Source organism: Enhydra lutris, unplaced genomic scaffold (assembly GCF_002288905.1).
Source record: "Enhydra lutris kenyoni isolate GAN:26980312 unplaced genomic scaffold, ASM228890v2 scaffoldscaffold20, whole genome shotgun sequence".
NCBI classification, from domain to species: Eukaryota; Metazoa; Chordata; class Mammalia; order Carnivora; family Mustelidae; genus Enhydra; species Enhydra lutris.
This window is the reverse complement of record NW_019154104.1, coordinates 33,516,536-33,582,669: the sequence shown is the minus strand read 5'-3', so window position 1 is coordinate 33,582,669 and position 66,134 is coordinate 33,516,536. Positions and strand designations below refer to the sequence as shown.

General features: G+C 66.5%; 4 protein-coding genes across 6 annotated transcripts; all 4 read right to left on the bottom strand.

The window, feature by feature from the left end:
* Window positions 1–12,009: 12,009 nt before the first annotated feature.
* Window positions 12,010–20,680, bottom strand: LOC111148696 (tubulin epsilon and delta complex 1). 3 transcript variants are annotated; one of them, XM_022505487.1, is made up of 8 exons: window positions 20,270–20,674; window positions 20,104–20,182; window positions 19,506–19,708; window positions 18,906–19,061; window positions 17,621–17,719; window positions 15,224–15,310; window positions 14,656–14,836; window positions 12,010–13,719 (listed from the first exon to the last, which is right to left on the bottom strand). In XM_022505487.1, exons 1-8 carry the CDS (start codon window positions 20,399–20,401, stop codon window positions 13,403–13,405), a joined length of 1,254 nt encoding a protein of 417 aa, XP_022361195.1. In that variant the 5' UTR covers window positions 20,402–20,674; the 3' UTR covers window positions 12,010–13,402. The 3 variants fall into 3 exon arrangements, with proteins under 3 accessions (XP_022361195.1, XP_022361194.1, XP_022361196.1); XM_022505486.1 differs by having other exon boundaries at window positions 12,010–13,726; window positions 14,669–14,836; window positions 20,270–20,673; XM_022505488.1 differs by lacking the exon at window positions 17,621–17,719 and having other exon boundaries at window positions 20,270–20,680.
* A 1,668-nt stretch (window positions 20,681–22,348) lies between these two features.
* On the bottom strand, window positions 22,349–24,041 carry LOC111148537 (cysteine rich protein 1). The gene is made up of 5 exons (XM_022505171.1): window positions 23,823–24,041; window positions 22,839–22,933; window positions 22,708–22,765; window positions 22,575–22,621; window positions 22,349–22,476 (listed from the first exon to the last, which is right to left on the bottom strand). The coding sequence occupies exons 1-4, from the start codon at window positions 23,860–23,862 to the stop codon at window positions 22,581–22,583; spliced, it is 234 nt and encodes a 77-aa protein (XP_022360879.1). The 5' UTR covers window positions 23,863–24,041; the 3' UTR covers window positions 22,349–22,476; window positions 22,575–22,580.
* Window positions 24,042–30,204: 6,163 nt separating this feature from the next.
* LOC111148536 (cysteine rich protein 2) lies at window positions 30,205–35,113 on the bottom strand. Its single transcript, XM_022505170.1, has 8 exons — window positions 35,011–35,113; window positions 32,134–32,228; window positions 31,970–32,027; window positions 31,515–31,655; window positions 31,362–31,430; window positions 31,181–31,275; window positions 30,883–30,940; window positions 30,205–30,803 (listed from the first exon to the last, which is right to left on the bottom strand). The coding sequence occupies exons 1-8, from the start codon at window positions 35,051–35,053 to the stop codon at window positions 30,736–30,738; spliced, it is 627 nt and encodes a 208-aa protein (XP_022360878.1). The 5' UTR covers window positions 35,054–35,113; the 3' UTR covers window positions 30,205–30,735.
* Window positions 35,114–38,499: 3,386 nt separating this feature from the next.
* On the bottom strand, window positions 38,500–60,915 carry LOC111148503 (metastasis associated 1). The gene is made up of 23 exons (XM_022505106.1): window positions 60,816–60,915; window positions 60,063–60,397; window positions 59,306–59,384; window positions 57,380–57,447; window positions 53,288–53,381; window positions 50,185–50,235; window positions 49,967–50,093; window positions 49,836–49,899; window positions 48,713–48,830; window positions 46,412–46,514; window positions 45,756–45,855; window positions 45,258–45,446; window positions 44,296–44,370; window positions 44,151–44,209; window positions 43,775–43,890; window positions 43,450–43,601; window positions 43,166–43,355; window positions 42,940–43,029; window positions 41,761–41,913; window positions 41,580–41,615; window positions 39,053–39,084; window positions 38,783–38,934; window positions 38,500–38,702 (listed from the first exon to the last, which is right to left on the bottom strand). The coding sequence occupies exons 1-23, from the start codon at window positions 60,913–60,915 to the stop codon at window positions 38,552–38,554; spliced, it is 2,634 nt and encodes an 877-aa protein (XP_022360814.1). The 3' UTR covers window positions 38,500–38,551.
* Window positions 60,916–66,134: the final 5,219 nt, after the last annotated feature.

The window sequence follows — 66,134 nt, the reverse complement described above, 5'->3', positions numbered from 1 at the left end:
ATCTCAGTGCCCGTGGGAGGCAAGGAGAACTGACCGCCGTGGCCATCCAGGAGCAGCATGGCTGAGGTGCGGTGACAAGTTCGAACCCTTGGGACGGCTGACTGGGATACTAGCCCCCACACCCGCTCCTACAGTTGCTTCCACTTCCCCGCCTTGGTGCCCTGGGGGGGCCCCACAGACCTCATCATGGTTCATCTCCCCCAGGGAGGCCTCCAGAAGCCCCGGCCTAGAGGGACAAAGGGCCTGTACTGAAAGGTCGCGCGTGCAGCGTGCGGGGAGGGAGGGGAGGAGGCTCAGGGCATACAGGTCCCCCCTGGGACAGTGGGCAACACCAGCTGCCCCTCGTCCCCCGCAGGGCCACCCTGGCAGGCCCACCCTGGCAGGCCCAGGAGGCAGCGGAGGAGCAGGCAGCAGAGGGAGAGAGCTCAAAGCGCCTCCCTGCGACCTCCACTCTGGGAGCGGCTGACCCCCAGCCTGCCCATCTCAGCAGCCTCGCTCCCTCTGCCCTCCCCCACACCCCCAAAGGCATGCTCAGAAAGCCCCATCTTTGGCCCCAGACCTGCAAGGCTGCATGGGTGCCCCCACCACCCCAGCGCCCTGTTCTTGCCTCCAGTTAGGGAACACTCAGGCCTATGAAAGCTGGCTTGTGTGTGTGCTGACCTCACTAGGGCTCACCCCCCTGGCTCTGTGTTTCCATCTCCTCCGGGGACGGGGGTGGGGGTGGGAGTGGAGGGTGGAGGCGGTGGGACCTGGAGGTGTGGCCCTTGAGGGCAGGCCCAGAGCGCTTGGGGTTGGGACCCTGGGCAGGGCTTAGCCTTCCTCAGCTTGTGAGGGCAGCACTCCCATCTGCCTTGACCTCATGGGGCCTTTTCCCCCTCGTAAGGACACGGGTCCTGTGGGAAAGGCCCCCCCTAGTGAGCTCATCTTCACTTGACAGCATCTGCAAAGCCCTTGTTTCTAAACAAGGTCACCTTTGGACATGCCAGGGCTGAGGACTTGAACGTCCCTTTTGTGGGACCCAGTTCAACCCAGAAACGCATTCCCAGCCTGGCGGTCTGTCTGCCCTCACTGCCGTGCCTCCCCAGCTCCTAGGCCTGGCAGTAAGGCCCCCCTCCCCACCAGCGCCAGTCCTGCCAGCCCCCCAGCCATGTCCCTCATGAAAGCCCCTCGTGGCCTGGCTGGGCTTGGTCCCCCACCGCGCACACTGTCCTGGTGGCTGTCCTAGCCACAGCCCCTCCCCACTGGCCGTGGCTCCCTGCGGCGACGGGGACGGGCTCCATGCCTGGCCCACCTGGAAGGGCTGAGGAAGCTGAACCCAATCCAGAGAGAGCGTGGGGGCCTCTGGCCCCCGGATTTCCTTAGGAGACAGGAACTCCACGTTGTGGCCGTGTCATACAAGCTGAGTGCGGGTCATCAAGCCCTTGGAGGGCCAGGGTGACAGCAGCTCGGCCTAGAGGGCTGCGGTGTCGGGCCCTGACCCTGGCTGCAGGTGCCTACCCAAGGCCTCCCCTCCGGTGCCCAGCAGATTCACAGGGAACCGCTCAGGGAGGGAGGGATCTCCAGGAAGCCCCTGGGCGCCCGAAACCCATCAGGCCGGTGCACTGGGTCCCAGGAGCGAGCCAGCAGGAAGAGACTAGAGGTGCCAGGCGGGGTCCGGACGGGCCCTGGAAACCACGGGTGCCACAGACAAGATGGGGAAGCAGCGCGAAGCAGAAATGCCAAGACTGAGCAACGGTGACCAAACGACAGGTCAGAGCGAGTGTGGAGAGCCGAGGGGAGCCCGGGGCGCCCGGGGACTGGGCCGCCTGGAGGGCAGGGGCGGGGGCGCAGAGGTGAGAAGGAGGAGAGGGGTGGTGGGAAGCTCTACCCCGCGTGGCCTTGGAAGCCCAGGACCCTGACCGAGGCACAGCGGCCCTCCGAGGAGGAGGTGGCGGAGGCCGGTCTGTATCCGCTGAAAACCCAGAAACAAAGCCGACCCCGAGCGTTATTTACGAGGACTGAGCTGCAGACCTCACGTGATCTGTCTTTGGAGAAAACCAGAATCTTACCCACGGTCGGTCGGAAGGAGGGCGCCTGGGAGCTGACTTCTCGGCTGTGGCCAACGATGGGGTGATGTGTTCCCTGCCCCGGAAGAGAAAAGGCTGTGTGGGCGGCTTAAGGGCCCAGAGACGTCCGCATACTAAGCCCCCACGCCTGGGAGGGGGTCGCTCCTCACTGCAGCCCGGAGGGACTCTGCGGGTGTGACAGGGGTGCCCAGACCTCGAGACGGGAGATGGTCGCGGCAGCAGCAGAGACGGCGCGGGGAGCCAGTGGCCAGGCCGGGAGCCCCGAGTGCCCCGACGGCCATGGTGCATAGGGAGGACCGAGCCCCTGGACTTCCGCTGAGGCAGAAGGAGCCCCGGGGAAGTGTTCAGTCAGCGAGGGGACTGCGAGGGAGGGAGCAGCCGCGGAAATGAGAAAACCGTTTCAAAGGGCAGATCTGAACACGAACATACCGAACATACCGGTAGTCACAGCCGATGGGAGCTGATCGTTCCCACGGAAGGGCCAAGAGGGCTCAACTGATTCTTGCGTAAAGAGCACGAGGGGCACGAGGGAGGAGGGGACAGGCGTCTGCTCACGCTCAAGGGAAGGAAGCCTGGTGCGCAGGAGGGCGGCACGGTGGGCATGGGTGGGCCCCCGCCGGCTCAGGAGCGTGCCCGCCCTGGCGTGGTGTGAGAGGAGCGTCCCGGTGGCCATGCTCTGCTCCCAGCGGCCTCGGACACGCAGGTGCGGATCAGGAGCAGCCCCGTGGCGAAGGCATCGGAACAGCCGAACCCAGGCCAGGGCTCAGGTGCGCACTGCAGGACTCCTCGCACCCTGGGTCCCTTTCTGGGCACCACGGGGCAGACACAGCCTGCCCTGCCTCTCCCACCCAGCACAGCCAGGAGAAGACCGCGGTTTGTGGATCCCATGAGGACTCCAAAAAGTGCCTCAGAGCAGGCAGACCCCAGGTGAGTCTCAGGACCTTCCCCCGTGTCCTTGTGGCCTGGCCGAGGTCCGGCCTGAACGCCAGGACCAGGGTAGGGACCTGCACGGGGAATGCTCCAGGGAAGCCCTCCAGTGTGGCAGGAACAAAAGGGGCGTCCTGAAGCCCTCGGAGATTGGGGGAGCTCCGGGCAGAGGGTCAGGGGTCCTGCACACCTGCCCCCGGGCGACCCCACCCAGCCTGCCACACAGACACAGGCTCACACATGCCTCACTGGGGAAGAGCTTCCCGTCCTGCGGGAGGAGAGTGGTCCCCAGAGGGAGGGACACTCTTGCCGGAAGGGAAGGGGAGAGAGCCAAGCCCCACTCTCTGTCTCCAGATGCCGGGGCAGTTGCGAGGAGTGTGGGGGCGGGGGACTGAAGCCTCACTGGGAAGGGGGTCCCAGGGACCCAGAAATTCCTGGAGAGACGGCAGAGAGGAAGACTCCAGAAAGCACCCCGTGAAGTCTGCGCCTTCTGGGCTCGCCCCAAGCAGTGCGTGCTGAGTCTGCTCGCAGAGCCACAGGACGGACCACGGCCCCATCCCACGCAGGCCACTGGGGGGGCCTCACACAGGATGATCCAAGGACCACTGTAAAGGCTTTGAAAAGATCGTGTGCCGAAACCGTATGGACATTTTGGGGGTGCCTGGGTGGCTCAGCGGGTTGGGCGTCTGCCTTCGGCTCGGGTCGTGACCCCAGGGTCCTGGGATCGAGTCTGGCAACAGGCTCCGTGCTCAGCGGGGGGCTGCTTCTCCCCTGCCGGACACGTCCCCTGCTTGTGCGCGCTCTCTCCATCCAATAATGAAATAAAACCTTCTTAAAAATCAACATTCTCAGGGGGATTTTCAGAAGACCGGGTGCCCCTAACATAACACCTGAATGTGCTGGATGCGCAGATTCTGCACATGAAGAACCAGGAAGGCCCAACCCACAAGGGAAAAGAAAGTCCACAGCCACCAGGGCCAACGTGACAAGACCCTCAACAAAATATTAGCAAATAGAATCAATGACGCTAACAAAACAGTGGCACAGCCGCGTGGCCCGTGGCCCGGGAATGCAAGCCCAGCTCAATCCAGGAAAACAAATCGGTGAGACCGGCCACATCACCCGCCCCAAGCAGAAAGCACGTGGTCCTAGCAGCCGCCCACGAGAGCTTCCGACCGAGCGCAACACCGGCCTGTGGGAAGCGCTCCGAGCGAGCCGGGCACAGAAGGGCCCAGAACCAGCGGCCAAACCAGACCACACAAGTACCGCTGGCCTAACACCGAAGGACCGAACGCTGTGCCCTAACCCCGCATGAACTCGTGAGGCTGGTGTGCGCTCGTGAGCGTCACAGCAGAGGGACCTGCAGACGCCGTCCCCACCGAGCGATAAAAACCAGTGCAGCGCCCGCCGGGCAGATGGGCCTCGTGGGCTTCGGGCGTGGCGTGGCGTGCCAAGAAGGCGTCGTGTCCCTCGTGTGATACCCGTGCCCACCAGTCAGGGGGACGCGATGCGGGGGCATCCTCCAGACGGGTCATGAACGCAGGGAACGGACGGAGGAACGTTCCGGATGGAAGACTAGGGAGCCGTGGCTGCCAGACACACGCAGGAGCCAGGCGCGGTCGTGGAGCCACGAGGGACGTGGGGAAGTCTGCGTGGCCTCCGCCAATGAGACGGGGACGCCGGGCCCCGGGGGCTCCCTCGTTCTGAAGGTGGAGCAGAGGTTACGTAGGAGAAAGGCCTTTGGCTTCGGGAGCACTCGGAGGCGTCCGGGGAACAGGCGTGCGTCGGCCTGCTCTCCGTGGTGAAGCGCACACGTGTCCGAACACGGGACCATACGTGCACCACACCTGTTCCACGGGGCACGTGCGACATGCGTGTGCTCAGAGGAAGTCCAGAGCCCCAAGGGGAAGGTCCGCGGTCAGTGCGCGAGCCGAGCGAGGCTGCCTTTGCCCATGTGTGTGCAGAAGCCGTGGCTTCCCGCAGCTTCCAGCAGAGTCGGAAAGACGTGTGTCCGTGCACACACGTGTCCCCTGCAGGCGTGCACGTGCTCGTGCGATGCCTCTGTCCAGAAGACATTCGCAAGTTCCACACGAGCGGGTGGGGACGGGTCATACACTGGAAGGACCGGGAAGATGGCGCTGTTGTGTCCATGTTCTGCCGACCAGAGGCCAACAGTCCTTCCCAGTATCTTACAAACATCATGAAGTGAGTGGGGAAACACAAAGGGCTGAGAAGGCTCCGAACCTCGGTGAAGGGGGCACCTGGGAGGCACCGTCAGTGAAACGTCCGACTCTTGATCTCAGGGTCGTGAGTTCAAGCCCTGCGCTGGGCTCCACAGCATGGACCCTGCTTAGAGAAAACCACCACAAGGAAACCTTTGTGGGGTAGAGCAGGACGACAGACGGCGGAGACCGGTCGTGAGGCTGGAGTCATTACCCCGTGTGGCATTCACGGAGGGTCGGCGGGAGAGCGGGGCACTGGGTTCGGGGGTGGGGGGAGCAGGTACCACCCGGACCCAAGACCCACCGGGCCGGTGAGAAGGCCGACCACCGACAGGAAGAGGGACAGAGCGCGGAGAGCCTGCGCCTGCGGTAAGAGGAAAGACTTCCGGGGGGGCGGGGGGACACGGGGGGAAACGCAAACAGGCACTTCCCTAAGGGTCAGGCACGAGATGGCCAGTGTGTCTCACCATCAGTGGGGCTGCAGTGAGACCCCAGGATACAGCACAGGGCTCAGCTGGAGGGTCCAGGCACCCGCTGCGGGGGGAGGCTGCCCGCTGTGCGCACACGAGCCACCGACGGCCACAGCAGTCACTGGAAACGGCAAACAGCCCCACGTGCCCCAAAACAGAGGAGGCCGAGTAGCTGAGGGCGTTCCGTGCAGCGGTGAGGACGACGGTCACCTGTGTGACGTTCACAGACACGTCCCTGGGGGAGCAGCCCGGCCCAGGACACATCACGTGGGGCCTCTGGAAGCTCAGGAACAGGATGGAGCTAAGTTACAACACCGACGGGCGCGCTTGGGTGTCAGCCACGTGGAAAAGTGCTCCAGCTCCACGGCCCGTGGACCGCGGTCAACTCCCTGCCCCTCATGGGGCTTCCGGGGGCGTCCACGGAGCTCAGCACCAAGTACTTGCTGCCTTCCGTGCGCGTCTCAGCCGTTGTTCCCGGTGGAGCACTGCAAGGGAAAATTAACAGAAAATAAAAGAAGACAATGAATAACACGTTTTCTAAAAGCGTCTGTTTATTCATTTGAGACGAGGGCGGGAGAGCACAAGCAGGGGAGCGGCAGGCAGAGGGAGAGGGGGAAGCAGGCTCCCTGCCTAGCAGAGAGCCCGACATGAGGCTCAATCCCAGGACCCTGAGACCACGACCCCAGCCGAAGGCAGACGCTTCACTGACTGAGCCCCCTGGGCACCCGTGGATGAACCATTTTTTTTTTAAAGATTTTATTCATTTATTTGACAGACAGAGATCACAAGTAGGCAGAGAGGCAGGCAGAGAGAGAGAGGAGGAAGCAGGCTTCCTGCTGAGCAGAGAGCCCGATGTGGGGCTCGATCCCAGGACCCTGAGATCATGACCTGAGCCGAAGGCAGAGGCTTTAACCCACTGAGCCACCCAGGCACCCAAAACATTTTTAAGTATTAAAGGAAAATGACCGGGTACCTGGCTGGCCCTGGTGGGGGACACACAGATCTTGATCTCGGGGTCATGAGTTTGAGCCCTGTGTAGGGGGCACAGGTTACGTGAACATAAAATATTTTTTTAAATGATAATAATGAAGGAAAATAACTATGAACCCGGAATTTTATATCCAAGCAAGTTTTCCTTCACACGGGGAGCGTAAAGACGTGTTCTCAGGCACAAAGGGGCTCTGAAAGTTTGTCCCAACTGGACTCCTTGAACGTGCGTTTGGATTCAAAGCAGAAACAGGTCTAAGTGACTCCTCCGGAGATGCGCACAGTGAGGTAGCTGCGGTTTCAGTAAAGGCTGTGGTTGTCCTGAAGATGCTCGTAAGAGCGGAGGCTGAAAGCTTGTGCAACGCAACTGAGAATTCGGGAGAATAAGGGACATGAGAACATGCTGAAGCTTTTATTTTGTTGAAAAAGGTAGAAATGCAGGTGAGTGTAAAGAAGTCGTCAGTCGGGGTGGAACACTGGGCTGGCCGGGTCCGTGGAGCCGCACTCCTGGTCTCGGGGCTCTGAGCTCGAGCCTCACGCTGTACGCAGACACTGCTTGAAAGTAACATCTTTTGTTTAAAAAGTCGCCTGTAAATAAACATGAGAACAGCTTTGAAGTTCCGGACAACTTCCATGGGAACAAATGCTGTGTGATGCGTGAAGCACAGCAGAAAACCAGATCTACCCAATGGTAGATCTGAAAACAAGAAAAGGGAGGAGACAAAAGTAACGGAAGATAAACATAAAATGCAGAGAAAAATCCTAATACAACATGGTTATAACGAGTGCACAGCTGGGCTCCCAGGGGCCCGAGTGGGCTGAGCGTCTGCCCTCGGCTCAGGTCATGATCCCGGGGTGCCGGGACCAAGCCCCACGTCGGGCTCCCTGCCCAGCAGGGAGCCTGCTTCTACCTCTGCCCTCCCCCATGCACACACAGTCTCTTTCTAGGATAAATAAATGTGGGTTGTTTTTTTTTTTTTTTAAGTTAAAACAGGGCTTTTTACAAGAATGCAGGGATGGCTCCTTGTGGGAAAGAGTGCTGGTGTGAATGTGGCGTGTTTCGTTGCAGAAGCGTGAAGGAGAACATCGTATGGCTGTCTTCATTAGTGAAGACGAAGCGTTGGAAATCCATGATGTAGATAAAGCTCTTAGGAAATTAAGAGCAGAAGCAAACTTCCCAAGTCACAAAGCTTCACGGAAAGCACCCAGTGAGCACAGCAGTTCATGGAGGAGACTGGGGTGCATGTCCTGGCCCGAGGGAGAGCGGCCTCCTGCCTCCTGCCTCCTGCCGCTGAGGGAGGAGGCGTTAGCCACGTGGCCAGAATGAAACCGTGGCCCCCACCGAGGCGGTCTACACCCGCAGTGACAGGTGTCACGTCTCTTCGCTGGGAGCCTCTCCTGCCGGTGCTCCTTGGGCCGTGGGACAGATAGCACTGAACTTGGAGGACGTACCCCATCGGGAGGAAAGGGCGCTTCCAGGCCGAGGTGGCGTTGGGAAGTGGCTCACCGCATAGCAAACCAGACAACACCCGCGGGGTGACTCTGATGTCGGAAGACGTGGGTGTGAAGGAAAAACCCGAGAGCAGGAAATGGGTGAGCATGTGACGTGGAGAGGCGGCATGTCCCCAGACGCTCGCCGTCGGAACCGAGGAGCCACAGGACACTCCATCTGGTGAAGGCGGAACCGGAAGTCTCCGTTCTGCAAAGGGCAAGCGTGAGCGGGTGTCTGCCCAGAGACAGAGTGGGGACGACGGTGAGCGCAGTCTGCGCGGGGCGGGCAGTGCGGCCACGCGTGGCTGCGGGACGGGGCGGGCTCACCCGAGCAGCCAAGCGGGAGCCGGTGGAGACGCTCGCGGACAGTGAGTGGACATGGGTTGTGTAAATTCGGAGACCGCTTGAGGCCCGTTCGCCTGCAAACCTGTGGAAGGCAGACAGGGCTGAGGGAGGTCTCGGGGACAAGAACGTCGTGGCTGGTGGGAGGGGGAGCGGCTGGAGGGGTGCACGGCCGGCGTCCCTGGCCACATGCCGGGGCCCACTGCTCTGCTCCTGGGCTCCCGGCCGTGGGAGGGCAGGCACTTCTGTGATGGCAGAGCTGGAGGCAGCAGGTGTCCCCCATGGGAGGTGGACGGGTCCTGTGGGGTCTCACCCACCGGACAGAAGCAGCTTCGAGGACGGAGCTTGAGTGCATGACACCAAGTGGAGGGAAACAGAATGGGAAAACCCAAAAACGTGCACTCCTTTGGGCCGCAGTGCCCAGACCCGGTCCCGAGGCTGCCAAAGGGGCCACAGCAGATTCTCAGGGCTTTTTTAGGGAAGCAGGTAAGCACGGCAAGCCCGATCCCGCGGGGTCTCAGGACAACCCGGCACCGCCGCCCCCCTGGGCTCTCTGCAAGCTCAGCGCTACAGCAGGGGCGCCAGCCCCACGCCAGCCAGGCCCCGGTTCCAATAGCGGCTGTGGTCCTCGGCTTCAGGAGGCGCACAGAGCTCGCAGTGGCCGACACGCGACATGCTGCGGACGTCATCGCAGTGATGTAAGACTCACGTTTCCAGTGTGTGCGTAGTTGGTTTTCTTTTTTTTTTTTCCTTTTTTTTTTTCTTTCTGAATGGCTGCTGCGTAATTAAGGTCCATTACGCCGTTGGGCCCTGATGCACAGAACCATCGGGTGTTTCTTCTGAGCAGGGGTTCCTGTGAAGATCCCTGAGGGAGGGCCTTGCCAGACCCCGGGACGTGACCTCAGGGGAGAGCCACCTGCTGCCTCCGACCTCCCCCTGCCCCGGGGAGACAAGCCTGGTCTGAGCCCCGTGCCTGCTCACATCCCGTCGTTGCCGTCACGGCGGCCTCCGGCCTCGGCGATCCAACTAGAGGGGTGGGGGTGTTTGCGCCGTCACGTCCGCCACCGCGTTACCCACAACAGCCACAGCTGGGAGGAGGAGGAGAAAGACGTGGTCCATCCGCACATAGACTCTTCCTCGGTCTTCTTCAAGGGAGGAGGTCCCGACACCTGCCCCCGCGAGGCTGAACCGTGGGGACATCGCACGGACTGACCTCAGCCACTCACAGGACAGACACCCTGTGACCCCTCACCGGACGTCCCTAGAGGAGTCCGTCCGCACAGACACAGCGGGCTGGGGCTCGGGGGCCGGGCGAGGGCACAGAGCGTGCATGGGGCCAGAGTGGCCCTCGGGGAGGATGGGAAGGTTCCAGAGATCTACTTCATGACGGCGTGACTGTGCACAACAGGACTGACCCATACACTTAGAACTGGTTAAGACAGTAAACTTCATGTTACTTTTTACCAACCAAAGTTAAAAACTGGGGGCGCCTGGGCAGCTCAGTGGGTTAAAGCCTCTGCCTTCGGCTCAGGTCCTGGTCTCAGGGTCCTGGGATCGAGCCCCGCATCGGGCTCTCTGCTCAGCGGGGAGCCTGCTTCCCCTCTCTCTGTCTGCCTCTCTGCCTACTTGTGATCTCTGTCAAATAAATAAATCTTTTAAAAAATTAAAAACTGTCCCCAGAAGGGGTGGGGACAAATCTTGGGTGTAACAAACAGCAATCCGAGGAAGAGCCAACAGCTCCTACGCCACAGACCCTGTCCCCGAGTCCGCCCGAGCCCGCCAAGCCCCTGTACCTCGTCTTCAGGACCCCTGCACACCTCACCCCTCCCCGAGGCCCTCTCTCAGTGCTGCTCCCCCCACACACAGACCCGGTTTCCTCTGTCTGACCCCCCTCCAGGGCCACTCAGTGCCTGTCCTCCAAGTCTCTGACCACCACTCTCTCTGACCCCTGACCCCCAGTCCCACAGCAAGGCCGCCCTGCCTGTGGGGTTTAGCCTCCGCCATCCAGGGCAGTGTCAGCCCCGGTTGGTGGGTGAGTGGGGAATAGGCAGCTCAGCCAAAAAGGGGCAGACACAGGAGGACGGCAACTGGCCACACTCAGTGCCCAACATCCAGTAGGGGACACGGGAGTGTGGGGACCCGTGCAGGGCTGGGGGCCACTGCCGCAGGGCAGGACCCGGGGCAGGGCGTGGCTGTGGACCAATCACCAGCTGTGTCCCTCCAACCAGATTTCATACGTGCCACTGAGAAGCGTCCCATTGCCGGAGTCTGACCTTCAGCAGGACCCTGGGAGCGCCCAGCAGGTGTCCCCCCAGAGGTGAACTGACCAGCCGGCGGCCCAGCCCACCGTGCCCCCAAGCCCAGGCCTGGCCACGGTCAACCAGCAGTGTGAGGAGGCCCTGAACCGAAGGGACGGGAAGCCGGCCAGTGGACCTGGTGCGGGGCTGGTGGACCTGGTGCGGGGCCGGTGGACCTGGTGCGGGGCCGGTGGACCTGGTGCGGGGCCAGTGCCGTGGACGCAGCAGCTGACACACACGCACCTGTGTGCGGGGCTCGCCCAGAGGTCCTGCCAGCCATGTTCGGTTCAACAGCCGAAGGGGCCAGCATCGGCATGGCAGCCTGTAACGGCTCCTGATCCTTCCAAGGGTGTCCTTGCCAGTCACGGTCTCTGAACTGTCTGTCCCTGCTCTTGTGTTCCCAGGAGGCCCGGTCATGGTGCCGCCCGAGGTCCACTCCCACTGGCCCAGCTGCTGTGCAGGCGGGAGTCTGCAGGTCACGGACCGCTCCCCGCGTTGGGTCGAGCCCGCACCCCCCTGCCCTCCGCCGGGCCTATGTCCACCCTGCAGGCCCGGACACATTATGACCCCGATCCCTCTTCTCCAGGGCTCCTGCCTTTGTCTCCTCCACACGTCCTCACAGGTTACGACATCACGGGGGGTTCTACTGCGGCGCGTCTCTCCTTGTCTCTCTGGGGCCCTCGGAGCAGCAGGTCATGGGGGTCATGGACTGCGGTGTCTTCGCCTCCACAGCTGCCCGGAATGTCACGTCTCCCTGGGGAGCCTGGGCTCCCCTGTGCATCCTCACAGACACCTGCCTGCCCGGAACAGTCCCACTGCACCCCCCCGCGGGTCCTCACTCCCCCCACTGCCTTGCCCCCCCACAGACCCCACAGCCCCCCCGCTGGTCCCCACTGTCCGCCGCTGTCCCCCATGGCCTTGCCGCCCCCCACCAGCCCGCCGTGTGTATGTGAGCTCTGCAGGCCTGCACCTACGTCTGCTCCAGAGGCTGCCTCGGGCCTGTGGACCTGTCCCGTCCCTGCAGGGGAGGCGGGGAGTGTCAGACTGCCGCGCCAGGGGAGGGGATGGGCCTCCCTAGTTCTCCGGACACCTCCTGCCACTGAGCCTGCAGACCACACCTGCTCGCTTCCCCCGCCCAGACTGGGGCTCTCCGGGCCTGACCCACCCCACGTGCCCCGCATCCACAGCAAAGTCGCACAGACACGAGTGGGGTTTGAGTGGGTTGTATTGGATCCACAGATCAGTCTGGCCAAGGGCGGCCCCACAGAACTGAGCGCGCCTCTGGCTTCTACACGTCGAGCTCCCGAGGGCCCACGGGGGTCCCAGCTCAAGGGCAATCCGCAGAAGGCAGGGAGCTTTGAGTGGACTTGCTTCCCAGATGAGGAGGGTCCCGCCGGTGGTCAGGACGGCTGAGGGCATGGGAGGCAGAGGGGTCGGCTGCAGGGCGTCCAAAAGGGACTCTACACATCCAGAGACGGCGGGCAGACAGTCGAGGCCCCGTGAGCCCTGGACCACAGCTGGAACTCTGACAAGGAGCTGGGAGGGGGCTGTGGTTGGGAGGGAAGGACCCCGGCCCAGAGACTGCACGGGCCAGGCCCGTGAGGAGAGGGTCAGGGACGCCCTCCTGGGCGGTCTGCCTGGTCTGACCAGTGCAGAGGGAGCAGCGGGCATCCCTCGGGCACAGCCAACGAGAGAACGCTCCGTGGGGACCCAGGCTGTGAGAGCATCCTTGGGCCTGACCCGGCTGGCAGTCGGAGACAGCCGACAGGCCCCTGCACCTGCCCAGCAGCGGGCTGGGGTTCAGCTGTCCCGGGCTGAGAGAGGCAGGACGAGGCCATCTGTGCCTGCTGGGTGAGGGGTGCCGAAAGGCTGAGCCCCTGGGACGGAGGGGGGCCTGTTCCGGCAAGTGGGGGCACATCACCCAGACAGATGGCTCTTTGTCAGGGCCGAGCCCAGCTCCCCGAACAGTCCCACGAACAAAGCCCCCTCTGTCCACAGTGGCCTCCCCCTCACCCCCAGCACCGCCCCCAGGAAAGAAATAGCATCCCCCACCCCCAGGCTCCCGGCCAGCATCCCCGCCCACCACACACGCACACACACCAGGCCCGGGGAACAAGGTGGGACGGCAGTGGGGGCCAGGACGCAGTGCGGATGGGACATCCAGGGCTGTCCCCTCCCCCAGGACCCTGAGGTCCAGTCCATGCTTCAGGCCGTGCCTGACCCTCCAGCTCCAGGGCAGCCCAGGACCAGCCCTCCTTTGGCCCTCACTACCCAGGGTCCCGTTCCCTGGGCCTGAGCACAGACCTGACCCTCCCCAGATGGGAACCTGGAGGGCTGGCTGAAGGGGGACCAGGACAGGGCTTCACCCCTGCAGGGAGGCCTCTACAACTCATTTCTGCACACTGTCTTGATCCTGCACGCCCACAGACACCTGTCACGTCTGCCTCCAGTATGTCCCAAAGCAGGGATGGGCCAGAGCTCAGGGCAAGCACCCCAGGGGGTCATGTCGGCAGCATCCCTGGGGCCGCCGGAAACCTGCTCCTCTGAGGCTCTCAGGGCGTCAGGGCCGGCGCCCTCCGGCAGGACCCACCCTCGGGCCCTCAGCGACCAGACGGCAGGATCCAGATGAGGCCGGGCTCGGCTCCCGCCAGCCTGGCCAGCTCCTGCCGACACCGTGCCTGCAGCTGGCCCAGCACAGCCTCCAGGCGGCTCTCCCGGATCCGCAGCGCCCCAGTCAGCTCGGCAGCCCACAGGCCGGGGCCCTCCACGGCTCTGGCATCCCTCTTCACCAGCCTGCAGGGCCTGTGGGGCAGCGCCGGGGCCCCACCTTGCTCCCAGGCCCGCTGCAGAGCTGCCAGGTCCCGCCCCACAGCCTCCTGTATGGCCCGCTGCGCAGTGCTCCACTCCGGCCCCCAGCCTCCAGCCTGCACAGGGAGAGGGGGGAAGGGGGAGGTCCTAAAGCGGGGGGCAGCTACACCCTGCCCAGGTCACAGGCTTTGAGCCCCCTCGGCCCCAGCACCAACCCCCAGCCGCGCCCTGAGAAGGCTGACAGCCCAGATCCGACTCCTCCTGGGAAGGGGGCCGACCACAGTGCAGGCCCCTCCAGCCCTTACGTCTCCCTCAAGGAGCACCTGAGCCCTGAGCCCATGGAGGGGCCCCGGGGACAGGGCCGGCAGCTGCAGGCCCGACCCACTCCACAGATCACCAAGTCCCCCTCGGCCCGTTCAGAGCCGAGCACAGACCCCCGACCCACCTACCCGCAGCCCGACCCGCCACACCAGGGTCAGTGTCAACCTCGCACACCCACTGTCCTCTGCTGAATCAGCCTCCCCGGGCCCAGCGCTCCCAGGATGGGGAGCGTGCAACGGGCCGGCCCAAGGGGACACTGCCTGTGGAGGCTACTTCTGACCCTCCAGGTGGGCCCATCCCAGAGGCTCTGTGGGGTGGGGGACTGAGAAGAGGCTGTGTCCCCAAGGTGCAGCCCTCAGTGGGTTCTGGTCCAAAGCCTCGCGCGGTGGCAGACAGCTTGTGAGACGCGCGTGTGAGTACCAGCCACGCTCCAGCGGCCACCACAGCAGAGGGCAAAGGGCTGCGGGCTGCTCCTCACACGGCTCTACAGGCTTTGGGGGGAAACTGTGCCCACGAGTTCCACCGAGACGCTTCAGGAACCATGAAGGGACCGTGGCTGGTCCCGCCCATGGAGAGCACTGCCGCACAGGGACGGGGCCGCGGCTGGGGGCTGGGACAGCGGGACTCCTCCGGCCGCCACCCCCCAGGGCTGCTGCGGTCCGCCCTGCCTCCCAGCCTTAAACCGCAGGAGTTCCACGAGGGCTGCGCCGTGCCCCGTGTCCGCCCCAGGCCCCCACCTTGGCCTCCCAGGCTGCCCGCCGGGGCTCCGCAGCCCCCTGCAACTCCCCACGCAGTCCCTGTAGCTCCCAGGCCACCAGTTCCAGCTCGCCAGGCCCCGGCGCAGGGTCCCTGGGCAGAACCGTGGCCGGTGAGGCTTCCAGGGGGCAGCTGCCCAGGACCGTGTCCTGCAGAGAGAGACCCAAGTAAGAGGCAGGCAGCGAGCCCAAGCCTTGTTAGCACAGCCCACAGCCAGTGGGGACAGAGGTGCAGAGGCCTGGGAGCAGCGGCCTCCCCGCACCCCAACCCCGAACAGCCACCCATCATGCCCGCAGGCCATGAGGCCAGGGAGGCACAAAGGCCAGACTTGTGGAAGGCCCCCTAAGGGCAGGTGATGGGACAGACAGACATCTCGGAAGGCCTCTGACTCAGGGCAAGCTGGGTCCTAACACGAGCTGCGTGGCTGGGTGTGTATGTGGCCTCCCGTCTCCTCCTGTCTGGGAAGAACACAGCTGACCGCCCCACCCCGGGCTGCTGGGGTCAAGGCTCAGGGAAGGGAGGGGAGCCGGGCGCACCATCCACCGCCAGAAGACCAGCTCCCGACGTCGCCACTGCAGGGTGGCCTCCAGGCGCGCGTTCTCACTCTCCAGCCTCTGAAGCAGCTGCAAAGCAAACCACAGACCGTGGCCAGGTCAGACCCCCTGGGGCCCCCAGCGCCGGCCACACAACCCCCACTGGGGCCCCCAGCGCCGGCCACACAACCCCCCCTGGGGCCCCCAGCGCCGGCCACACAACCCCCCCGGGGCCCCCAGCGCCGGCCACACAACCATCACGCCCACCGGTCTCTTCCGCCCCCAAGCCAGTCGGTCCCACCAGCCACCCACCCTGCAGGGCAGCCCCACTGCCAGGGACCACCAGGCCGACCACACCTGTGGGCCCCACACTGGCCCCAAAGGTGGGCCCCCACAGGGCCAGGCGCGGACAACAAGGACCTTCGACTCAGGACCTCTGCCCCACACCCCTCACTAACTGGGGGCTGCACCCGAGACGTGGGCAGAGGAGGAAGGCCCAGGATGGGGAGGCTGCCAGGCTCTCGGGAAGGGAACCCTTCCTGGGGGAACCCCCCCAACACACCTGGCTCAGCCCCAAACGTGCAGACCCCACCCAGACACGGGGGTCCCGGGATGGCCATGTGTTCCAGCTCCTGCCAGTCCCACCACCAGAGGGCCCACTCAGCCCTGCGGAGGTCCAGTGCAGGCCTCCCCCAGCCCCACCCGGTGCCCCCGCCCGCCCGCCCCACCAGGAAGCCACAGGCCCCTTCCTGCTATGACTCTGAATGCAGCAGCTGGCCTGGCCACCGGCACTGCTCCTTCTAGAAGACAGATGCTGGGCTTCCTGGGAATCCAGCAGCATGCTCTGGGGCCAAGGCAGAGGGCCAGCTAAGAGCTCTGCCAAACCACCACACGCTGCACAACAGGCACGCGTGGCTCGGAGGCTCACCGACAGAGAGAACACCCGTGGGTCTAAGGGAGAACCACCTCAGAGCACGGAGACACGGGGAGGGTGCAGGCCACATGCGAGCACGTGCACAGTTCAGGCCCCCACATGCTCCCCCCCTCCCCAGCTTCAGGAAAGGGGGGCAGCACAACAGGAAGAGGCTACAAGTCCCCTCTGCCCTCCGACTTTCAGGCCCAGTGCTAGAGCCTCCTGAGACACCCCCCACCCCCCTGCTCCGTCCTGCTGCCCTGCGGCCAGGCCCCGGGACATAAGAAGGCTGCAGCCCCACCAGGAAGCAAGCTCGCTCACTGCCCAGCTAGTCCGCAGCATGCCTGGCCTCGCGCAGCAACCGCAGATCCCTCGGGAAGCTTCTGGGACCCGTCCCAAGAGTGCAGGCCCTTTGGGTACACTGGCCCAGGCTTCTGCCAGCTCCCCCTCCAGAAACCTTGGAAGGAAGCCAACCGTGACCCCCATCCACCTCGTGCCGTCTGCAGTCCTGCGGCACCTCAGAGGCAAGGGGGAGCCCCACAGGCCCCCACACCATTGAGGCCGGAGCCCCAGGCAACACCTGGCTGGGGCTGGTGCCGCTTCTGTTCTGCTCCAGCCTGGGGGCGGGGGGCCCAAGGGCAGGAAGCCTGGGCCTTGCCGAGTCACCCACAGAAGGGGACATAGCCAAGGGCACCTCGGGTCGCCGAGACACTGTCTCTGCACCTTCAGGGACCAGTGCAGCCCTGCCTGAGCAGGGCCAGCCAGGGATTGGCCGGGGACGCAGGCCTGGCAGACACCCCAGGTGGCTACCCCATCCCCACACAAGGGAGCACAGGACTCCAGAGCTAGGATCTGCGGGACCTGGAAAGAGGGGCCACTCCAGCCCTGAGCGTCCGCCCTCCTGCCTGGCCAAGTGTCCCCCAGGCTGGACAGTGCCGAGGGCCAGAGCCCAGCCCTCAAGTGACAGCCAGCCCTGGGCCTGCCCCAGGACACCCTGGACATGCAGCCCAAGGGAAGGAGAGAACCAAGGCAGAATGCGGTCTCCTGAAAAGAAACTCAACGAGGTGTGGGGCATGCTAGACCACCCTCCTCCCACCACCTCAAGTGCCGGATGACCCCTGCACGCACTCCAGGCACCTACCCCATGAGCTTGAACCCTTGAGCAGTCTTCCTTAATTCCAGAGCCCCCCCGCCACCAACCCAGCTGCCAGCCCAGCCTAGACACCTGTGCCCCTGGGGCCCTAACCATGCCCAGCCACATGTACACACAGCAGCTGGTCTAGATTCCTGCACCACTGGCCGGTCTAGGGAGCTGGGGAAGGCCTTGAGGACATTCCTGTCCCCCACACTAGCAAGATGGTGAGTTGGGCAATCACCCAGGCTCAAAGCTGGGCAGCTGGGTCCTCCTTCTCAGGTCCCTCCCCACCTCAACCCCCACCACCTCACTTCTTTGCACTCCTATGGTACCAACACACACCAGCCCTCACCTGCTGGCCGCCCTCTGGGTCCCTGAGCAGCTGGATCTCAGCAACAGACAGGTGGCCAAGGCTGCGGTCACTGTGGCAGCCGCGGGTATAGGAGTGGATCTGAAACAGGCAGTGCGAACCCCAGGTGAGCAGGAAGGGGCGCTTCTCCAAGTGCTGAGGGAGGTTTTTGGAGCCTCCCTTACAGGCAAGGAAACGCGCCACACCTCGCCACAGTGCTCCAGGGCAGGCAAGGGTCAGGCTTAGGACAGTGGTCAGCACTGCTGGGGCACTGGCCCAAGGCCCTCCAGGAGGTCCCTGCAGGGCGAGGGGCACTGGGCGGTCCCGCCTATAGCGTCCCCCTCCCACACGGTTCCCAGGAGTCTGGTGGGGACCGGAATGGGGCACCCCCGCTTCTCCCTAAGGTCATCAACTGCCAGGTCCATGTGGTGGAAGAAACAGCCTCTGGACAAGCTAGGTGGTCCGGTGCAGCCAGTGGTGGGGACACAGAGTGACCGTTTGGGTCTGGGGGGCAGGGAAGGCTTCCCGGCAAGGGGAGACCAGAAGGCATCATGGAGGTTAACGGGCAGCCGTGTCCCGGCCAGGACAAGCAAGTGAAGCTTGCGCCAAGAAAGAGAGACACAGGTTCCAAGAAGGACTGAAGGAGCAAAAAAGTCTTCTGCAGGGGTGCAGAGGTGCACGGGTGTGGGGTGCACAGGTCCAGGGTGCAGAGGTACAGAGTGGGGGGCCCAGCATGGAGGAGCCCTATGCTGGTGGGAGTCCGAGCCTCCCTGCCCAGCCACCTCTCAACCTGGACTTTGCACTACACCTGTAAGAGGGACCTGCGCCCCCAAAGCTGTGCCTTACCTGCCCTCAGGAACCCTACAGAAGCCGCCTACCGCCCATCAGCCGACACCCAGGATGTGGGAAAGAAACAGGCGCAGGCAGGAGCGGCTCCCCCGGGCCCAGAACCCATTTCTTCTCAGAGACAGAGCCTGAGGGCTCTGATGACTTCTGGAACCAGGAAGGCCAACCCCACAGGCTCCCCGCTCCACTGACTCACTGCCCCAGGGATGCCCAACTCCACCTGCCCTAGGACCCCTCCTGGACCCCCTGAAGCCCTGGGCTCAGGTTCTGGGCCACTGCAGGGCAGTGCCCAACGGGTCAGCTCCCAGCCAGGCCTGGGCCCCATGCAGCCCAAGGCCAGGCTCCAGACTGGATGGACAGGCCTCCGGCAGAAAGAGGCAGCCAACAGCCTGTAGCACAGAGAGTAAGTGCCCCTGGGTACACAGTCCTCAGGGAACAATACCTTGCCCAGAAGGGCACACAGCTCCTGCTGACTGGTGATCAGGTCTCGCCACCGGAACCGCAGCTTTCCCATCAGCCACTGCAAGTGGCGTATGTCCACAGGGCCATCTGCTTCTTGGCAGGGTGCAGGTGGGCCAGGATTGGCCAGGGCTTCACACTGAAGAGGGCACAAGGGTCACACCCTGCTCCCATATTCCCTGTGGAGACCCCAAGGGAGACAGGAAAAAAGAGGCTCCTGGAGAGAGAGCCATGGGCCCCCAGGGCTGCCAAGAGGAGACTTGGGGGGGCGCCTGGCTGGCTCAGTGGGTTAAAGACTCTGCCTTCGGCTCAGGTCATGATCCCAGGGTCCTGGGATCAAGCCCCGCATCGGGATCTCTGCTCAGCAGGGAGCTGCTTCCCCTCTCTCTCTGCCTGCCTCTCCCCTTGGGGGTCACACCCTATGAGCACACATGCCACCCTGCCCAGAAGGAGGGCCAGGGAAGGAGGCGGGGAGCAGGGAGGGGAAATGCGGACCCTCCCAGGGCGGACCTGAGGGTTGGCCCAGACTGCTCCCAGGCAGCCTGCCAGCCCCCAGTCCCATGCCCCCTCCAGGCATACGCACCTGGCACAGGGGTATCTCATCACCCAGCCACACTCGAGTCTGGGCCAGCAGGTGTTCCAGCAGGGGCCCGCGGGCCAGCAGCCAGGCCAGCGCCAGTAGAAGCTCACGGCTGCCCTGGGAGCCGTCCTCAGGGAGCTGTGCCAGCACCCGCCTGGGGTAGCCCTGGGAGCACAGCGCCGACTTCACCAGGCGGACTTGGGCCCCTAGGGATGGAGGACCGCCTGCTCAGGGGGCCGCCCACGGGGAGACCTGACACGACCCCCAAGAAGAGGCCATGTTTGGAGGGAACAATCCATACTCACAGGGTGAGGGTATCTGGGCTAATGGGGGCGGGGCTCATGAGGCGGGCGGGGCTTTGCCCGAGCAGGTGGAGGGGGCGGGGTCAGGGCCCGTAGGGGCGGATTCTTACCAGGGAGGCGGGGCTAACCGGGCGGGGGGGCTTTACAGGAGGCGGGCCCAGGCACAGGGTCTGTGAGTGGATAGAGCCAGCCCGCAGGGGCGGGGCTTACTGTGGAGGCGGGGATAACTGGGGCGGGGCTTGCGCGAGCAGGTGGACCCGCGGTGAGTGGGCAGGCCTTACGGGGAAGGCGGGGCTTACCGAGGGCAGCGGAGGCCCGGGCGCCGGCGGCCGGCGGCGGCGAGAGCACGCGGAAGAGCAGCTGCCAGAGCGCTGGGGCCTGGGGGTACCAAAGAGCGGCATTCAGCGGGGCCGGCCGCCTCCCTGCGTCCGCCCGGGCCCCCGCCCCCCGGCGTCCGGGCCTCACCGCCTCCGGACGGTCGAACTTGGCGCGGCGGAAGATTTCGGGGCTGGGCCCGGCGGGCAGCGTCTGACTCAGCGCGGCGATGGCCTCGGGCAGGGCCCCGACCGCGTACCCCCGGCGCCGCCGCCGCCCCATGCATCCGGCTTCCCTCGGATTGCGCGCGGCGACCGCCGCGCGGGGCCGTCGCCCGGCTGCCTCCAGCGCCGGCCCAATGAACGGCACCGGGGCCTTTGAGTGACGTCTGTCCTGTCCAGTGCGGAGGCCGTTCCTGGGCGGCACGGGCCAATTGACGTCGAGAGCTCCATGGGTCCGCCCTGCGGCCCAATCGCGCGGACCCGCCTCGCTCAGGCCCCGCCCCCCAGCGCCCCGCCCAGCCTCGCGCCAGAGGCCGCGGAGCAACCGCGCGTGCGTCCGCGGTTGAGCGCGCCGGAGCCCCTCCGCCTCCGCGAACCCCCGCCCGGCGGGCGCGCCTGGGGCTCCCGCGGGGTGCGGGCGGCGCCTCCGCACCCAAGCCCTGCCACGCACCGCTGTCTGGCGGGTCCCCGGCGGCCGCGGCCCCAGAGTCCGGCAGCGCGCACGGACGCCCCGGCGCGGGCAGGGAGGCGGCGCGCGTCCGCCCCGAACGGCAGCGCCCCGCGCCTGCAGAGCCCCGCGCCCCCGGCTAGAGCCGGCGGCCCGCGCGGTCCGGTTCTGAACGTGCGGCGGGTAAAGCCTACCTCCGCGAGGCGGCGGAGCGGCCCGAGCCGGCGGCCCACGCGCCCCTCCGCGCGCCGGCCGTGGCCACGCCTGCAAGGAAGCGCGTCCGGGCGGGTCCCGGCGCCCCCACCGCGGTCTTCACCGTCGCCCGCCCCCGGCTCCGGCACCGCCGGCTCCTACCCAGGAGTCCCCGGTCCCCGCCTCCAACCCCCCTTCCGCTCGGTCCAGCCTGGTCCCCGCAGGCCGCTCTGCCGACGCCAAAGTAAAGACCACAGTCCTGACCCACCCGCCCTGGCCGCCGGCGATCCGCGCCGCACGCATCCCGGCTGCGAGCTACCCCCCAGGCCCCAGAACGCTGAGGAGGCAGGAGCCTCTGCGGCCTCGTTCGGCGCTGCCCCTCCCAGGACTTGGTGCAGCTTTTCCTGCGCACCCCGACTCCGCGCTCTGGCGCGACGGCCCCAGCCCCCACCCTCCCAGGGTCCTCTGGGAAACCAGCGCCTCACCTTGGCACCGTCTGTACCCTCCCACCCCGGTCTTCCAAACGAACCGTGGCTCCCACCTCCCGGAGTTCTGCAAGCCACCCAATAACCTTCCCCCACCCTACAGGTGGCCCTTGAGGACCCCCCCGCAAACACCAGACTGTCCAGCTCAGGCCTGCAAAACCCTGGAGAAGGCCGAGGCCTGGGAGGGGTGGCCCTCTGCTGGGGCTGGAGTCCGAGTGGCCAGGAGGGAATGGGGAGGGCTCTGCGTGTGGCTCAGTCTGCAGGTACTGCTAGAATTGACATGGGAGTTTCCAGAAAGCCCCCAACTATCCACTGCCCAGACAGTCCTCAAATTCCCCATTTAGTGGCTGGCCACTCGGTATGGGGTGGGGGGCGGGAGACAGGGCTGTCTAAGTTCATGCCCCTGCAGGAACATGGCTGGCCTGCGGGTGGTAATGGGGACAAGGGTGGGGCAGGAAGTGGAGAGAACAGGCAAGGACGCCTCACCCCAACTCCCCCAGAGCTTCTCAAAAACAGAACCAGGGTGAGCACAGCTGGTTCACCCTGTGGCCACCACCCACCAGCTCCTAGGCCTTACGATACCGCTGACCTGTAGAGCCTCCCTTCGGCCTATCCCACAACCTCTGGAGGCTGCGGCATTTACTGGGCTGGGAGCTAGAGAGTGGAGCCACCGTGGGCCCTTCCTGGGTGGCCAGCCCCTTGTCTTGTAGAGGAAGCTTCAGGCTGGGAGGCCCCCAGCACAGCACCCCGCAGGGCGGTGAGCCACAAGGCCAGGTGCGGTAGGAAGAGCCAGTGCCCCTGGCATCACAGCGGCCAGCGGCAGCCCCCCACCACCATGCCCCCGCCAAAGCCTCTCCCCCTCCTCTGCACACACAGGCAAGGCTTCTGAGGGTTCAACTTTATTGAGGGCATGGGAGTTGACAGGGGGCCCGGGGTGCCTGCGGATGAGGCCTGCAATCAGCCTGGAGGGGCAGTGGCCCGGTGGGCAGCCGGGGACAGTGTTCCCATGACCTGCGCAGAGAGAGAGGTGAATGCAGACACAGAGAGCTGTCAGACCTCCCTCAGGAATGAAGGGACCATCCCGAAGGCCTGATGGTCTGGGCTGGTACCTGGGTTTACTTGAAAGTGTGACTCTCAGCTCCACCCCGCCCAAAACCTGCAGGAAAAAAGAGGAGGCAGGTGAGGGGTGGCCCCGGGAACCATACCTTCAGGGCAGGCTAGGGGGGAGCGGGAGAAGCATACCTTTAGGCCCGAACATGGAGGCGTAGCAGGGGTGGTTGCAGTAAGGCTTGCCTTCATGCTGCAGGGAGAAGGGCCATGAGAGGCTGTCCGCCCTCACCCCGCGCCCCTGCGGCCCTCCAGGCCCCACCTACCTCAGCGTGGCCCCCTGACGTCAGCGTCTTCCCGCATTTCTCACACTTCAAGCAAGGCCGATGCCAGTCCTTCCCCAGAGAGGTCACCCGCTCAGCTGCAGAGGCACAGACGGTGCCCCCCACCCAGTATAAGACCCTGCTCTGGGGTCACAGGGCACAGCCACCTACTCACAGCAGCCTTCTCCAGTTCCCTCTGCCCTTGGTCTCACCCGGGGCGCCTGGTGGCCCACCCTGGGTCTCAGCCCTGTGCCGCATCAGTGGGGGGGGGAGGGGGCACCTCCAGTCCCCTGGGCCAATCCCGCCAAACAAACGGGAGGGGGCGCGGGGTGGTACTGCTGGAGGAGACCCGGAGCGCCGGGGGCGGGGGCATGGGTGACCCGCGGCGCTGTATGGGTGGGGCCTGCAGGGCGCCCTTCTCTGGGGGCGGAGGCGGGAGAGACACTTCCCACTTCCTTCCCTGGGTGGGCCCCGGGGCGCGGGACAGGGAGGCGGCACCCGGAGGCGGCACCCGGTTCCGAGCGCGCCCGGGATCGCGCCCCGGGCGCCGGTTTCCGCGTCTGTTTCTGCTTCGCGATGGGAGGGGCGGCAAGAACGCAGCGCTTCTCCCTCGGCCGCGCGGTCCCCGCCCGGGGCGCACCGAGGGGGGACGGGAGAGCGGGGGATACCCAGCGACGGGGACACCTGAAGAAAGGGGGACCCAGACAAGGGGAGACCCAGCGGGACCGACAGGAAGAGAGCGGGGCGGAGACCCGGAATCAGCAGAGACAGGGCCATCCGACGCCGGGGTCCTGACCCGCACACCCAGGCGGTCGTCGGCAAGGCTGAAGTGTCGGCTCTCGGCACGCGGCCCCCCGGTCCCCCGGCGCGCCCGGCCCTCCGGAGGGGCCCGGCCGGGTTGTCCCCTGGGCCGCGCTTCCTCGTGGGGGCGGCGCGGGGCGCGCGCTCCCGGCCGGGGCTGAGCTGGGGTAGGCGGGGAAGGCTCACCAAAGTACACCTCCTTGTCGCACTTGGGGCACTTAGGCATGGCGGCTGGGGGTCCGGCGCAGACCACGGAGCGGGAGCAGACAGGAGACCGGGACTGGGTGGGTCCGCCGGGTGCGCGCCTTTCAGGGACCCCAAGACCCCGCCCCCTTGAGACCCGCCCTTCGAGCCCCGCCCCCTGAGTCCTGGCTGTGGACCCAAGGACCTGGGTTCCAGGCCAACCCGCTAAGAAAGGTCGTCTGGTCCACCCCCGCCTCCCGCAGCGCCCGGGCCCAGCCGACCGCCGGCGGGGAGGGGTGAGGGAGGAGGGTTGTCGGGGGAGAGCGCGGGACCCGTGCATCCGTCAACGCTTAAATGCAAATACATGGAAACCAGCGCGGGCGGACTTCTCCTCGCACACTTGGACCCGACCCCGTCCCAGACGGAGGGCTGGAGATTACCGAGGACGTCTGAGCAGGGTAGTCCCCCAAAACTCCCCTCCGGCTTTAAGCACACGCGGAACCAGGAGGCCCGCCGCTCCCCAGTTCCCCACCCCCACGGGACATCCCGGCCTCTTCCGGGCCCCCCACCCCCGCCGCTGCCCGAGAAGACCACGGGACAGCAGCCCGGGGAATTCGGAAGGGGGGACTCCGACACGGGGCGTCCCCTCCCTGCGCGATAACAGGGATCCGTGCGGGGGCGGGGGGCTTTGCCGGGGAAGGTGGAGGCGGCCACGTCCAGGGCATCTCATCTAGGGAGGGCTCCTTATCTCCGCGGGAGGGGCCCGAGCGGGCACGGCGGGAGTGGTTCCGTCCGCCGCCCAGGGCAAGTGGGGGCCGGTGCCAGGAGGAGACCATCGGACTCCACCCACGCCCGGAGTGGAGGGGCCCAGGCGCCGGGTGGCGTCTCCCATCCTCCTAGCCCAGGCCTGGGTGGAGTCCCGGCCTCCTTGCCCCCACTTGGAAATCCCTGCTCGTAGGGCGTTGCTTCGCCTAACCGTCCTCTCCCTCCTGGTGTTCTCCTTCCTGGTGACCGGTTGGCCTCTCCACCTCCCTCTCTCTCTGCTGGGGAGGGCCCGTCCCCTCCTCTGTGGACCCTTCACCTTTCCGCTCAGTGGCACCGCACCCAGTTTCTTGGCTCCCCTGCCCCTACTCCATGCTCCCTCAGTCCAGGCCAGCCTCCGTGCTCCTCCTGCCCTCCTCCCCTTTGTCCGCGGCCCCTCCCTTCAGCTGCCAGCGTCCTCATCTCCCCCTGACACACCCATCTCTCAAAACAACACCGTCCCTGCGCCTCTCCAGGCCCCATCTTCATGGAAGGGGCTGGAGACCATCCTTCAAGAGGTCCCAGGGGCTCCCGGCCTCCCCAAAAAGGCACTCAGCCCTGACAGCACCCAGTGCCCCCAACCTCATCCTCCCTAAAGCCCACCTACCCCCCATAGTCCCCTTGCCTGGCACTGGGAGAGAGGAGGGAAGCCATGGGTGACCCATCCTCCATCCCCCAGGGAGGCTTGGCTTGGGGTGAGTGTGGCCGCTCCGGGGATCTAAGAGCCAACCCCCTGGGAGGACGGCACACTGGACCCCACGCTCTTATGTCCTGCTCCTCACGCTTCCCTACAGTCACCCCTGCTCCCCGTGACCTCCTTTCTGAGGCCACAGTTCTGCCCCCAGCTGGACTCGGCACAGCAAGCTTTGGGGTCTGCAAGGCTCGCACCACATCCACGAAACTCTGAGTGGCCTCTTGTCCATCGCCCTCAGGAGCTTGGCTGCACACCACACACAGGGGGATCCCCAGACTCCCACTCGCGGACACTGGCCTGCTCCAGCCTTGAAGCCTCAGCACTCGCCTCTGGGCCCACCGCCCCCTCTGCCTGGCGCTGGCACACCGCAGGATGGGTTCTAGAGGTGAGGCCATGAGCCCAACCTCCCCCAGCACGCCCACCCGTCCCTCGGTGTCTTCTTGGCAGGTGACCGGTGGAGGGGGGACAGGGGGGTGGGTCCTGACTTCTCTGGCCTGGCTCCAGACCGGGAGAAGAGCAGCAGCGTGGAAGGCGGGGCAGACGGGGACACACAGCAGGGGACAGCAGTGTGGACAGGCCAGAGAGGCAGGGGCGGCAGCAGGAGGACAAGGGCTCAAGGGCCAAGACCGCTGGTGATGCGGGGGTGGGGTTCTGTCCCAGTGGATCCCGGGGCTCCAGCCACACACACGTTGCACACACGTCGCACGTACCCCCTTGTATCTTCCTGAGAAGGCCGCCCTGCAGGGCAGAGGCCTGAGCTCCAGGGCAGGATGCTGGGCCCCACAGGGGGTGTGTCCTGGTGCCCGCGGACTCAGCTGTGTCTGAGTGCATTGGTCTGGGTCCCCTGCCTTCCCGTCCAGCCCACACCTCCAGCCCACCTTCAGGCTCCAGGCAGGTGGGGCTGTGAGCCAGCCTTGGCCTCTCCTCCAGCCACCTCACCCCAGGGATGCCCCCCTCACTGTGACTCCAGCCCCGCCCACCATGGGGGAGCCCCCCTTTGAAGACTGCGGTGAGGAGGTTCCTGCGAGCTTTCCTTGCTGTGATTCCGTGTTGCCATGGTCACGGGGCTGCAGAGTGAAGGGAGGATGCCAAAGGGGGCCAAGGGCCATGTGACTGGCTTGCTGGTTGGTACACAGCACAGTTTTTCCACACACACACTCACACACTCCCTGGCACCCTCCCAAACCTCCGGCCGCAGACTGGCACGCTCCTCCAGCTCCCCTGAGCACCCCATTCGACTTGCCTCCCTCAGGCAGCAGGGCCCCCATCAGCCCCCAGACTGTAGGTCCAGGTGCACCCCCAGCTCAGGCTTGGCTGGGTACCCATCGGGGCCTGGACAGCCTCCCTAGAGACCTGGGCCTCGCCACCTGCAAGGCCTCCTACTCCCATCGACTCACCTGGCTCCCGAGGCACCAGGGGAGCAGCACTGAGCCGGCCCAGGGGGTCAAGCTGACCAAGAAGACCCAGACCTGCCCTGCCCAGACTTCCACCCCTTGCCCCCCTTCTGGGGGCACAGTTGGCCTTTGTTACCTGAACAAATGGAGGACACAGTGAGGTGTAGCCTCCCTACACCTTACCCCCTAGTGCACAAGGGCTGCGTCTGGGGCCCAAGGAACTAAGTGGCCAGGACCAAGGCACCGAGCAGCTCAGCTCAGAACGCCCCACCTGGCGCTGGGACAGCACGAGGGTACCCCAGGACCCTGAGAGCTGGGGGAGGCTGCGGTGGGGCTCAGGGGGCACTGTCCGAGGCCACCTCCATCTGCTCATCCTTCCCTCCCACATCCCCATGCCCTTGCCTGTCCATGCACCACCCAGGCCTGGCTGGGGACCCATGTGGGAACCAGGAGGGGCCTGCCCTGCAGGACAATTGCGGAGAGGGCCAGAGGCAGCTCCCCAGCAGTACTCGGGGTCCAGGCACCTGAGAGCCGGCGAAGGCAGGGCTGGACCCCAGTGACCCCTGAGGAATCCACCCGTGGGTCCGGCCACCCACCCGCACTGGCAGAGTTCTGCTGCTGGAGCTGGACAGCCCTCCCTGCCCTCCCTCCCTCCATGGTGTGTGATTCATGCTCTGGCCTCCCCCCACTGTTCTCGAAGCCCCCACGCAATGCCCCAGGCTCCAGGCCCCTTCCTCAATGTGGACAAGCAAGGAAGTGGACAAGCATCAGGTTGTTCCATCCTAAGGCTGAATGGCCAAACGCCCCAGGGCAACTGCTGGCCTCCCTCTCCAGGGTCCACCCCCTGCCCTTTCCCCAGGCTCAGCTGAGTCATGGACACTCAGACATTCCCAGGGCCTATTTTCAGCAGCTTGTCTCCCGGGACCCCCTGTCTGCTCCGAGGTTCTGCCCCAGAGTGGGACCGCTGGGCCCTCAACGGCCTCTCCTTGGCCCCTCGGATGCTGCACTTTCCCGGAAGGACTCTGCTCCTGTCCACCCTGGCCTCATCCAGGACAGGAGAGAGGGCAGCTCCTCTCCTCCCCTCTTGGAAGCAGGACTGGCATGCAGATACAACCTTGAGCTCCTTCCGTCAGCCCTGCCTGGGGTCCACAGTCCGGCCAGATCGGGGCCCCCTCCTCCCCCTGAAGGCTGAGCCTTTTTCCAAGAATCTGTCCTGGGGCCAAAGCCCATGCAGGACTGCCTCAAATTCTAGCCTCACCAACCCAGCAACTGAGCCTTTTCATGCGCCCCGAGCCCCCTCCCCCCACTCTGGGAAGCCAGCCAAGCCCTGCGCTGCCTACACCTGCCTGCCCCTGTCCCCTGCCAGTCTGCACCTGGCCTAGCCCTGACACTCAGCCCCTGGGACCACAGCCAGTGGCCAGTGAGCTGGAGCTTAGACCAGGGACAGGAAGGAGTCCTGTTCCCCTCCACCGGTCCTAAAGAAATTCAGGGAGGCTGGCCTGAACCTGGGTAGGGTCCTCAGAGAGCCTCCATCTGGGGCCTGGGCGCCGAGAGGTGATGCTGGGTTCCCCCTGCAAGGAGCCAGGCTGGAGGTCCAGAACATGGGAATCCAGGATCTGGACTTTGGGGAAGTGGGGGCAGAGGGAAGGGCAGGGAGGGCTGGTCCCACAGCACACTGGGGACACCAGCCTGGGCCACCCTGGCCCAGGTTGGCGCTGGAAGGCACAGGACCTTGGCAGGGCCCGGCTTTCCCGAGCTTTAGAAGCCTGGACCTGGGAGGGGCGGCCTTCAGTTGGGGAGCAGGTGGGTGAGGGCAGGCCTGGACGCCACGCGCGGCCCTGGAGTTCTGGACCGGGAAGGAGGCCGTTAGATGGCATTTCAGGGCCGCCCCACTGGCTGGCACGAAATTGAGGGGCAGGGGTGGAGGCCAGGCGAGGGACAGGAGGCAGCGTGGCACCCGGGAGCACACGAGCCCATTCCCGCCTCCCCCGGCTCTTGCGGGAGCGTCCGGGGCTGCGGGCGTCGGAGGAGGTACCCAGCTTGTCGAGGCTTCCCGGAGCGCGGGCCGCCCCCACCGACACGCCTAGCGCCGCGCGCCTGACCGAGGGTGGCGGCACCGCCCCGGTTTCCGTGACAACCGCTGGCAACAAACAAGGCGCGCGTCATCCTCCGCCCGCAGGAAATGGGACGCGCCTTCCCCCGCCAGCGCCCGGGGCCGGGGCGCACTGTGTCCCCGGGCGGTCCCCGCCTCTCACCCCTGCGCGGCCGAGCAGGCTTTCATGCGCTGCGAGGCTGCGGCCGCTCGGGCTCCGGGAAAGGGCACACTGCCACCACGTCCGCTCCCCACATAGTTTCCACTGGAGGCTCCCGAGGGAGGGCCCGAGCTGTGGCCTTAACAGCTCCCCGCGCCGCAAGGGGCGGGCATTTCCCATCCAACACGGCAGCCAGGGTGGGCAGCCCGTGGTCAGAAACGTCCGTCCCAGGGGAGTCAGGCCCCGGGCGGGAGGTGGGGGCCTCCCACCGAGCTTGCGCGGAGCGCCGGGGCCTGCCTGAGCCTCCCGTCTGTGGGTGGCGGGCGCTGGCTGCCCCTGGGGTACCTGCTGCGGTGTCCCCCCTACTGCAGGCCACCTGCCCCGCGCATGCTGGCTACAAGCCCAGGCTGGCCAGGTGGGAGGAGACACCGCTGCCCACAGTGGGCACAGCTGGACTGGACTGCCTGGGAGGAAGGCGGCCAGGCACTGCGGGACATGGGGGCCTGCCGATGCACCCCCAGGGACACGGATGGCTGCTCGCAGGACAACGGCCGCAGCATCCAGCTCAGCTGTCTGAGCCAGTGGACTGCAGGGTGGGCCAGGGAGGGGCCTGTGCCAGGGGCTGGGCCCCGGGAGCTGGTCCTGGGGAGCAGGGTACAGGGGCAGGAAGGGCCGGGGAGGGCCGCCCGTGCTCTGCCCCAGCGCAGCGAGGGCAAGGCGCGCCCTCTGGTGGGCTGTCCAGGATTGGCCGGTGAAGGGACACAGTGAGGAGGCGCTCCCAGCAGGTGCCAGGGGTCCTGCTTCAAAGGGCAGAGCCAGGACCTGGGAAGGTGACTCACTGTCAGTGCAGACCCAGACACAGGGACGCTGGCCAGGCGGAAGCACCTGGACAGGCGGACTGGAGCCTCAGACCATCGGCGTTCCGTCCCCCAGCCCCAACCAGTGCTGAAGCAAGGAGACCAGGCCCATCGGACTGCACCTCTCCCCATCCAAGCTCATTCCTACCCCTCCCCAGCGCTCTGCACTCCCGCAGTGGACCCCTCTTTGGCCACCTACGCCCTGCCCTCCCCACCCCCCAGTGCCAGGCCATGAGCTGTTTCCTGAGACTGACCCCTCCCCACCTTGGGGACAGGACCCGCCCCCACTGGAGGCCAGTCCACAGGTGTCTGGAGCATCTGGGGTTGGCACAAGGGCTTGCTGTCCCAGATTCACACCCATCTCCCAACCAGAGACCAAGCTCGGCCCCCATCCTCAAATCTTTTATTGACAGCCGGGCTCAGCAGGTAAGTGGGAGCCGTGTGAGGGTGTCAGACAAGCGCTTGCAAGGCCTTGTGGGAGGCAAGCGGCGGGCTCCTGGCAGGGACGCCCTAGGTCTGCCCGAAGGTCACCGTGAAGAGCGTGGCTGTGGCCATCACCGGCAAGGGAAGCGGAAATAGCACTGGGGGCGGGCCTGGGGCAGCAGGAGGGGGAGAGTGGGATGGCCGCCTCAGAGAGACCCACCCGGGGCCACAGAGGCACACATACGAGACACACACGGGGACACGTGGGTCCTTGAGGACACAAAAGAGCATAAAGGGCATGGGTGGGGGCGGGTACAAAGGCAGACACAGCGGGAGAAGTGGGGACGGGCAGGCGGACAGCGCAGCGGGTCTCCTCCCCCATGACACTCAGGCCCCAGACTTGCAGCGCAGGACAGGCCGGGCGGCACGGGGCAGCTGGTTGCTGACGACGCCCAGGAGGCGGATGGGCACACGACCCCCAGAGGGGCTGCGGCTCTAGGGTTGGACTTTGCCCTCTGGGTCTCTGTCGTAGATGTAGCTACCCACGGCCCCGGTGTTCACTCCTGCGGAGAGAGGCAGCAGAGTGGCACGGGGCCGCGGGGAGCAGAGCACCCAGACCCCAGCCCTTGGGGCCACACTCACCCTTGGGTCCGAAGAGAATCCCGTAGCAGGGCTTGTGGCAGTAGGGCTGGCCGTCGTGCTGGGGCAGAGCGAGGAGTGAGCGCGCACTCCAGCCCTCCTACCCCCAACACCCCTGCCCCATGACAGCCTCCCCCCCCCCCGAGCCCCCCCCCCCCCCCCGCCGGGCGGAGAGGGCGGGGCCTCCGCGCACCTCCGTCGGGCCACCAGGGGGGGCAGCACCCACCGGCGGGTCCGCGCACCGCCCCCCCACCCCCCCACCCCCGCCCCAAGGCAGCCGCCCGCCGCCCGCCGCCCTCACCTCCGCGTGCCCGCCCGGAGTCAGCGTCTTCCCACAGCGCCCACAGCGCAGGCACGGGCGGTGCCAGTCCTTGCCCAGAGAGGTCACCTTCTCGGCTGGGAAGAAGGGGAGATGGTGAAGCTGGGGACCCTCCCGGGCACCCCCCCTGCCCCCTGGGCAGCCGCTGGGCGGAGTCACTCACCAAAGTAGACCCTCTTGTTGCAGCCGGGACACACGTTGGGCTCCCCCGTGAAGGTGGTGACGCTGGAGGCTGGGGGGAAACCGCGCGTCACGCCAGCCGTCGGGGCAGGGCCGCCAGGACCCCCTCCCTCCACCCCCAGCGAGCCCGGCGCACCTCTGCTGGGCCCCTTGGGCGGGCCGCCGGCCTTGCGCTCCTCAGCCCGGGCCACGGGCACCTGGACGGGGCCCGTGACCTGAGGTCCCTCGGCAGGAGGCTTCTCGTAGATGTAGGAGCCAGCGCCCCCGATGTTCACACCTGGAGGGACCCGCTGCTGTAGGGGGTGGCCTCACCCACCCCAGCCCTCACAGTACACCCAGCTTCTCAGAAAAGGGCCCTCCACGGCCCACTTGATAGGGTCAGGACCCCTCCCACCCAGAGGGTGCCAGCCAGGCCGGGCAGATTTCTGGGAAGGGAGTGGAGGAGGCCGGAAGTTCAAGGTGGAAGGGACTGCCCACGAGAGTGGGCAGGGCGAGAAGGGGCCAGGGGGCCGTGGGGGTCCAGGGTGTGGGCTGGCCACCCCTCCCAGTGCTGGAACAGTCCACAGGCCCCGGAGGGGGACTCAAGCTCACCTTTGGGTCCAAAGAGCGTGGCATAGCAGGGTTTGTGACAGAACGGCTTCCCGTCATGCTGGGCAGAGGGGCACAGAGTGAGGTCTGGCCCAAGGTGTGGAGAGCCGAGCTGCCTCCAGCCCTGCCCGCGCCCCTCCGCCCCCACCCCCGGGGAGGTGGCTCACCTCGGCGTGGCCCCCAGGGGTCAGCGTCTTGCTGCAGCGCTCACACTTGAGACAGAACTTGTGCCAGTCCTTGCCCAGAGAGCTCACCTTCTCAGCTGGGGGCACGAGGGGAAGTCAGGGCCCACAGCCCTCCCGTGGCAGCCTCCTCCCCCTCCATTCGCCCCACCCAGGAACCGCCAGACCCCACTGAATGCCTTCTGCCCCTCAGGGCCCCTGCTCTCCTGCTGGGCCTTGGTCACCTGGTCCCACCCCAAGGCTCACTCTCGGAACGGGGTCCCCGGTCGAGCACCTGTTAGGCCTCTTGGCATCCCAGCAGGCCCTCCCGCAGACACCCGCTCCGCACTCACACACCTAGGCCTCCCACAGACTCCTGAGCCTCCTAATTGGGCCCTGAAGGAGGTGGCTGAGCTGGCGGCTGAAGGGAATGGGGAGGGGGTGCTGAGCCTCCAGACCCCCTGTGGGGAGGCCAGTGCCGTCCCCCTCACGGCATGGGACAGAATGCCTACCTGTCTATAATTGGTTTCCTCAGGATAAGGCCCGGGAACCCCCACCCGGTGGCCTCCAGCTGCTGCGCTGACACTCAGGGTCAGAGGACAGCTGCTAGGGGCCCAGTCATCACCCCCCAACCCCCCATCCCTCCCCTGCCCACTGGGCCACCTCCTAATGGACGGAAGTGTGGGGGCCTCCCCAGGAGAGCAGGCAGGAAAAGGGCGGTGGAGGAGAGGGCAGGAAGAAAGGCCAGAGCCAAGCCGGAATTCCGTAGGGAAGGGTCTGAGCAGAAGCGTCAGGGAAGAGGTGGTCAGGCAGGCTGGGCCCCTGCCACGCTGGCAGAGCCCCAAGAGGTGGCCAAGGACCAGCAGATATCTTCTGGTCCCCTCACAGAGAGGCTGCAAGCCAGGCTTCCCCAAGGGCCTGGGCAGAGCGGGCAGCGAGGGTCTGGCTAGCTCACTCCCCAGTCCCAGAGGCCCATGGGTGCTGCTGCTGGTGGCCCCAGCTCCCCATGGCCCTGGCAGAACCTGCTGGGCCCAGCGAGGCCAGGGCCAGCGTCCAGGACCCCCTACCCCACACCTTCTTCCCAGAGGCAGCACAGGCTTAGATCCCTGTGGCCACTCTACTCAAGGATGCAGAGACAGGCTGGTCAGCCCCCGTCCTGTGTCCACGGCAGGCATGGGTCCTCTGGCAGCCGCACACTCCCTCCCAGGGCTCCTGCTGGCCAGCGGCGCCCATGGCAGCTGCAGCTCAGGGCCGCCAGAGTTGTGCTGCCCTGCCATGTGGGGGGGCAGGCGAGCGACCCTGAGGCCCACTGGCTGGGTAGATGGCCGCACATTACCAGCCCAGTTGGGGAGACAGAATTGATTGGGTCTGCTGTCCTGGAAGGGAGCTGGTTCCCAATTGGGCGGCACCATTGTTAAGGACACAAAAGCCAGGCATGCTGAGGTCACTCTGGGGTGTCCTGGCCCAGGTTCCACTCTGCTGGGGTGGGGAGAGGGTGTGCCTGATTGGGGGAGGGGCAGGATTCCAGCCCAAAGCCCCCCCCCCCCCCCCCCCCCCCCCCCCCCCGGACAGAAGCCAGCCCAGTCTGAGCTGCCTTTGTTTTCTGCTGGGAGCACCGACCGCCCAAGCAGGCAGAAGCAGGCAGAAGCGCTTTCCGGGCTGTCCACAGGACTGTCAGCCCCAGCCCTGGAGAGCCCTGAGCTGGCCTGGCTGGGGGCACACTCATGTGCAGTGGGGCTGGCAGGAAGACTCTAGCGCTGTCCCCCACCCTAAGCCTAGCAGGGATGAGCCCCCTCTGGGCTGGGGACGGAGGACGGGGCCAGCTCCTGGGGAGGCAGCCGGAAGCCTCTAGGCTTCAGGCCAGGCCAGAAGCACTCCAGGCCAAATCCAGTCCCTCTGCTCTGGGAACAGCAAACAACCGTCCACTCCTCCTCCCTCCCATCAGCAGGGTAGCCAAGTGGCTTCCTTCACCTTGGCCTGTCCCCATTCCAGACCCTGACCCCTGCTCCCACAGTGACCAGGGAAGGGTCCCCTTCCTGCCCCCACCCTTCTGACACTGTGTCAGTCCGTAAGGGTGTTAGCAGGAGTATCAGGGGACAGAGTCGGGAGAGGGTCAGCCAAGAGAAGAGAGTGGCTGAGTGAGCCAGACACCAGGGCGTGGGGCCCGGGGTGGGGGGGTGGGGGGGGTGAGCGCCCCAGGGCCGCATCCGCAGAGACCTACTGCCCCCTCCAGTCCGGCCGTTGTGACCTTGAAGAGGCAGGGGCTCTCGGCCACTTGGGCTCCAGGGCCCTCTCTTGCTGGCGGGGCGCCGCTCCTCATCCCACCCTGCCCACAAGAAAGTCCTGGGGAAAACTCTCGCCAAGCCAGGGAGCACGTTGGGACACGCAGGAGTTAAGAGGCCAAGGTCGCCCCCGCATGGACCGAGTCCAGACAGAGCCCATATCTGGCCTGGCCGGGTGTGGGCAGAGGTCGAGGTGGAGGTTGAGGGGTGGTCACTGCTCCCGGCCACGCCGTCCCGGCCACGTGTCCGCGGCGCAGGGCCGGGAACAGCAGGAGCGCACGGGAGGCTCCCACGGCGTGCGCGCGCCCCGCCCCACACCGCCCCGCTCCGCGCCCGCGAACCCCCAACGTGACCCCCAAGCCCGCCGCATCCCGGGAAGACGCGCACCCCCGCCCGCCGCCCCGGGCGCCGCGGGGCTCGGGCGTGGCCGCCCCCCACCTCACCCAGCTCCGCCCTCCCGCCGCTCCCGCGTGGGCAGCGCGGCGGGCCGAGCTCGGGGTCGCGCATCCCGGGACCGCGCATCGCCGGGGCGGGGCGCGCGGCTCTGCGGCCGGGGACTGACCGCGAAGGGCGGCGGGCGCCGGTCCGGCCTCGCACTCACCGAAATACACGGTCTTGTCGCACTTGGGGCACTTGGAGGCCATGGTCGGTGCGCCCGTCGGCCCGCGCCCTCAGCCCGCGCCGGTCTCCGCGCCGCCGCCGCCGCGCCGCGCCCCGCCCCGCCCGCCCGCTGCCCGCGCACCCATTGGCTCCGCGGTCGGGGCGGGGCCTCGGGAGCCCGCTCCGCGGGTCCGGCCGGGGGCGCCGCGGGGGAGGGGGCGCACCTGCCGGGGCCGCGGGGGTGGCCTGACCCGCCTGGCGCCCCGACGCCGGTGCCTAGCCCGTGTCCATGGCGACGCCGGAGCCGGGGCGGGGCGGGGCGGGGGTCCGCGGTCCCCACGGTTCCGGGGCATTCCCGGCTGGAAGGGCCTCGGCCCGGAAGGCCGGCCCCTGGACACGCAGACGGACGCCGGGCTTCGGCGCCCGGTCCCCACCCCTGGGGGACCCCACCCACCCCGCCGCGCGCCCCCCGCCCCGCGTCCCTTTGTTGCTCGGTTTCCATAGCGACGGCCTAGCTGCAGGATTGGAGCCGGATTCCCGTCGGGCGCGGCCACCTGGCCGGGTCTGGGTCCTGCCCCGCCGCCCGCCCCCGCCTGACACAGTCGATCGTACTCGAGCCTCGGTGGGTGGAGGGCTGGGCGCCCCACACGTCCAGAAACAGCGGGAGAGAAACCGCTGGAAGCGGGAGAGGGGGAGGGCGCCAGGCCGTGGGGGAGACCCGGACGTGCCGCTGGCTGGCGCAGAAGGCACTGCCCCGAGCTCTCCACCCAGGGGCGGTAGGATGGGACAGAAGGCGGGGAGGACCCTGCGTGCTCGCGGTGCAGGCGCCGAGCCCCCAGTGGGCTGGCAGTGCCATCTGCCCGCGTCCCTCCCCACGGCTCCGGCGGAGTGCATCCTTCCTGGACCCGCTAGCTCAGGGTCCAGCGGGTCCAGAGCGCCAGCCTCCTGGCTTCAAAGCAGCAGGGCTAGGCAGCTGACAGGCACTCAGGGTCCTCTCCCAACCGGGGCGCTCCGGACCCCTCCACCCTGGAGCCGGAAGAACCTGGTCCTACCCACCCTGGAGTGGGGGGTCCAGGAGAAACCCCCCATCTCCTCCCTGAGGCTCTGCCTCCTGGTGAGCTCTTCCCTGGGCCTCCAGCCCAAATGACCCCACCCAGTCTGGGCAGCTCCCCCTGAGCACCCCTTCCTCTGCCTCAAGTACTGGCCAGGCTCCTGGGCCAGGTGTATTTGCATACTAGAGGAGTGAGCGAATCTGGGTCCCACAGCTCTCCAGAACCGGGACTTTCCCAGCCCCACCCTGGCCCAGCTCCCCGGGCCCCGCCCCCCAACCTACAGCCACTGCTGCTCCAGCGAGGACAACAGCCCAGAAACATGTGGTCCCTCCTCCGGCCTGACTGACCAGCCTGACCAGCCCCTTCCCATCCGCACCCTGACTCTGGCCCCTTGCCAGGCAAGGCAGGAGATGGGGGTGGGGAGGCCTCAGCAGTCCTCTCTCCCAGGGCTGGCGGGGTCCAGCGTTTGACACCCCACTCCTTGCTGAGGCTGGACCTCAGGTGTCTTCTGGAAGGTTGTGTGGGAGGAGCCTGGGCCCAGCCGTGCCGGGACAGTGACGGGGCAGTGACAGGGCAGAGTAAAGGCCTTGGCATGGGCCTGGCACCTCTGACAGTGGGGGACAGATCCCCGATGTGACAGGACTCTTCTGGATCAGTGGACACTGAAAAGCAGTGTCCACCTCTGAAAGCCCAAAGGGCTACAGGGTGGGCAGAGACAGGGCAGGACAGGCCCCCAATGAACAGCAGGGACGGGGACAGCAGGGTTCCAGAGAAGCAGACAGGGCCTGTAGATGGCGGGGGCAACTAGCCAGCCAGGTGTGGGGGCAGGTCTGTAGTCCCCTGGGGCCATAGTGGCTTGGCGTCCTGGCAATGTTGGTAACTAGCAAACAGGACCGTCCTGGCTCTGCTGCACGGACCCCCGGGCAGGGCGGGGGGGCGGGGTTTGGAGGTGCAGGCCCCTCCTGGGGATGACTCTTGTACCGGAAATCCCCTGCACCTGGCAGGGAGGGAAGGGACCCTTGCCCCACCCTCAGACCCTAGGTTGGAAAAAGGGTCCTAGGCAAAAGCTCCACGCGGAGACACCACAACCCGCTTCGGGGCAGGGTGGGGACATGAGGACTAGGGCCCACTTCTCCAACACCCTGGCCTGTCACCTTACCGGGCCTCCTCCAGGCTGGAGGTGGGAGGCCAGGACTCCCTTATCTGTCTTCAGCGGGAAGCAGGAGCCGTTGCTATTTTAAGTCCCCGCTGTGATGTGCACACATCACAGCAGGACTGGGGGCGGGAGGCAGAGCTCAGGGAGATAGGAGGGAGCCCCGCCTCTGCGGGCCACTGGGGTGGCAGACGGAGCGGTGTCCCCCTCCGCTGGACCCTGCTCTTCAGCGGCTGGATAGCTCGCACCGGTCTCGCTGGCCTGCAGGGGTGGGTGCACACAGACGGCCAGAGGTAGAGTTTCTGAGAACAACGTACTTGCTGAAATCTGAGCAAATTCTCACTCTGGAAACTCCACACCTGCTGGGGGTTGGCCCTGCAGCTCTGGGCAGAAATCCGCAGACAGCTGGGGCAGGGCTCTGCCAGGAGCAGGGGGGTGGGCCGGCCTGACCCAGCTCTGCCGGCTGCCCCGGTGGGATGAGAGCCACACAGCCACAGGAGCCAGACACCTGCCAGTCTGGGTCCCAGGGCACGTCCAGGCCCCCATCCCCGCCATCTCGGCCAGACACAGGGGGTCTCAGCCCCACAGTAGGAAGGCCCTGAGCTCTGGACAGCCCTCTTCTGACCTCCATGGGAGAGACGGGGCCCTTGGGCCACACCCTACATGATGCAGGTATGTGGGGCAGAGACAGAAAACGACAGAAACCCCAGCCCAGCCCGGGGGCCAGGAGAGCCAGGGGTCACCTGGTGCTCATGGGGGCTTTGGCCATGCCCAGCCCACAGGTGGGCCTGGGATGGCCCGAAGGCCCCAGGCAAGGGGAGGGACAGGGGACAGAAGACACGGGAAGAGCTGGTTGGTTTTTTTTCTTTTTATGAGTTTTTTTTTCTTTGTTTTTTTTTAATATGAAAATTACTTGAAAAGACCAGGGGCCAACCCCACCAGGCAGCTCGGCCAGCCACTGGCCGTGCCGATCCTAACATTCCAGATGTAAGTTACAGAGCTTAAGTTCATCTACAAAAAAAGTAATAAAAATAAAATTTAAAATGGCACCTTCAACAGAACACAACGAGACTCCCGGCCGTCCCGCGAGGCCCGCAGCTGGTGCAGGCGTTCGGGGGCGGCCCCTCAGCTCCGCTCCGGCCAAAAAGTAAACACAAAGCTAAAAACGGCTCCTCGGCGTTTGGGGAATACGCGAGACGGCACTTCTTCCCGCGGCGTCCCCGAAGGAGCGGCTTCTCTGCGGTGGGGCGGGAGGGGGCTACCAAAACCGGGCGGCGGGCTGGCGGGTGGGCGGGCGGGGGCTGTGGCCGCAGAGGCCTCGCGGGGCCGCGGGGCGCCTAGTCCTCGATGACGATGGGCTCGTCGTTGACAGGGGCCGGCGGGGGCGGCCGCAGCGGCAGGGCCTGGCTCTGGCGCAGGGCAACCGGCTTGTAAGGCCTGCGGGCCGCGCGCTTGGTCTCCGAGGATGACAGCAGCTTGCGGACCTTCCTGTGGACAGAGCGACGCCCGCGGGTGACGAGGGCGTGGTGGCCGCCCCCAGCTCACCCGTGGCCCGGGGAGGCCCCCACCTGGTCTCCTCGGTGGCCATGTAAAAGACATCGTCAGGGGCGTCAATCCAGTTCATCCGCCGCCGCTTGACGGGGGGCAGGGAGCCCCCCCGGATCAGCCGCACTTTGGTGGGGTAGGACTTCCCGTTGAGCAGGAGGTTCCGGCTTGGTCCCTGCGGCGGGGGGGAGGCGTGAGGGGGGCCCCGGGGACCGAGGGAACCGTGTGCACGCACACATTCGGGCAGGGATCCTGCAGGCCCCCCACGCCTCGCTGCCGGCTCACCCTCTTACCATGTGCCTGGTCTGCCCGTGGTTCGCCAAACCTGACGGGAGGAAGGAGGGAATGTGAGGCCCGGCAGCCGGCGGGCAGGGACCTGGAGCCACACGCAGCCTCGGCCCCGGGGGATGGGGGGCGGGGGCGGAGGACACGGGGGCCTCGGCCTGCCCTGGCCCCGGCCCAGTCCAAGCAGCCCCCAGCTGACCCCACAGCTGCTGGGGCTCCAAGGACCACCTCTGGCCCAGCCTGGAGGACAGGGACTGCCGTGGGCTCGAGGCAGGAGGCCCGGAGTCTCGGGTCTGACAGCCCGTTCCCTGGCACGCAGGCCGCCCGCCCTCGACTGCTCAGAGACAGACGAAGCCGGGTTTACAGAGTAGCCAAGCAACGCCCAGCCCGGCTGTGAACACTGTGGTGTCAGAAGCTCCCTGCAAGGTGGCCCCTGCTCAGACACGCTGCACAGACCCCAGCAGGCCAGGCCATGCTGGGCTTTCCTCCCAAAGGGGTCCAAGCGTCCCTCACTGACCCCAGGGGCTGGCTGCCTTGAAGGAGTGAACAGAAGCTTCTAGAAGAGACCAGGCCAGATGTCTCCACCCTATGGGCTGGGGCCTGGAGCTGCCAGCCTGTGCCAGTGGCCCCCAACCGAGAAGGCCCTGTCCTAGGTCGTGGCTCACATGCCCCCAGACCCTGGCCCGGCGACCCCAGGGCCGCCCCAGCCGCCCCAGCTCTACCGGCAACAGCGAGCGCAGACATGGGGGTGCTCATACCAGCACAGGAACATGCCGTGGGAGCACGCGAGCCTGTCCTGCTGGGACTAGCTCTCCCCAGACACGTTTCTCGGCCAAGGTCTGTGTCTTGGGGAGCAGCTGTCCAGCCCCCCCGCAAACCACCTGCTAGCTGGGGGCGCCCGGGGGCAGGTCGGAGGGAGGGCCACCGCACCAGGCCTGCAGCCCCCCAGCCCGGTGCTACTTACCCAGGTAAGTGCCTATCAGAGCGCCGGGCGCGGAAGGAAGAAAACACACGGTTAGTGTGAGACAGTGAGCTCACGCACTGCCACGGGCCGACGGGCTGAGGAGCAGACGTGCCGGGGGGGCCGGGTTAGTGAACGAGTGCCCCAAGGGTGCGGCCTAGGCCCAGAGCTCAGCTCATGCCTGCCCTGTGGTGACCCAGGGGGCCGGCTGTGGCCTCCCCTGTGCAGGGCTCGTGCGCGTGGCCCCAGTGCCCCTGGAGGGGGGAGAGGGCGCACACCGACGACACCCTGGGGACCCGCGTGCTAGGACTGAAGTAGAGAAACACACCAATTTGGATAAACTCAAGAAATCAAGGTTAATAAATTAACCTCGTTCACCACACGGGCTACCAAGCCCACAAGCGGTTCGAGCATGGGCTTCCGCTTTGGCGAGACGGGATCGGGGGTCCGCGGGGCGTCTGCCGCACAGGGCCGGCGAGCAGGCCGGCCCCACTGCTGATACAGGGTGGGTGGCAGGCCCTGGCAGGAGGGCTGGGGGAGCGGGGGGCAGACAGCCAAGAGAAGAGTGGGCGGGCCCAGAGCAAGGCCAGGTTGGACGGCTGCTGCCTGCTGCCATTTCCAGGTCCCTGTTCCTGGCCCGCCACCACGGGGGCAGGGGACTCTGGGCACGTCCATGCTCGCTGGCCCGTGGTGTCGGAGTGCCCACCCAGGCCCCTGAGCCTCCCATCACCAGGGGCCACGAGCGCATTCCTCCCATCTTTCCCTCCGGCCTGCTTCCCCTGCCTCCCTTCCTCACGGATCCGGCCACTGGCTGACCCTGGGGCAGACAGAGCCACTGAGACCCACAGGCCGCCCGCAGCCGCCACGCCACCCCTCTGTCAGCACCTCCTTCTGGAGCAGCCCTGGAGCCCACGGGTGACCCTTGCCCAGCTGAGAAAGCAAAGCAAGACCCTGAGCCGCTGCAGGGGGCGACTGTGGACAGGCCTGGATGCGTGGACACCCTGGACGTTGACAGCGGCACCCGGGGCAACTGCTGCCCGCGCCCTCTCAGCCAGCCTCGGTCCCTTCCCCTGGAAGCCCCACCCCTGCAGCGCCGTGGCCTGGACCATGCCAACAGCTCGGGCCTATCTGCCCCCACTGCAGAGGCCAGCGTCCCGAAGCCCCCTCACCCCAGGCAGGGCACGTAGGAGGGCTGCAGGCACAGCACGGGCAGCCGCGGGAGCGGGGGCTGACAGCATGCGAGCAGTCACAGCACGACGGCGGACGGCACAGGCAGGGGCGCCAGGGCTACCAGAGCTCGGACAGTCCGCTGACCGGGCACCCGGAGGGCGGGGACGACCCGTGAGCCGGAGGCCCCAGGGAAGGACACGGCATGTGGGGGCCTGCGAGGGTCCCCTGCCCAGGGACGCGGGAGCGGGGGGAGCGTGGGGAGCGGCCTGGCCCGGCCCGCGTGGACTGCCCCGTGAGCGTGCCCCGAGCCGCCCACCGTGCACCATGCACGCAAGAGCACAGCACCGCAGGCACCGCCGGGCGGCTTGCACGGCGCCCATGCCCGCGGCCGCCCCAGGCCTTACCCCTACTGGGCATCAAGAGACGCTTCTTCATGCTGCCTGCCAGCGCCCAGCGGCGGGAGAGAGGAGAGAGAGCACGGTCAGCAGGTGTAGGCCAGGCGGGGACGGGGCGGGACAGCCCAAGGCCGGCAGGCCGCACCGGCCGAGCACGCAGGCCCCGCCTGGCCGCCCAGCGGACACTCACCGTCTACGCCGTTGTGCTGTTCGTAGCTCCTCTTGCCCAGGATGGTGGGGGAGCCGTTGTTGATGACAGGGGCCGACTTGGCAGGGGTCAACCCGCCAAGCACACCAGATACGCTCTTCACAGGGTCGGGCTTGGGGGGGCGGGGATGGGTCTCTGTCGGGAGCGGCACAGGATGGGCTTTGTGGGAGGCGAATGGCAACAAACGCCCCCAGGCCCCACTGTGACGGGGGATGACCGCGGGGCCCGCTGGGGCAGACCAGCACCAGGCCCGCACCTCAGGATGTTCTGGGAGCAAGGAAAAGCCAGGGAGGGCTGGGCCCCACCGATCGCTGGGCACACGCCAGGAGCTCCCAGGCTCCAGACACAGCCCCCAAAACAAACAGGCCCATCAGAGGTGTCTGGGTCTGGGCCACCGGAGCTGATGGCAGGAGACTGGCCGCTGGCCAGGCAGTGAATTAACAGCTGGGCAGCCGAGCCAAGGACGTGTCCCACTAAGGGCTGGGCCACGGCAGGCTCAGGCTCGTACCTGCCAAGGCTCCCCAGCCCTTGGTGGCTCTCAGAACGGGGCAAGGCCCAGGCCCACGACCCAGATCCTAGACACCAGATGACGCAAGACCCACTTGCGCGCACGTGAGCACACTTAGCTCATGACTCTGGAATGTCCTTCACAGAAGGTCAATCATCGCCATGCCGGGAGGGGCTGACTCACAACCCGGCCCTGAGCCCAGCAAAGTAGCCAGCCCTGTGCCCTCCCGCCCTAGCGGCCGGTGGCTGAGCCGTAGCCGGCTGAGCCGCAGGGGTGCTCGCCGAGGGCACGCCCTGTGAGCTGCTGACCGGTGCCCGCGCCGCTCACGCAGCAACGGGCCTTCCTCTGGGATGGGGGTGAAGGACCATGCCGCAGGTGCCCACCATGGACGCCCATCCTGGGTATGTCCGACCCAAACCCTGGGACCCCCCAGGCCCCCCCCATAGCAGTACAAAACCAGCAGGATGGAGGATGAGGGTGGTGCAGGGACCACAGCAGCTCAGGCCCCAATCGCCCCTCCAGGCCTGGTGTGGTGCGAGGTACCAGAGGGGCAGGCCATGAGCACGGGGGGCGGTCAGCAGCAGCATGGAGGGTGCCCCTGCAGGCACCCCTGAGCACACCAGCCACGCTGTGCAGGGGAGGGGCAGGCTCACCGAGATACCGGAGCACGGCTTCCAGGGGCTTCCGCACGGCCTGCTTCAGCACCAGCGGGCTCTGGGAGGCTTCAGGCAGCCGGGCCGTGCCTGCGGGGGCTGAACAGGTCAGGGGGCCCGGGGCGGGAACCCCATCCCTGCATCCTCTGTGTCCCCCACGTGCCCCACACGCATCCCCACCCCCACAGCACAGCCCAGGAGCTGGAGGCTGGGGGCCGACACTCACACTCGGCCTTGATAGCCGCACTATTGATGGGCACGTAGGGGTGGCGGGCGGCGTGCCACGGGCGCAGGATCTCTCGGCACAGGCGGCGGGCGATGCGTGTCAGCTTGGTGGTGTGCAGGTAGAAGGCCTGTCTCGTCTTCATGGCAAACTTGGGGCTCCCGCTGCTCCGGGCTGGGATGCCGTGGGGGCTCTGCGGAAGGGGGCGCGCCGCCCCGACACAGCGCCATGACCGCGGGCCGTGCGCCCGGCCGGGCGTGGGGGCAGTGGGGGGGGCGCCCGCTTACCATGTTGCCGCGGTTTGGTCCTGGCCTCTCTCCATCTAAGCGGGTGGGCATTTTCAAGCCACCGTACTTCTTCCAGTACGTCCAGCAAGACGCGCAGAGGCGACACTGCATGTTAGGGGGACCCCAAGAATACCACTGGTAAGACTGGGCGGCTACGGACAACAAAGTTGGAGACAGACGGGTCCTTAAGCAGAACCGGTGAACAGCAGAGAGCATCACACAGCGTCGCCCGCCCGCCCGCCCGCCGAGCGCCCCCCGCCAGGACCCCAGGGCGGCACAGGGCGCCCAGCGCGCGGTGGGCCCCGAGGCCGGGGCGGGCACTTACTGTAGCAGCTCTCACAGGCTCGGCCGGCCCCAGGGCTCTGGCCTGGCGCCCCCGCGCCGTTCACCACGCCTGCCTTGACGCTACCGGCGCTGATCTGGTTCGGGTTTGGCTTGTTACTTAGGGTGAGGGAGAGAGGGCGGCCGTCACGGGGCGCCGGGCCGCTGGGCTGCGGCTCCGGGGGGCGGGCGGCCCCATCCACGCCAGGCAGGCGCCGGCGCTCTCCCCCGCGGTCCTGGGCGCAGCTGCGGCCGGCTCTGAGCCCCGTCTGCACCCCAGCTCTGGCTGGCAGAGCCGTGCTCGGCCCAGAGGAGGACCGCGTCCCTCCCGCCCAGCCCACGGCCCCCGTGGGCAGCGAGGACACGCCGGGCGCACTTACTAGTTGGGGATATAGACTTGCTTCAGCTTGCTCTCTGCCTCAGCTGCTTTCAAGCGTTTCTGGAAACAGCAAGCAGAGGTCAGGGACCCGGGCGGGGACGGGCTGCCAGTCGGGCGCGGGCGGGGGCGCGGGCGGGGGCGCGCACCTGCTGCACGTATCTGTCCGTGGTCTTCCACATGTAGTAGTACTCGATGATGCTGGTGAGGGACTTCCAGGGCAGCTGCACAGGACGGGGCCGCGCGTCAGGCAGCAGGGCCTCCCGAGCAAGGAGCCCCACCGTGGCACCACCAAGCCCCGCCGGGCAGGACCCCTCCCGAGGACGGCCGGCTTGCCACCACGCGGCCCTCCCCAACCGGTGGAGGGGGCTCCCGCCAGCCCTGCCCGCGCCACCTGTGGGACCAATGTGCTCTGGGCATGGACGAAGCACGTCTGTGGTGTGGACGCAACGTGGAAACCTGCCTCATGGCTCGCGGGACTCAGATGCCGTCTGTACGCTGTCCCCAACCTGCTGCTGAGGTGGCCACAGGCTCATGGAGGGGTCCCAGCCCCGCAGCCCCACGTGTCAGGGCAAGCGTTCCCTGCGGGCCACCTTCTGGCTGCTCTCGCTCACCGTGTCTGGGACCTCAGCGAGTCCCTCCTACGTCAGACTCCGGAGTGTGGGGACCTGGCCCTCTTCTCTGCCCTCCACGGGCCTGTCTACCTGTGGCAAGTCCCCCTCGCCTCCTGGAGGCTTGCTGGGATGCCCACCCGCGACCTGGGACATTCCTCCTCAGACACCGGTCTGCTCGCCGTGTCTGGGCCCCACCCGGGGCCCCTGCCGCCTCCACCGACGCACTCCCCACGGGGCTGTGCTCGACGCGGCTGTCCCTTTGGGAGCATGTGCGTAGTCTGGCGTGGCACAAGGACAGAGAGGGGTGTGCGAGGCCACAGGCGCTGCCCGCGCTGGAACTGCCAGTGGCTTATGGAGGGACAGTCCTCAGTGGACACGGAATAAGGATGCGTGAGGACAGGCTCAGCGGCTTCAAGAGAAGCCATCAGCGGCCACCGAGCCAGTAGGACCCTGGTCCTGCCCCGGGGAGGGGTTCCGCGCGCACATCGGGCACTCACAAAGTCTTGCTGGATGTCTGTGAAGTCTTTCCCGTACTTCTCCAAGGCCTCCTCAAACAGGCTGGCCTCGGAGGCTGACCACTCCTCCATCTCGTCCCTGCAGAGCACGGGCCCGCCCTGAGGCACCAGTGCCGAGATGGCCTTGGCGACGTCATACACACTCTTGTGCAGCGTGTCCATGGCATGGAACTGTGGCGGGACACACAGGGTCACGCAGGCCCACCCACCCACTAGGAGAGGAGGATGGACCCGGGAGACAGCTGGGGGTCCGTGGGGATGCTGGGGGGCTTGCTCCCTGGATGAGCCTGCAGGGCTGTCGTGGAGAGCAGGGGTAGACACGTCCCACGTGGAGCCAGCGGACACAGTCAACCTGTTCCTCCCCTCCTGTCCCTGCCCACCCTTGCTAGCGTGGGAACCGGCAGGGAAGCGCGCCCTGTGAGGGGCGGGATGGGGCAGGCCACCACAGACCCCACCAGCACCAGCCGGGGCCCCACTCACCAAGGTGATGTCCCGGGAGGCGGCCGCGGCGCTCATGTGCAGGCTGGGCTGCCGGACAGAGCTGCTACAGTCCAGGGCTCGCGCAAAGGTGCCCACGGAGCTGGGGTGGGGACGGCGGCCACTGAGCCCGACGCACAGACACCCCGGCCCTACCCAGAGCACACGAGACGGCAGGCCCTGGCGACGTCGCGTGGGGCTCCACTCCCCGAGCTCCTGGCAGGGCCCCCTCCATAGTGAAGGCTCGGGGTCCGGCTGAGAACCACGGGTACCCCTGCACCCTCACAAGGCCTCCCCACCGCTCGCCCAGCCCCAGAGCTCCACGGGGACAAGGAGTACGGGTGTGCCCTTCTTGGACCACTGCCTCCGCTGTGGCCCTAAGGCCCGGGTCTCAGGAGCCGTGTCCTTCCTTCTCAGCTCCCCCAAGCCCCACCCTGCTGCGTGCAGACAGCGGCCCACAGCCCGTCCGGACAGGGACACGCGTCTCTGCCCAGTCACCCAGCCCCAGGAACAGCCCCATCTGTGCCCGGCAGCTCGGCCTCTGCAGGTACCCGGCCCCCGAGGGGTGCGGGCAGGCGACCAGGCCCTGCCTCTCAAAGCCGGAGCTGCCCCAGGGCTCCAAGAGCAGTCTCCGCGTCCAGGGAAGGGAAGGGACCCACCGGGCCACCACCAGGAACTGGTCAATCTGCTTGTCTATGAGCGGGTTGTGCGCCTCCCACACCTTGGTCTCCAGTCTGGACTGGTCGCGGCCGTCCTCCTCACCTACAAGAAACAGAAGGGTGACACCAACGAGACCCTCAGATGCCCCCAGGCTCACACCACGGCCTTTCAGAACGAAGAGTCTGCTTGCTTCTGGGGACCTCGGGGACGGGCTGGAGGGCCACACGACCCCCTGCCTGGTGGGCCCAGGAGGCGAGGCTGCTGTTGACGTGCTTGGCACCCAACGCATTTTCCGCTCTGCGAACAGCACGCCGGGGCCGGCCGCTGAGGCTGGATGGGCCCGACGACAGGCTGGGGGCCTGCACAGCAGGCGTGACAACGGCGGCAGAGACAGCTCGTTTTGGGTTTGCTGATCGAGCTCCGGATCCTGAGGCAATACGAGGTCCCGCAGCTGGGACACAGGACGCCAACACGGCTACGTCCAGCACGCGTGTCTGCTCGGCGTCCCGCCCCGGCCGCACTCCACCCCGCAGACACCAGAGCTGGGCTGGAGCCCGCGATCCAGTGGACGTGACAGCTTCGGACAGAGGAAGCTCCCGGGCAGAAGGCAGCATGGACGGCACAGGAGACGCCCGGGAGGGTTCACGCCCCTGCACAGCCGGCCAGCGTGAGTGAGGGACTCCCTGGCCCACGGCCACGGCCACAACCTCTCAGGCCTGCAGGCTGCCCATGTGCCGGTGAGCCGCTCTGTGCCCCTTGCTGGTGGGGGCAGCGAAGTCCAGACTGAGGTCGGGGACCCTCACAGCTGTGTCTCCCCGTGTCAGGGCCCAGCCCACCCACCACGGAGTCTGCGTGAGCAGGTGGCTCGGGCCGGGCTCACAGTCGCCAGGAAAACACGTGCTCCCTCGCCTCAGGGAAAGTCAGGCCTCATGGCCCAGCCGGGGTCACGGCTCCCCACCGCAGGGGTCCGGTTGCCCGGGACGGAGGCACAGGCTGAGTACAGGTGGGATGTTCCCAGTGTCGTGGGTGGTGTCCTTCCCCAGGCGACCGTGTGTGACCCTTGCCTGGGATCCAACACCTCCCACCATCAAGCCTGGGGGCCAGCCCATGCTAAGCCCCTGCGGCCACCACGCTGCTCCCACTTCAGTTTCAGACGTGCTGCAGGCGGGGGTGCCATCTCGTTCCCCGGGAGGGTCCTGAGCTCCAGGAGCAAGACCCCCTCGCTACAGCACCCAGGAGCTTGCTCGGCCCAGGCCCGGGCCCCGCAGCCCTGAGGCTGCCCTCGTGGCCTGGCACCCAGGTCCCTGCCCGGGAAACTAAGGGCCTCGGACACAAGCCATTCATTCCTCCTTCAGTCAGAGCGGCCGCCATCAGGACGGCGCAGCTCATGGTGGGGCACGTGCTCAGGGAAGCCCCCAGATGCGGCCCGGAGCCAGAAGGGGGGACGCAGGGCAGGACAAAGGGACCCCGTGTGCTTCCTGGTGTCCTGGTGTGGCTCCCCCTACACGCCTCCTCACAACCAACCACCCCGAACCAAAAACCACCAGCCGACACGGGGAGGAAGCCGGTGTGCGAGCGCACACGTGGGCACACACATGTGAATGAAGCAGCACACGCATCAACACCAGACCAGCCTCGGAGAAGGGGGCCTCACACGCGTGGAGGAGAGCCGCAGGCCCCGGGAAGGGCGCGTGTCCTCTGGGAACAGCAGGCCCTGGGCCCTCGTCCAGCTGGCCCGACAGAGCCACAGGCCCACAGACCCGGCTGGGCTTGGAGCAGGGACGCGACCCTGCTGCGCTGAGAGCAGCAGAGGACGCGGGACGGAGGCAGGGCCGGCTGCACGGAGGAGCTCACGGTGGAGCCCCCCAGAAAGACGCTCACGGCAACTGGCCACAGGCTCACCCACGGGTCCTACGTCACAGCTCACAACTACCTCGGCAGAGAGAGAAGCAGGAGCGGGAGGGGTGACGGGGGACGGGAGTGTGCCTGGTGGGAGGGGAGGGGCTGGGGAGACCAGCGGGCCAAGGGCCCCAGGCAACACCCAGCCGCGGATGCTCCAGGCCTGGCACCCCGTACCAGCTCGCGGGGGAGGAATGCAGCCGGCCAGGCGCAGCCCACACTTCTCATGCCCCAGCTGCGACGGCCCGCGACGCCCACCAGACGGACACGCATAGCCTCCCCCCGCACAGGCCACGGACCACACCTCCCACGGGCAGGAGCCGGTGACACGGGCAAATTCATTCAAAAAAGTTTTTTTGGAGACAAAGCTTAGGAGAGCCGCCGGCCGCCCCCGCGCCCACCTTCCTTCAGCAGGTCGGTGATGTCCGCCTGGTACCGGTTTCCCACGCGGATCTCTCCCTTATCGGCCAGCAGGGTCTTCTGCTGGGGGTCGTAGACTAGAGAATAGAAGAAGAAATCCTGAAAGACAGCACACGATGTGGCGTCAGCAGGCCGCCCGAGGCCCCGGTGGAGCCCACCCCGCACATGGGGCGCCCGCGCCGCTGGCCGTCGCTGGGCCGCAGCCCTGCAGGACGCTCGGGGAGGGACGCGGGTGCATGGGCTGCTCGTGTGCAGCCCCCGCAGACGCCCGTGCGCCACGGAACATTCTGGATGTGACGCCCCAGCGGCCCACCCTTCTGACCCCCGCTGCCTGCATGGGACATTCGGCCGAGTTTCTCAGAAACCACGTCGAGCTGGCCAGCGCCCGTGTGGGCTTAGGAGTCTGGGCCGGAGGCCGCACCAGACACGACTACGGCACCTTCAGCACGACCAGCGGCCTGTCTGCTCACTCGCGAGAGCGAGGTGCTTCCTGAGCCAGTGAGTGGACACCGGCGAGAGCAGCCGGGCCTCGCCTCTGGGACGCACGTAGGCTGCCGGGCTCAGCCCCAGCACGGGCGCTCCCGGCACACCGCACCCTGCCCCCCAGCATCCCGCGCCTTCTCTGAGCATCTGCCCACCTGCTCTGCGGGACCGTCTGGGGGCCTGTCCCCTCCCGGCAGCTCCACGGGCTCCTGCCTCCCGCCCCCCGCAGTGCACACAGGGAGGGCTGAGGCGGGGAACACGCGAGCCACCACAGGCCACCCGCCCCTCCGCACCCCGTCCACCCCCACGGATACACGCGTGTCTGGAGACATTTTCGGGGGCCACACCCAGGGCGGAGGGGGCTCGGGGAGTAGCAACCCACAAATACACGAGGTCCCAGCTCCCGTCTGTGGTATAGGAACGCGCCGCGGCCCCAAGCCCCTGCCGATGCTGACTTCATGACGTTTCTGGCTTCACAGAAACAGAAACCCTTCCCGCTGCCCGGCCAACACGGCTGCGGCTCACGAAGGTGAGGGTCCCTGTGACGCCCCTCCAGGCTGTGCCCCTGCCCGTCCTCCAGGGCTGCAGGTGCGGCCCCGGAGACCCTGCGGCCGGCCTCACCTCCCGCTCCAAGTAGGACTTGAGGGACTCGGTCTCGTTGAGCAGGGTGACACTGCACTTCCCTCTGCAAGAGCGGGCACGGCGTCAGCGGGGCAGGGCGGCCCCTGGGCACCCTCCGGGCCGCCGGCTACCTGATGTGCGTGGCGGGCAGCGACTCCAACTGCCGGGACAGGAACAGCTCCCGGTGCCGCAGCTGGTGCTTCAGCTTCTCGGGCAGGTCCACCATCTCGGGGTTCTCCATCTCCTCCTCCAGCTCTCCTGACGGGCGGGGGTCCCATGAGCCCACCGTGCCCTGCCCGCGTGCCCCTCCCCCCAGCCCGGGCGGCTCCCCGCGGGGCACGGCTCTTACCTTCCTCGCCGTTGTCGGCCCCCGGTCCGGTCTTGTAGCAGACGGACAGGGCTAAACGGACAGACAGACAGTGCCCGGACGGGGGTCAGCGACGGAGCACCAGCCGCCCACCCACCCAGCCGCCCACGGGCTGTGGGGAGAGGGAGCAGGGAGGGAGGGGTGGACACGGGGCCGAGGGCCTCAGAGGGGACAACGGGCAAGGGACGGCCCGGGTCAGGTCAGTGGTGTGTCCACCGTCCCACGCGTGCCGGCCCAGGGGGCCTCAGCCACACCTGCAGGCCTGGACCAATGATCCCGCAGGGAGCGCCCAGGATTCACGTGCGCGCACGTGCGCGTGTGCGTGTAAGTGCGTGTGTGCGTGTGCACGCGCGTCAGGGTACCGGGAAGCCCAGCCCGGCACACGGCACTGGGGGTGCAGTGCCCCTGGAGGCACAGTGGAGGTCTGGGGCAGTGTTGCGGGGCGTGGGGGGCCATGCGAGGGCAGGGGCGTGCAGAGGTCAGCCACCGCTCGGGGCTCCTGCACCTGGGCAGCCCTGGGTCTCTATCCGGGTCTCTCAGCCGCCACGCGGCCCTCCGCTGCCCCCCTGTGGTGGCTGAGGGACGTCCCCGGGTGCGCGGCGCAGACGCAGGCCGGGCTGCCAGGGGAGGCGGTCCTGTTTGCTCCAGGGACGTGGGCCGGAGCCTGAGCGTCCACACTGCCGGCCTTGCGCCTCCCTGCCCACTCGCTGCCCCCCACCTGCGGACACCACCTGTGTCCACACGTCCCCCAGCCAGCCCACCTTCCGCTCACACCTGTCCTGGGACAGCACGACGGGCCCAGGCAGCGTGGCTAGGGACGGGGCCAGTCAGTCATCCTGGGCCCCTCCCCAGCCTGACACAAGCCCACCGTGGCCCATCAGAGCCGCCCTCAGCAGGGGTGCAGAGGGGCCCCAGGAGTGGGAAGGGCTTGGGTCCTATGTGCACCCCCAGGACACTGGGAGAGCTTCCCACAGCCCCGTGCCCCCCACCTCAGCACTCCAAGCCTTCCTTCGGGCTCAGCCTCCAGGACCCCGGGGAGTCACAGCTGGGGAGGCAGCCTGTGTGTCCTGGACCACCGTGTCCTGGTCCTGGACCCCACGTCAGGGGCTCCGCCCCCCACCCAACCTAGCAGCGAGCTCCGGGCGTCTAGGGAGGTCAGCTGTGCCTGCCATTCTCCCAGCACAGAGGGTCCTGCTCTCAGGACAGCTCTGCGTGGGCATGCAAGGCTCGGGGAAGGGGCTGTGGCCACGTGTGCTGTGACCTGAGGAGACCGTCCCAGTTCCCTCCAAAGGGTCAGGACTGAGCGGACAGCGGCTGGGACATCCCACAGAGGCGTCACTGCTGCGGGTGACCCATGTGGCCCGGGGGCATCTAGCCTAGGCTGGGGCTTCTGTCTCTGAAGAAACCCTGTCAGCTGACGGACGGGAAAGGCCAGAGGCCTCCGACTGAGCAGTGGGCTCCCCGGGTCTCTCCCTCCTGCTGGAAGAAGGGCCGCAGAGTGACCGCACACCCGCCCCTGACACTGGGCGGCAGCACGGGCACCACAGCGGGCGGGTCTCTCCTGCGCTGCACCAGCAGAGCCGGCTCACAGAATGTGGCTGCTGGGAAAACCACCAGAAGACTCAGCGGCCAGCACAAAGTGTGGTGGCTCCCAGAACACAGAGGGAAGGTCCTGCCCGGGGAAGGACCCCATCATGCACCCCACTATAGTGCTCTGGGGGACCCTCAGGGCCACTGCCTCTCCCCCACCCCCACCAGCTCCCATCATATAACACCAGCCCAGTGCCCTCCTGGAGCTGACCTCCATGGTGCCCCACAGCAGCAGAGCCCGGCCGTGGGGACACCGTGGGCCGCGTGTGCCGGGGCTAGAGACCATGCCACTCTGGGCTGGGCAGCGGACACAGGTGAGGAGATGCTCAAGCATCAACACCCCAAGTCAACAGTGACCCCGGGGTCCCACCGTTTACGTTTCACCTACGACTGGACACAGGCCACCGGCATCATGAGTGCACAGTGGCCAGTGAAACCAGAGGGGGGCATAAAGCGCACCAAGGCCCAGGCCCACAGCCACCCCACGAGCCCAGACATGGCCCCCGCTGTCCCCTGGGAAGCCAGGCAAGGCCAGCCAAGCACCAGCTTCTGTGCACCCCGGTGGTGCAGGGTCTGTCCCAGGGCCCCGCTGAGCTGTGCTGATCTGCCGGGGGCCCCTAAATGCGCCTCAGTGCTTCCGTCCCTCATCCCTGAGGCCCTGGGAGACCCGGTCCTGGACCCACTGCCTCCAGCCCCTCTAAGACCCAGGGTGGAGGCCGCTGTGGCCTGGATATGCAGCCTCTCCCACCATCATGATGGGGGACAGGGAGGGGTCCCCCCAGCTAGGCCATCCTGGCTCCCCCGTGTCTGGATCCCCAACCCAGAGGGACAGGTGGGGCCCACGCCTGCCCAGACACACCGGATGAGCTCATGAGAACAGCACCTGTGCCCAGGTGGGACGGCCTCTTAGGCCAGCACTGGGGGACCAGCGGCAGACAGACTCCACACCCGCTTGGAGCCGTCCTCCCCCGACAGAGGCCAGAACCCCAGCCCAGGCTGAGGCAGCTCCCACCCCAAGGATGGGGGCGCTGGGAATCCCCCCATCACGGCTGGCTGGAGGGGCCACGTGGGACCCTGGGGCATGGAAGCAGGTGCGGCCCAGTCCCCAGACTGTGGCTTTCTGTTTGCGAGCGGGGACACTGGCCCCTGGCTGGGAGGCGGCTCACGCTAAGCTGCTGGGAGCCCCTCACACCGCAACTTCTGAGACTCAGGTTCCAACAACAGACGGACTCTGTCTCGAAAGCACAGCTCCAAGCAGCACTGACAACCTTCCAGTGGGGGTCCCGCCCCTCCTCTCCCCCGCCCACAACATCCAGGCAGTGCTCCCCAAGTTAACCCTGTGAGCAAGAAACCCCAGGGAGGCACACCAGGTCGGCGGCCCGGAGAGGCCTCCAGGACCCCAAGAGCCAACCCTGGGGTGGGGGGCGCAGGGCAGGTGGGATCCGTGGACCCAGCTGCGCCCTGGGCCACCCCCATGGGAAAGGCCGAGACTCACTGGCGTGCTTGTCTGCCAGGGCGATGAGGGTGCTGGAGATGTCTCGTCTGCGGTAGAAACACACCACCTTGGCCTCCACGTTCCCGTTGGCCGTCTGCAACAGCAAAGCAGGGACTGAGAACACACGCCCCCACCGTACCGCTCCCAGCAGAGCGGCCCCCAGAAGGGACCTGGGCTGGGACCTGTGACCCAGGGAGGGATGCACGATGGACCTAAGCCCAGTCCGGGCTCCTACCCACCCTAGGTCTATCTTCCCTCCACCCCTGGTGCCATCTGCGGACACAGCTGACCCTAGCCCACAGGCCCAGATTCACTCCCGGTGGCCTCTGTGTCCCTCCCATAGGTCTTGCTTGCTCAGGGCCAGAACCTGGTGGACATCTGGTCACCAGAATAGGACAACCATGACCCGAGGTTGGCCAAAGCCTGCCGTGCCCTCGGCCCCTGGAGCACCTGCCTTCCGGCACCCCTCTGGGCCTGACCAAGGCCAGCACCCCCGAGCTGACCCCGGTGTCGAAACGGAAGCAGCCAGGGCCTTCCGGAGGGCTCCATCTGGTAAGCGTCCTACTCTGGAGTTCAGTTCAGGTCCTGATCGCAAGGTGGTGGGATCGAGCCCCACGTCGGGCTCCGTGCTCAGCGGGTGTCTGCTCGAGATCCCCTCCCCCACTTCTCCCTGCTTGTGCTCGCCCTCTCCCAAATACATCCATCTTGAAAATATACCCAGAGGCAGCCCACGAGAGACTGGAAGCGAGCGGTCAACGCCCCAGCCCTGGGGAGAGGCCTTTACGGACCTGCATGGAGCTCCACAAATACGGGAGGAGAACAGAACGCTGAGGGAGAGTCTCATGGGAAGAGGGGACCTTTCCTCAACTCACAGGGACATGAGGCTTCTATACCACGACTCCGTACAACTCAGTGCTGGCATCTCTATTGTTAAAATCATCTTTACGACTCAAAAGTTTTAGTTATTTAATTCCGTGAAGCCGACAGTCCTTCAAGAAGTCTGGGACTTTCCGCGGGTGAGCACGAAGGCCAGGCAGGACCCACTCTTGGCCCCACACACTTGCACACACGCGCAGGGCTGGGCCCCGACAGCAGCCGCCCTCCAGCGGAAGAATGGAAACTCTCCTACCGAGTATCAGAATGGGGGGCACCAAGAAGGCTGGGGGGGCACCCAGTCGGCAGCCCATAGGCACTAAACCGTGAGAGGCACCATTCGCCATGACAGCTACAGACCTGGGGACACTCTGCATGCACAGGCTTCCTGAGGCTGCCCCATGAAGGACCCCGGATCACCACAGATCTCCTAGGAACGGTTCCAGAAACTGCCCGTTGGGGTCCAGACGAGCCGCGTCCACCGGGCTGGGGATGCCCAGGATGGTCATCAGGGCCACATGGGCATGGAGGACGAGGTCGGACCCATGGCCACCGAAGCCTCATCCCTGGGGTGGGATGGGATGACTGACCTGTGTCTGCAGGGCACAGCCCGCGGCCCCCACTCAGGGCCCTGCTGGGGTCCCTGCACCCCAGCCCTGGCAACGGGCACTGCCCTGCACAGCCTGGGTGAGGCCTGGCTCAAGCCGGGCCCTGGAGACCCAGGACACCCAGGACTCCCTCTCCCAGGAGCTCCCCTTGCTGGCACTCAGGACTCCCAGGGGCCCCACCCAAGCTGCGGTCTGCACACATGGAGGCAGGAGGCTGGCAACTGTCTCCTGACACGAGGAGAGTGTGCAGGGCGGGGGCAGGCTCTCTGGGCGGGTCTCAAGACCCTCCTGGTGGGGTCCACAGCCCCAAATGGTCTAACCTTCAGTGCTCTGTCGTATCTTTCTGAGATTCCCACATCCCATGCGCCAAACCAGATGCCGGTCTTCTAACACTCCAGGACTCCCTGCCAGCCTCTGCTACCTTATGGCACCTCTAGCCTGGCTGCCACCCACGTCCCTCCCCAGGCCCCTGCTCCTTTTCTTCCAAAACAGCAACTTCCGCCAGCGCTGTGCAGATCCACCCAGCTCCGAGGAGAAACGGCAACAACTACCCTGAAGGCCACAGCCCAGGGTCACTGCGCTGATGCAAGGCAGCTCCACAGGGCACCTCGTGAAAAGGGACTCAGCGCGACAGGACCACTGCTGTGGGTCTGCAGAGACTCCCTGTTTACGGAAAAGGGGCAGAACACAGTGCCCCTGCCCCCTGCCCGCCACCACCCCCTCCCGCCTCCCGCCCCCACCTGCCTCCAGCCCCCACCTGCCTCCAGCCCCCACCTGCCTCCAGCCCCACCTGCCACCAGCCTCAGCTGCCTCCAGCCCCCACCTACCGTGCAGCCCAGCCCTCGTCTCCCGCACTCCCTACTGACCGCACGCTGGACTCTGGGTCTCCGGGGGCAGCCTCAGCTCCTCAGCTAAGCCCAGGTTCTGGTTTTATTCCCATCAACAGCTCCGGGTCCTCCTTCGCACCCTGGACTGCCGCCCACCACGTCCCAGGCCCCTTTCTCTGCAGCACCGGTGCTCCTGCCAGACCCTTCCTTTCTCCTACAACTGGTCCCACCAGCGCAAGGATGTGGCTTTCCACGTTCAAGGTGTCCTTTGAACACATGGCGCCTTTGAGCAGTTCTTCCTGTGCCTGAGGGGCCCGTGGGCGCAGTGGCCCCACTAGGAGGGCTTGCAAACAGACCTCCGGGCAGCCCCTGCTGGAACCCGGCCCGCGAGGTGGATCTGAGTCCACTTCTCTAGCCAGGATTGAGCCCCACATCCCACGGGGCAGCAGGAGAGGCTGGTAGGGCCCAGGGGCTGAGGACGCACCAGCCCACACTGTGCCTGCAGACCAGCACCTCCTACCTGGCTCAGCCACCCCCACTCTCCACACTCTGTGGTGCAGGGAGGGTCCCCTAGCTGCCTGCCCTGCCCTGCCCTGCCCTGTAACGGGGCTACAGGCACGCAGACACAGCGTCAGCTGCGGCCACTGCCGGGCCAGGCCCCAGCTATCTGCGCCTCACCGTCCCCCACTGGCCCCACAGGTGGTGCGACTGCCCTCTCAGCATCGGAGCCACAGCGAGGGTCAGAGGCCAGGCTGGCCTGGTCAGAGAGGCCACCTCCAGCCACCTGCTGACACAGCCACCTGAGACCCAGCGTCCACGGCGACTGCAGGATTGGCCCCTTGTAGCCCCCCACCATGCTCTCCACTGCCATGGTAGGAGTCCCCGAGTCAGCACGTGCCAACAGGTGGGTGGGTGACCACGGGCTCCTGTCCAGCTGTGATGCCGTCCACCCCTTCTCCAGCCGTCCCTGGCAGGTGGCCAAAAGCGTCCCAACAACAAGGTGCCTGGAGGGCTCATGTCCCAGCAGGGGCCCCATGATGTCCTGGTTGCCTCCCTGGGCCCTGCCAGGCTGCTCCAACCAGCCTCGAGGGCACAGGCTCCCAGCCCCCCATGGGCCACGTGCAGCAGGAGGCTCTTGGTGAGCAGGGCCAGCGGGTCAGGCTCAGCTGCGACCCAGTCTGGTCTTCGGGGGACCAGCACCCTGACCGCCCCGCCCCGTCCCGCGTGACCCAAGAATCCCCAGCCACAGTGCCGCACAGCCTGAGGTCCGGGACGGAGCACCGCGGGGGACGACGGGTCTCTCCCTGGGGAGGGCCCCTCCCCCGGCAGCCCCAACACCTCAAGGCATGGAGAAGCCGCAGGGAGTCCACTGACCCAGGGCCGCACCCGCCTCTCCCCTCGCGCTGCCCAGAACGCCTCCGATCAGGAGGCCAGCAGGAGAGGCAGGGAGGGCGGCCGGCGGTCTGCAGGCCTGGAACAAGGGGAAAGTGGGTGCCTCAGGGAGTGGGAAAGAGGCAGCAGGTGGACAGGGAACCCCCAGCCAGGGGGACTCCACAGGGCGTCCACCCCAGACGTGTGCCAGACGTCCCTGCCCTGCTCAGGGCCCTGCTGGACACACCCCTGTATGAGGTCGCAGGGACCTCCCTGCCCGGCTCTCCAAGGAGAAGGACCCGGGTCTACGCAAGTGATCCTGGGGACAAACGGACCAAAGGGTCCAGGGTCAGCCCTGAGACCCCAGGTGGCACTTGAGCCCCAGCCCCGCAGGCCACGCGCGCACACGCTACCTTGTTGAGCTCCTCGATCCTGCGGATCAGGTACGGGTTGCTGGAGGAGTTCTCGAAATAGACGTAGTCTGCAACAGGAGGAGAGAGCGTCACCCCACAGCACGGAGCCCTGGAGACCAGCGGGGCCCTGACCCCCCATCCCCACGCCCTCAATTCTAGGGGCCGTGACACAGGAGGGAATGGAGGAGCTCGTGCCCCCAGCATCTCGGAGGGAAAACGAGGGAACCTGAGACATGCTGGTGGGTGCTAGGCACGGGTCCAGGATGAGGGGGAGGGGGCCACCCCCAGCAGAGGCCTGCAGCCACCCGCGCTATCCCAGGGACCCACACCAGTGGCCCCCAGTCACACAGGCCGCGGCAGACAAGCGAGCACAGAAACCAGCAGGCCTGGAGCCCACGTCAGCGTGAGGGGGGCTGCTGGGCCCCTGCACGTCCTCCCCCGGCCCCGTGCACCCCTGGCAGTGAACGGGGAGACCAGAGCTTCCTGGGCAGAGGCCAAGCTCACTGGGACGGGGACAACGTCAGGTGCCGGAGGAACGAGGTCCAGAGATCCTGCCGCCACCTGCCAGGTCCCCCAGAACACGTCATTATGAGCATCCCTCCGGCTCCACAGCGGGCGGCCTGGCTCTGTCTCAGGGAGGCTGGCAGGCTCCCACGGAAGCCCAGGGCAGCCACGAGGCCGCCCTGATGCTGCCAGTGCTCCACGGTGGCCAGGGCGGAGTCAGCGCCAGGAAAGGGCTGGGCCGCGGTCCCTACCAGCCTGCACCAGGAACGCCGGCCCCCGTCCCCTGCTGCTCACACGGAAGGCCCGCAGGCCCTCCCCCCGCAGCTCTGCAGAAGACGAGGGGAGGCTCGTGGCAGCTGGAAGCCGCTTAAGACCTGGCCACGGCCGAGTGCCACACCGAGCACAGCCTCTGCCGGAGGACCTAGCCCAGCCCCACCCCCACCAGAGGTCCCACGGGTACTGGGGGGCCCAAGCGAGCACCTGCCTTGCACACTTGTCGGCACAGGTGGAATGCGTGACTTTTATCTCGTAAATCGTCGCTCAAAAAGCCGTTTCTATGCAAAGTTACCAAACTTCCATTCTAAGAAACGCACGTGGCTCTCCCGAGGCCTCCGGGGCCTGCGGCTGGCTGTCCGAGCAGGTGCACCCCGCCCCCCGCGCCCCCACCTGTCCCGGCGGCCGGCCACAGCCCGGCGAGCGCCCCTGCCATTCACAGAACTGCAGGCTTCGGGCGAGCGAGCTTGGCTGCGGGTACGTTACCCGTTGTCAGTGACAAAAGCAACGCGACGAGACAGAGAGCCCGGCGGATGCCAGCACACGCGGGAACACGCGCGACACAGAAACGCCGGAGGGAGCAAAGCTGCTCCTGAAAATGGGCCGTGGCGGCTCAGCCTCCCATCGGGCAGCAAGGGAGAGCGAGAGACGCTGCGAGGGCGTGCGGGGCGCGGTGAGCGGGAGCCGGGCAGGAAGGGACGTGCGGCGGCTCTGGGCCAGAAGCCTGCGGCTCAGGGGAAACGGGGCAAACCCAAGCTCGTGCCAGAGAACGGGCAACCCTGTGCCAGTTGAAGAAGTCAGGCTCCAGGGCACCGAGGGGCTCGGTCTGCAGGGCCTCTGCCTCCAGCTCGGGTCATGCTCTCCGGGTCCTGGGATCGAGCCCCACATTGGGCTCCCTGCTCAGCGGGGAACCTGCTTCTCCCTCTGGCCCTCCCCCCGCTTCTGCTCTCCCTAAAATAACAATCTAAAAAAGAAAAAAGTAAGGGGGTATCGGCCCATGGATTTAAAAATTCTTCCAACTGTAACCACAAAGTAGAAACAGGCACAGAAAGAAAAGAGAAGAAACGGCCCCCCAGGCCCAGGTGGCATCCCTGGGGACCCCAGGCAACACCAAGGGGGGACCCGACGCCAGTCCCATGCCCACTGTACCCGAGAGCAGACGTGGAGACCACGGGGGAACTGACGCAACACCGCAGCCCCCGGGGTCCGTCCCAGAATGCAGGTTGGGTCAACGTCGGAAATCACCGCAGGGGAACGAGGAAGGCGGGCCGCGCGGTCTGAGCAGACGCAGGGACACACACGGTGCGGACAGGAACTCTCCAGCAGCCTGGACAACAGAGGACACCGCCAGGCCGGCCACAGGCGCCCGGGGAGCCCTCGGCTACCCTCACACTGTCCCTCTCCTCCCAAGCAGGAGCACGCCAGGCACAGCCCCGGGCAGCACTCCCCAAGTACAGAAATCCCGAGTCTACGTGGAGGTGACTGACATGGTCGGGGGGGCGGGGGGCGTGAGCTCGCGGGACACATGTGGCACTGAGGAGCGTCCCTTCAGCCAAGGGCCCACGGTCCCGGGCAGGGACCTGGGGGCAATGGGACAGCAGCAGGAGAAGGGAAGGGACAGCCGCCCACACAGGACCGCCAAGGGGCCGCGGGGCCACACGCGGAGTCGGTCTGGGGCCCACGGGGCGGAAGGCTCTGCCCGAGACGCCAGGCAGGCACTAAGGCGGCATCGCCACACCACAGAGCCTCCATCAATGACGCTGGAGGGAGACGGTCAGAACTGGGCACGGAGCTTTAGCTGACAGGATCGTCTGCGTCACCGGGATCCAAGGTCACCGCCCTGCGCCGTCCAGGGCAACCGTGACGCCCGCTAGTACGGACGTGTGGTGCTGCTGACACGTCTCACCGTCACGTCGGACGAGAAACCCACGCAGAGCGTGCGAACAGCATCACAGCACAGCGGCCCGTCCCGTGCGCCCTTCCCTCCTGCTGTTCCGCCTGGCACGGCGGTAACCACCACGGGAGGGGCCTGCACTGCCCGCGGCGCTGACCGTCTCGCGCATCGGGAAGCAGGGCCCCCGCGTGCCCGGTCCGGAGGGCCTGCTGCAACCCTGGATGAGGCCCCGTCCCGGCACTCGGGGTCGGCCCAGCTGCGCCTCCCGCAGGAGCGCGGGCCACGCGGTCGCCCCACGGGGCTCCCAGAGCTTCCGGCGCCGTTGGCGGTCACCACAGTGGCCTCGCCTGGTCAAGGTGCGGCTCGGGGGCAAGTGCGCCAGGTCACGCAGCCTCACAGGACGGTCAGCAAGCAGCTTCCGAGCCACACGGGAGAGCGGTGGGTGACAGCGGCCCTTCTCCTTCCCCAGAACTTCAGTTTCTCCCCCAGATTTAGGGAACCGCAGTAAGATTTAACCCCTGCCGCACACTGGGCTGCCGCAGGGCAGCTGAGTTGAGCGAAGACGAGATCTACGCGGGGTCGGAATCCACAGAGCTGGGGACAGTGACGCGCACAAGGGCGGAGGAGGTCACGCCGACCCGCAGGTCCCATGAGGCAGGAGACTCACCCGTCCCCCACGAAGCCCCCAGCCCCCAGCACCACGTCTCTGAGCCCTCACGCAGTCGGGAGCCTCCCACGGTTTCCACTCCGTCCCACGTGCCACACCTGCGCCAGCTGGGGTGCCCCGGAGACACGGCTGGGGCAGCCCCCCACCTGCACCCACGAGCGGGGCCCCGAGGCAGGACAGTCTCTGGCCACAGCGCATGGCGGCCCCCCACACAGCGAACACGGACCCGGCCTCGCGGCTTCCCGGGGGAACCGGCAGCGGGAATCGCAGAGCCACGGGAAACCAGTATGACGAGGGAGCCGGCCCATCCGGTGAGAAAGGACACCGGCGACGGACGACAGGGCACTCGTGAACGTGCAGAAAAGAACGGAGAGCTTCAAACTTCACGTCGCCCAGCATCCAGCCCAACACGGGTCACGGCTTGACAGTGAGACCACGGGGGCGCCAGGGGGACACAGTCGGCTCAGGTCGTGGTCCCGGGGTCCTGGGACAAAGCCCCGTGTCGGGCTCCTCCCTGCTGAGCGCACACACATTCTCTTACTCTCTAATAAAGAAAACCTTTAAAAATTTTAAAAAAGGGGCTCCTGGGTGGCTCAGTGGGTTAAAGCCTCTGCCTTTGGCTCAGGTCATGATCTCAGGGTCCTGGGATCGAGTCCCACATCGGGCTCTCTGCTCAGCGGGGAGCCTGCTTCCTCCTCTCTCTCTGCCTGCCTCTCTGCCTACTTGTGAACTCTGTCTGTCAAATAAATAAAATCTTAAAAAAAAAAAAAACACAAAACCACAAGAATTTTAAGAAAACAGGACAAAACCTCTGTGAGGCTGTTTCAGGCCCAGATCATAATGGAGGAAGCTCGGCGCAGCTCATGTGGGACTCCAGAATCACCAACGAGCTCTCCCAACTCGATGCTAAGAAAGGAAATTACCCGATTCTTAGAGCAGGACGGAGGCCTGCGCGCGCCTGAGAAGAGGACCCAGGCGGCTCGTCACCAGCAGGGACCCGACGCCGCACGCCCAGCAGGACCCCGAGATGCTCGTCATGCAGCGAGCGACCCGGTCCCGGCGTCTTCGTCCTCCAGAAACCAGGACGTGTCTGCGGAACTCACCCCCAGAGTCCACGCCAGCTTCCCCCGTCGTCACCAGAGACCAGAGACAGCCAGCCGGGATCCGTCACCTGCAACTCCAGGATTCGGGCTGAGATCCTGCCTCCCCACGATGCCCCCCGCCCCACGATAGTCCCCCTCACGCGACCCCAGGGCCCACGCACCCTGGAAGGCGGCCTCAGCAGACACCAAGTCTGGGGGAGCCTGGGCCTCCCAGCATCCCAGCGTCCGGGGCCGAGAAAACTCAGCGTGTCGTCCACAAACGGGCCAGCCTGTGGCATGTGCCAGGACGGCCCAAACAGGCACCAGCCACCGACACGGAGCCCGCCTCGGAGGGCATGTCTGGGGGACTCCACCTCCGGGACTCTCTGCTCAGCGGACGCTGGCGACCCCCGGGGCCGTGGACATGCTCTCCAGCACCCTGGGGCACGGCTGGCAGACGGGCCGACCCCGGCGAACCTGACCGTGAGCACACACACAGCACACACCCAGCCACGGGACGGCACAGGGGACGTGCACTCTGCCACCACCGCTAACACCAGCTGCGACCACCCAGGGTCAGGGTCTGCTGGCCTGACCGACACGTGACCCGCTGCCGTGCAGGTTCCCGGTCAGAGACGCCCGACTCAGCGTACGTGGCCGGCACCTGGAGGAGTACCCCCGACACAGGCGTGCCCTCGGGCGGCGCCCCGGCCTCCCTGCAGACGCGCCACACCAGACAGCATCCGAACACAAGTTTCACAGAAGGACAGACATGTGGAAAACGTGTCCCTGGACAGGCCAGGGAGGAGCCCTGCTCACGGTGCGGAATGAGACCAGGAGGCAGCGCGTCACCCCCTTCAACTGCAGCTGGGGCCTGCCCGTCAGGGACACGTGTCTCAGAGACCCGTGCGGGTGCCCCGAGTCCTGACGTGGGTCACAGGTCAAGGTGGGGAGCAGGCGGAGATCGGGACCCACGGGAGGCACGGGGACGGTCCCCAGCAAGAACAGAGCCCGCGTGGCAGACAGCGGTCACGGCGAGGAGACCAGCCCACGGGGTCAGGGGCCATGGGCAGCCGAACAACAAGGGTCCCACAACACAGCTCGGCCACGCCCCGCCGCGCCCAGCACCCCGCGGGGGCACCACACCCCGTCTGTCAGAAGCCACTCCCACCAGCTCTGCTGGGGACGGGACCCCCAGCTCCAGGCTTCCGCTTTGCTCCCCCACAGTGGGGATACCGGCAAGCCTGGCACTTTCTTTCTTTCTCTCTTTTTCAAATTTGGGGATGGAACCAAGAGAAACACACGCAGTGGCCAGTAGCCCAGCCTAGACACAGCCCCGGAGCACAGGACACCGAGTGAAACCCGACTCACGTCTCTGCCAGACCATCCCCCAAACGGCGCCCGAGGGTCCCGGTACTTCCACCACCTAACCCTGGCCGCCTTCCTGCAGGGACCCTTCCCCCACCCTCCCTACTGGGCTGGGGCACAAGGGGACTCCAGAGGACCCCCCAGAATATGGTGGCGGCCCTGCCAAGAGAGCCAGCAGCACGGGACCACATCACCGTCCCCACAGAAGTCCGGGACCAGAGCCTGCCTGGAGGGGGAGGCACACAGGACGGGGGAAGGGCAGAGGCCTCAATGGGGCAGGGCCCCTGTGGGCACACACGTGCTGGGGGAGGGGACTCCACTGTGCCCATGGCACCTCCTCCGCCCTCCCCTTCTCTGAAGACCCTGCTGGCTCAGCCGCCTTGAGTAAAGGGTCAGTGGGAACCACAGGCGCAGCGGCCCACCGCGGGCTGGGGCTTCTCTGGGCCACATTACAGGGGGCCCCCTGGGAAGCCCTGCCCTGCCAAGGCCAGGGGTCCAGCAGGGCCAGCCCTGGGGCCCTGCAAAGGGTCACTGCGCAGCGCCAGGATGAGTCACAAGCTCTCTGAGGCTTCCGAAGGGACCCTCGGCTCCGCAGAAGCCGTTAAGCAGTTGTAAGCAGTGAAGACAGCTTAGAAGGACCACCTCCTAAGGCCGGTCACAGACCACAGAGCCAGGCCCAGCGTGGGGGCCACCGGGCATGCCAAGGGCCAGGGAGGGGGCACACGGGCCCTGAGAAGAGGCACAGCCCACCCCCACCCCACGGAGGAGAAAGGAGGCCTGTCAGGCCGAAGAAGCCGGCCCTGCGTGTGGGGAGGGCAGGCAGCGGGGACCTGAGCACCTCACAGTGTCTGCAGAGCCCAGTCCAGACTCCTGGCCCCTGTGGAGGCTGCACCTGAGCCCCATCCGTGCGCAGTACCCTCGAGAGCCCTGGGGCAGCTGCGCCCCGAGTCTGCTGCCAGATGCGCGGGGCACAGAGAGGGACCCAGGGTCCCGGCCAGCCAGAGCCACACTCTGCAGAGTCGGCAGGCTGGGCCTAAGTGCAGCCCCGTGGACGCCCCCATGCCCCCGCCCCGGTCCACACCCCCAGGCGCCCGCAGTACTGCTCTGAGCTGGCAGCCCCTCTCAGAGGCGCCAGGCTTTGGACCCCTCCCTCCAACATCCTTGAGCCACAGCTTCTTTTTTATGAATCCTAGAGTTTAATGCCCAAATTCTTCTCTCAAAAGAGACACGGGGGGCGCCTGGGTGGCTCAGTGGGTTAAGCCTCTGCCTTCAGCTCAGGTCATGATCCCGGGGTCCTGGGATGGAGCCCCACATCGGGCTCTCTGCACAGTGAGGAGCCTGCTTCCCCCTCTCTCCGCCTGCCTCTCTGCCTACTTGTGATCTCTGCCTGTCAAATAAATAAATAAAGTCTTTAAAAAAAAAAGAGAGACATGGAAGGTCAAAGCAGGGTGGGCAGGCGGGCCCCTGAGAGCCGAAACAAAGGGCTGCACTCGTGGCAGGGGTCCCTGAGCAACCCCCCCACTGGCCTTAACAAGTCTGGGATTTTCCCGTGTGCGCATGTCTCACCCGGTCAAAAGCTTAAATTCCACAAACAGCAACAGCAGCGTGTCTGACAAGAGGCTGGGGCAGCGACAGGCGAACCCAGAGCGTGGCCCGAGCGAACTCTGCCCAGTGCCCAGGAGCCTTGGGGACCACCTATCATCTCTGTAATGCATGTTTTTAGAAAGCAAATTACTGTCCGTGGGTGCCTGGGGGGCTCAGTGGGTTAAACCTCTGACTTCGGCTCAGGTCATGGTCCCAGGGTCCTGGGATCAAGACCCGCGTGGGGCTCCCTGCTCGGCGAGGGTCTGCTCCCCGTCTGCAGCTCTGCCCACTGTGCGCTCGCTTGCTCTCTGTCAAATAAATAAATACAACCCAAACTACCGTCCAAGAGAGTGGGTGTTGGCATCCAGCAATGAGGGGAAAGAAAGGGGGGACCCGCGGGAAACAGTCTGTCCAAGAGTGACCCTGCTGGCAGGTGGTTTGTGGTTCCGAAACCTTCCCCAACCCCTCTGCTTGAAACGTGTGCCGGGAAGAGTCACCCCGCAGCACCCGCGGCACAGCGCGGGTCCCGAAGCCTGCTGAGGGCGTGGGAAGGCAGACCCCAAAGGAGCAGAGGTCATGGACCCTGACCCGGCCACCCACAGTGGGGCCCCACCTTGCCACACTCAGAGCCGCCAACAGAAGGCCTCTGTCGGCAGCCAGGTCACTTCCCTGGGAAGAAGCAGGCCGTCCCCTCCCAGGCTGACCCACTCCACCCGCTGGTCAGCTGGCACTGGGCCGCCCCCCGGCGCCCGCCCCACCCAGGCATCCTGGCAGGGCCTCGGAGCAGCGTGCCAGGTAAAACGCAGGACGCCCAGATAACTCGGGCTCGCCGCTGCGGCTTTCCTAGCCCAGTGTGTCCTCGGCAGTATTTGGGGCACAGTCAGACTCAGAAAGTGCTTATGTGACACGCACACCTGACTGGCCTTCTTAACTTCCCTCGCCCAACGCAACACCATCGGAAAAGGCTCTGCTCTTAGGGTCCGGAGTGGAGGTAAGAAGGTGGAGGAAGTGTCCCCCTTCTCAGAACATCCCCGTGGCACTCCGCCAGACCAGAGCTGCCCAGACGGGCAAACCCTGGGCCGTAATCAGCTCCAGAGAGAGGGGCACGCGTTCCAGACGCCCCTTCTCTGAGCAAGCAGCCTGCCAGGCGTCTGGGCCACCGCCCCACAGTCCCCGTGCACAGACAGAGAGCGAACAGTTCCTTCGCAGGGACCCACGGGGTGTTCTGAGTGGGAGCCTGTGGTCCCACCTGCGGCGCTCAGAGGGGGGACCAGCAGATGTGGGGCAGGCCAGGCCCCCGCCAAGTTCACAGGCAGACAGGCCTAAAAGCCAAGCGGCACAGCCCACACAGCAAGGGGGCCCAGGGTCTGGATGGGGGTCCTG

Bases quoted from the DNA above. Each gene is read 5' to 3' on its own strand.
- LOC111148536 (XM_022505170.1), bottom strand. From the start codon at position 35,053: ATGGCCTCCAAGTGCCCCAAGTGCGACAAGACCGTGTATTTCG. The intron at 31,656-31,969 runs GTGAGCTTGAGT...GGGTCCCTCCAG, and splicing joins CACGCTCTTTGGACCCAAAG to GTGTGAACATCGGGGGCGCT. The intron at 30,941-31,180 runs GTGAGGGCGGCG...GCTCTGCCCCAG, and splicing joins CTCCGGGCGGGCACGCGGAG to CACGACGGCCAGCCCTACTG.
- LOC111148537 (XM_022505171.1), bottom strand. From the start codon at position 23,862: ATGCCTAAGTGCCCCAAGTGCGACAAGGAGGTGTACTTTG. The intron at 22,766-22,838 runs GTAGGTGGGGCC...TTCTCCCTGCAG, and splicing joins CGTCAGGGGGCCACGCTGAG to CATGAAGGCAAGCCTTACTG. The intron at 22,622-22,707 runs GTATGCTTCTCC...TTTTTCCTGCAG, and splicing joins CTCCATGTTCGGGCCTAAAG to GTTTTGGGCGGGGTGGAGCT.
- LOC111148696 (XM_022505487.1), bottom strand. From the start codon at position 20,401: ATGGGGCGGCGGCGGCGCCGGGGGTACGCGGTCGGGGCCCTGCCCGAG. The intron at 17,720-18,905 runs GTATTGTTCCCT...TGCCTGTTTCAG, and splicing joins TGTGTGCCCTTCTGGGCAAG to ATCCACTCCTATACCCGCGG. The intron at 14,837-15,223 runs GTGCGCCCGGCT...CTCTCTCTGCAG, and splicing joins TGGTCTTCTGGCGGTGGATG to GACACGGTCCTGGGCAGCTG.
- LOC111148503 (XM_022505106.1), bottom strand. From the start codon at position 60,915: ATGCGCTGTGGCCAGAGACTGTCCTGCCTCGGGGCCCCGCTCGTGGGT. The intron at 44,210-44,295 runs GTGCGCGCCCCC...TGCTGTTTCCAG, and splicing joins CGGACAGATACGTGCAGCAG to AAACGCTTGAAAGCAGCTGA. The intron at 41,914-42,939 runs GTGAGCCTGCCC...CGCTCCCGACAG, and splicing joins AGCCGTGCTCCGGTATCTCG to AGACCCATCCCCGCCCCCCC.